Genomic DNA, 72089 nt, shown 5'->3' with positions numbered 1-72089 from the left:
ATGCTGGGTGACTCCACAGAAAAACATGTAATCTTTCTCTGGCTCAGCTGATAAAAGGGAGGAGAGCCTGTGGCTTAGAGGTTAAAAGCACTGCCTATCAAGGCAAAAGCAACCCAGGTTTGAATCCTAGAAGGTATGGCTAGCTGATGAGATCCAAATAAATCTATATTAGTCTTCCTTCATTTCTTTATCAGTTCTTTGCAACTTTGGAATGTATGTATGTGTGTGTGTGTGTGTGTGTGTGTATGTATCAGTAATGGCCAGCCAAAATTTTTACTGCCACACTGTGGGTGTGGCTTATTTTGTGGGTGTGGCTTAATGGTCATGTGACTGGGTAGGAGTGGCTTGTCAGCCATGTGACCAGCTGGGAGTGGCTTGAACGATCATAGTTGTTCAAGTGAACTGTTAAGTCCTCGCCTTACAACCTTAACAGTGTCGCTCACTGGGGTGACAATTTGCTTTGCGTTTCCCATGCTCTCCTTCGTGGGTGGCTGGGTAGCCCTAGCTGGGTAGCTAGGCAAACAGGTGCTGCCAGAAGCATAAATGCTTCCAGCGCCGCTTCCACCCACGCCTTCTGCTTGCACCTCAGATGGGAGTGGCCGTGTGAGACTGGAGGGTAGCTAGGCAGGAGAGAGGGAAGCTCATCTGAAGCCAGTAGGAAGAAGAGGAAAAAAGCAAGGAGCACAGAAACAGCAGCAGCAGGGGAAAAAGGGAGAGCTGAGCCGAGACCAGTAATCCAGGAAGTGACAGCCGCCGATCAGCTTCATTTCCGCCGGTGGAACTGTGTTCCACCCCGTCCTGCCTGCTGCCCATCCCTGGTGTGTATGTATGTATATTCCCTAGCAACAACCTATCTTGATACCTCCAGAGATCTCAGATTTTCATCTTGCTTGTAGAGTGCAGTATTAATTTCAGTTTTTAACTGTATCATCTACTGAGGCTTATTGTACACAAAAGATGCATGAAAGAGCATGAAAATGCACACAAAATCTCTATGCTTTATTGAAGTGTAAACTGTTTTTGGCTCGCTGTTTTCTTCTGCCAACAGAAAAAACAATACAGAAAACCTTCACCAAAACTCTGATCACGCTATTTCTTCAACTCAGCTATCTCAACGAGTAATGCACCAATTTAGACAAGAAAAGATTGGCTTGTGGACTGGAGACCAGTGGCCATAAATGGCCATAAATGCACTGTGTGCCATAGAAATTGCCCTTTTTAGTCTTGTAATAATATTGTCAAAGAAAAAATGCAGCAGGAGTTTTTCTGGCCATAAGAAAACAACAACAACAAATCCACAGAGATAATGTTAGGCCACCTGAAGTTTTATAAAATAGTTTTAAATGTCCACCAATTCTTCATGAGTCAGAGTACTCTGAAAAGAGAGGAAGAGTAGTAGGTGGATGGGGGACTAAGCGAGGTACGGGATGTGGCCAATCATGATTGGATGGGTATTCTCCCTTACTCCATTTCAGAATGTAACTTAGATGGAAGAACTGACTTCCTCATGCATGCTTAACCTTTTCCTAAGGCTGTTTAGTAACTGTACACAAAAGATTCACCTCTAGCCAAACTGACCAGTATTGTCCTTACACATAGCAAGAAGAGCTTCTTGAGGAATGGGATTATACCTTCTTTGTCTTTCTGCAAGCATTATGTTAAAATCTTAACTATATCTAAAGCTCTGATGGGAGGTGGAGGTGAATGGACCCATCTCTTAAATGACTATGATGGAGTCCTTGGTGCTGAGCTTGGCTGATTGCTTGCCATTTCATTACCCAGTTAGGAAAGGTAATCAGCTGTTACATTACTTGATGATATTACCGGAAATGTCTGTAAGCAAGCAAATACAGAGAGCACCAATGGCTCCACAGTTCAGCCCTAAATTACACATATTCTCTTCTGTGGATGACTATAATGTATAGAAATATAGAAACATAGAAGATAGATGGCAGAAAAAGACCTCACGGTCCATCTAGTCTGCCCTTATACTATTTCCTGTATTTTATCTTACGATGAATATATGCTTATCCCAGGCATGTTTAAATTCAGTTACTGTAGATTTACCAACCACGTCTGCTGGAAGTTTGTTCCAAGCATCTACTACTCTTTCAGTAAAATAATATTTTCTCACGTTGCTTCTGATCTTTCCCCAAACCAACTTCAGATCGTGCCCCCTTGTTCTTGTGTTGACTTTCCTATTAAAAACACTTCCCTCCTGAACCTTATTTAACCCTTTAACATATTTAAATGTTTTGATCATGTTCCCCTTTCCCGTCTGTCCTCCAGACTATACAGATTGAGTTCATTAAGTCTTTCCTGATACGTTTTATATTTAAGACCTTCCACCTTTTTTGTAGCCCGTCTTTGGACCCGTTCTTTTTGTATGGACGATTAAAGCTTGCAATACAACCGTGGTAAATAGTGAAGGCCGTGAATTGCTAAAGGAATGAAAACAATAATAGTTATGTTAGTTGTCTGTCAAAATAAGAGAAAGAGAAGGATGCTACAGACCTGACTGAAGGTAGATGATCTCAAGGAGTTGATGAATGTATTAATGGAAGTCAGGAGTTGTATTATTTAAATGGGGAAGCTTTGGTTTTAATAAGAAATTATCCTGATAGCCTTTCAAAAGAAGGAATGCTAAAATGAGGAGGACATACCAAACCGTATTTTTAAAAACAGTGTTTCAACAGAGATTTTAGAAAAGTACAGTTAGTCAAAACAATGATAAAAGAATGGGGTTTTTCTCACACTGCAAGGCCACGAAGCACTTTTATTTCAAAGAGGATTCATCTTTCCCATAACCCTGCAATGATAAATTGAGGATTCTGCTCTAAACAATTCAAATAAGATAAAATTGAAAATTCTCAGAAATGCAATGGATTTGGAATGTAGGCACAACTATGCCTTAGGAAAAACATTTCTTGATAATAGAAAGTTAGAAAATGTTATACTTATGTTATTCTTTTGTTATGCTTCATTCGGTGAACTGAAGATGTAAGGAGGCATTATTTGGTTATCCTTCTGATGTGCATGTTGAAAATATGAATGTTTAGATTCCCATCCCCCCTTGTTTAACTTATAAAAGCCAGTTGTGTGACTTTGGGACATTCTCTCTCAATCCAGCCCACCTCAGCTCACAGGGCTGGTGTTATAGGGAAAACAGGAGGAGGAAGGTGTTTTGGATATGTTTATCTTGAGTTATTTGTAAAACTAAAACAGGTGCTGTACCCATAAATAAATAAAAGTAAACTCCTCTCTCCATTTTAACAATCGCAAAAGATTAAGAGGCATCAGCTACAATACTGGTTATACAGTATTTCTGTTAAAATACTGCTGTTAAAATAATTTTGTGCTCAGAAAACAATTGGCTGTTTACTGAGCTAAGTTAGCCTATGCATTTTTTTTTAAATGGTAGAAATGTACAATTCCACACTCACATTTTATTAAAAATGAATCAATAGAAGTTCAATTATTTATTCTGCCCCAGTATTTTCAATACAGGGAGACCTAAAAAACACAATAGTTTCCATGGCTGTCTCTGAAGAACCTGGCTGAATCTTCACAAAACCTGGAGCGTGTTACTGTCAAGATTCCAGTTTTACCTATGTATGCAAGGGGTATTTTACAGATTCCCCCCCTCAGAGGTTCTGTCTAGCTGTGTGGAAAAATCACCCCATTTTAATCTGTTATCAAACATCAATTTTCAAAAGAAAATAATTCATATCTATAATTTGTTTATAAAACAGTATAGTCATCTGAGGCATAAATTCCCAATATCCAAGTCTTAGTCTCATATAAATTAACTTCTACCCCAGGAAATCTACCATGTTCATCAATTAGCACAAGTTTTGGGTTTAGTTGGGGATTAACATATAAAGCCTCATTTATTTATTTTTCTGCTGATAATTGCATATTGTTTGTAAGCCACCCAAATATATATTCACCTGTATTGCTTTACAATACAGGTGAATATAAATCAAACTAACTTGCTTCTTTTAAAAGCTACTGGTTTTTCCTGAAGAAATGCATGGAGTCAAGACTGTTACATGAAAATAGGAACAGCTCCTTGCTTTATTACAAGATCATAAAAGAAAAATGCATAAGCGTTACATTTGTGGAAGGAGACTTGGGCCATCTGGGGTCACATTTTCTCTTAGTCCTTTTCCCCGAAGAAAGTTGTTTTCTTCCCACCCTTTCTCTCTTTTCCAACATCTGGCCAGGCAACTGCAGTCAAAGGAACAGGATTGACAGGAGTAGAAGTAACTGCCTTCTTACTGAAGTCATGTTAAAAGCATTGCTGGAAAAACAGAGGAAGTAAAAGAATTAGACATGATCTCCACCTGCTGGTGGAACTACATCGCACATGTACTTTAAGCAAATGTGTGATAACATTATCAGACTTTACAATAACCATAGATTCACAGTATAGGTCAGTCATGGCGAACCTATCAGCACCCAAGGAAAAAAAGGTTCACCATCACTGGTATCGGTAGTCCTCCACTTATGACAACTGAGCCCAAAATTTCAGTTGCTAAGCAAAACAGTTGTTTTCTTTCTTATCACATTTGTTAAGTGAATCATTGCAGTTGATATGTCAGTACCAAAGTAGTTAAATGAATCTGGCTTTCCTGCTGATTTTACTTATCAGAAGGTTAAAAAAAGGGTGAGCACATGACCCCAGTATACTGCAAATACAAATATACTTGCCAGTTGCCAAGGGTTCAAATTTTGATCTCGTGACCACAGTGGTCATGTGGAAAATGCTCATAAGTCACTTTTTTTCAGTGCCAGTGTAACTTCAAATGGTCGCTAAACAAAATAAGTTGAGGACTATCTGTAAATGGACACAAAAATAGGCACAGTGGTTCCTCCTAACAGCAGTAATTGGTGTTAATACTATGCTATTGCCTATTGCCTAATAATAGCATCCTTTGGTGCTGTTTGGTGGAATTAGAAACTATTGTCTCTCTTTTACTGTGTTTTTGTGGTTCCTATTTCTGACTTTATTTTTAAAACTTCATCTTTTACTTTAAGCTACTCCAGCGGCAACTGTACTTGTGGTTTGAAGAAGCTTCTTGGATGAGAAGCGAGATGTCTTCAAAACAAAAAACAGAAAGTCCAGTTGCCTCTTGAAAAAAAGCACCTTTGGGACAACCATGACCTGGATGGCTGAGAATCTCCATAGATATCTACTCTAATATAGTAACCCTCAAAACTCTATGCAGATGGGAAGCATGTTTTATGGCTCCTAACACAATAAATTACTTCTGCCACTACCACATCCTATACACATTCCTGCAATTTTTTTAAAAAATGGCATGTTTCCTAGCAGCGGATCCTATTGATCTTTCTGTAAAAAAAATAACTAAATCCACTACCATAGACATATAAAGCCCATTTGTTTGGATTACTAGAATGTGCTCTGCTTGGGTAGCCTTTGGACATAACTTGGTACAGAATGTAATAGCTAGTAACTGGCAAGGCAAAAGCACCATTGCAGGGTAACATTGATTTTGAAATTGCTGCACTGGCTACTTAAGCTTCCAGGTCCAATAGTTAAAACTAGTGATTTACCTACAAACCTCAATATGCTGTTTCGGGAACAAGCACTACTTTGTAAAAACTTTGTCCATTTAACCCAATCATCTCAAGAAGGCCTAGTAAGAGTTTTCCTTCCATGAAGGGAATTCATAGGGTTTGGGCAGTGAAGGGCTATCAAATTTTTTACTTCCACACTGTGGGTGTGGCTTATGCAGGATGCCCTGCATTTTCTTTCAACATCTTTCAGTGCAAATGGGGTGCTCTAGGGTGGACCTCCATTTTCACTACCCCACTGCATTCCCCTCTGTCTGGGAAGTAGCCCAACCCTGGGTTTGGGCCATTTCTGTAGTGGTTCCCATGCTCTGATCCATGAGAAAATTTTGGTGGTGCGCAGAAAAATTATTTGCATTTTTTATCTTGCACTAAATACTATTTATGTTTTTTAAAAAATAGTATTATTGAACGGCAGGATTTAACATTATGAGTTTATTGGTCCCTGAGGTCCAAAAATTTGGTGACCAGGGGTGAAATGCTTCCGGTTCACTTGTGTCTGTTGCTCATTGGAGAGCCGGTTGTGAAGGCAGCGTGAGGTTCCACCCATCCGACATCATTTGGGTTCTTTTACCCTCTGCGCATTGACAGAATGCTTTGCGCATGTGGAAAGGATAGAAGAACCCAAGTAGCAGAATCCAGGTGGATGCTTGCACTGCCTTCGCCACTGGCTCTCTGAGGACTACCAGACACGAGGACACCGGGAGCATTTCACCCTTGTTGGTCACCCCGGCTCTAGAACATGACTTTCCAAGAAGTACGCCTAGCCCCTATCCTTCTTGCCTTCCATGAGACTCTTAAGACACTTTGCTCTATGAGGCTTTTGACCCTATTTGACTGTGTGACTTCATCTTGGTTTGTATATAACCCACTCATTTTTTCTCCATGTAAGGAAAAATGTTCAATCTATAATTGTAACCTGGAGCTCAACTCCCTTAAGATGAAAGTACAAGGGAGGAAGAATGGGATTCATCTAATTAAAAGAATAAGTTCTGTCCATGTAAGACAGGTTTATATTTTGGCAAAGCCCGTTTATTACAGAGTTTACCAAAATTTTAGCCTTATGCTTTAGCTGGATGTGGAAAGAGACTTGATGTGGCCAGAAGAGCTGAAGTGATATGAAAGTATGTAAAATCAGTTTTACCAAAGAGAAGGGAAGACTGGGAAAAAAATGAGTTGTGGTTTGCTGAATCTTATAGCAACGCTGCCTGCACAGTCTCCAGTTCTCTGAAAGGGTACTTTTCTTTTTGGAGGCCTCAAAATATTTTAACAAATAAATTAAAATTAAATAAACATAGAGACCAAGCACTTTTTCTTGTGGAGGTGAATGGCTACTTCATACATACTTCTGTAGTCATTTCTGCACAAAGGCAGAATTTGGAAAGAAAACAGATCATGCTGTAAGACTTTTTGGGAAAGGTGACACCAAATTAAGTTGATGCCATGCTCCTCCATGTTACCAAAGTGGTCGTTGGGCAGATTTAACTCCCCCTAAAATGCCAGGTATGTGCAGCCCTGGCTATTTGCTCAGCAATCTGCTGGTTCAGACTTTGTCTGGATACTTGCTGCGTGTTCATAGTTTCACAGGTGAACGCAAGTCCAGCTATGACTTGGTCTTTTGTATTAGGGACAAGGGTTCACTCGTGCTTGTCTGTCATTGGAGAGCCGGTTGCGAAGGGAGCGTGAGGCTCCACCCACCCGCTGCCATTTGGTTTCTTTTATCCTCTGTGCATGTGCAAAGAGTAAAAGAACAAAAATGGCAGCGTCTGGGCAGGTGGGCGGAGTTTCACACTCCCTTCGCAACCGACTCTCCAACATCCGACAGGCATGAGTGACCCGGGAACGTTTCACCCCTGGCCAGGGATGCTGTGGTGGTGCAAAGTCTCTACTCTTGAGCAGAACCACATATATAAAAATATGACATTAATTCTTTCACTTCTAACTCCTTTTATTTCTGTTAATCTGAGGCAGGAGACAGTAGAGTTAGTCTTCAGAAAACTAACATCCAATATTTTATTACTGTCTGAGGCTGCTATTCCAGCAGATTTCACATCATATTAAGTTCTGCCCAGAAAGCAGTTTTAAAATAATTCTGACAACTGACCTTTCTTAAAGTAAAAGAGCCCGATCAGCAACATTTCTCTAAATGTTTATTTCTCTCCGAGATAGGAGGTATTTTTCCCAGTTTTCTTCAGGGTGTCCAACAACGTATCAACACTGTGCGTAGAATCAATGCTCACTTTCTTGTTGGGTAGGTCAACTTCAAACTGAACATCTGAGAGAGGAAAGAAATAACAGGCATGGTATTTCTCACCTAAGAGTGAGAATAATAAACCAGCTTGCCTTCAGTTGTGGGAGCTTCATCACTGGAGGTTTTTAAGAAAAGACCGGATAGCCACTTAACTGGAATGGTATAGGGCAGTGGTTCTCAACCTTTCTAATGTTGCGACCCATGTTGTGGTGCCCCCCAACCATAAGTCTAGTGCCAATTCTCCCAACAGAGCTTTAAGATGATTGGCAGGAAAGTCAGAGGGACATCCTCGCTGTAAACGGCTGATTGGTTGGATTGTAAAATTATGTTTCAAGGCGCCAGAATAGAAGCTTTAGTTCCTAACACCATGGGAAATTTTGTCTTTTCCCATGGTCTTAGGCGACCCCTGTGAAATGGTCATTCGACCCCCAGGTTGAGAACCACTGGTAAAGGGTCTCCTGCATGAGCAGGGGGTTTGCATGCACTACCACCATTTCCCAACCCTGTTTAGAGAATGACACATCTTTAAAACTGACCTTTAAGAATATAAATATTTGACTAATCAAAATTATACTTAATTCCTATGCCTTACTTACAGTATAGAACAGTTTTATTTATTTATCTGGATACATGGGCATAATGTGCACAGTAATGCTGGATTGTACTTAACATGTATTGATTTATTTAAAGTTGCCTAACTGCTTGCAAACAGAATAGATTGACCTAATAACACCTAGCTGATTTATCAAATTATCAAAGTTACTTGGAGATCTTGCTTACTGCCTGGTCAAAGTACAGCATTATCGCTGGGTTTCTGCTGACGTGTGCACATTCTCCAGTATTTCTAGGGAAAAAATATGCAGATTTTCTACAGACAGTATAAAATGCTACCGAAGGCATACAGTAGAACCTCTGGTCATGAATGCTGCTGATCACAACCAAATTGGCTTCCGACCAAAAAATTCACAAAATTTTGTATCTGGTACTCAGATGGCGATTAAATACAGCTGTGGCTGATTTCCCCTTTTTGTAAGCACTAAACAACACTGACCTCGTGTGGCTGCTGCATTAATTTTGATTCATAAACATGAATTTACTGAGGCATACATTGGGGGAAAACATTCTTCTAGTGTGGTGGAATTATCAAAAATGTTTTAGTGGGGTATCATCTTATCTGCCCTTCATATGAGCATCCATTTCAGAAGTCTTCAGTGCTTAGATCCATGTTCCTAATGTCAATTTTTCTTATTAGAGTCTACCAAGTTTCTCTCACCTCCCAGTTTATTGAGAACACGGGTAACAGCATTGAGGCATCCTTCACAGGTCATATCCACAAAGAATTCATGTTTCTGAAACCGCAAAAATTAAAACGATTAAGATTACTGAAACACATTTGTTATGGTTCAAAAAAGCTTCCCTGACAAAATAAGAGTCCAATGTCTAAATCAGGGGTTCCTAACTCGTGGGCCACAGCCAACTATCAGGCCTTGAGCCTTTTGAAACCAGGCTGCAAGCACATGCCATAAAGATTGGGGGACTCTGGTCTAAATTGCATGTACAACGCAGAGCACAAATAAATATTGTGTTCGTTGTAAGAATATTCACAAATCTTCACTCTATAGAACATAAACATGCAAACATTGTTTGTTCTAATTTTAAGTATTAGTTTTAAATAATAAATGCATTACTTTTAAAAATACTATGTTAAGCAAAATAATATTTCCATTGTTCATTCATTCGTTCAATCAATCAATCAATCAATCAATCAATCAGGGTGGGTTACAAAAAATAGAAACAATATGTATGCTAGTACAGACAGGAAATGCTTACATAGGAATTTCCAGTGATTCTTTATGTTTTTCTTAAACAATATACAGTACTTCATACTGCTGGCTGACATCCAAAACTTGTCTTTACCTTCCCTATGATGAACCCAGAGTTCCTTTCTGAACAGGTCCCTGAACAAACAGTATACCCTAACAATCAAGCTTACTTTTAAAGCAATTCAAGGGTAGCCAACATGACATCTTGTATTTAAAAGTTCCAGAGAATGAAAAGGATTTTTATTTGTGTCTCCTTCAGTTACAGTGCTTGACTCTGGAAAGTCCTCTTTATATCTACTTTCTCCACATTATGCACCTGATCATGTCCTCTTGTAATTCATGCTATCTCTATATTAGGTGTCCCAATCCAAAGTCTGTGGCTGCCTGGCATCAGGCAGAGCAAATAAGTAAAGCCCCATCTGCAGGATGCAAAGATCACATGAAACCAGGACCACACTCTGATCTGAGGAAAAACTTGTCTCCATAAAACCAGTCCCTGGTGCCTAAAAGGTTGAGGGCTACTGCTCTATATGATTCTAAATATTTGGAGGAAAGGATTATTTGTTATATATCCATTTTTTTCAAATCATACAGTTATAGCCTATACCCCAAGTACATTAAATCATTGCCTATACTATCTGGAACCTATGAGAATTCAAATCCAATTTATTTATATATAGGTCATTCTTTGTCAAATGGACCAGGTGTCCCCATTCAACCACCTTCAATTTCAATGAAACTGATTCTGAAAATTGGTCCACTTGACAAAGAATGACCCATATGCATTTACAGTGGTACCTTGTTACTCAACTGCTTTGAAACTATTGAATTTGGTCTCAAAACTGATAAAATTGTGACGTGAAAATGTTGTCCCGATACTCAATGATTTTTTGATACTCAAAGCTCAAGCTACAACTTGTCAGTATTATATATTGACACTGTTAATATATATAACACTATACCGTTAATATATAACACTATATTATTCCTCATGGGAAAAATTAATTTGGTACTCATCATTTTTTGTACTCATCGCACCTTCCAGAACCAATTAAAGAGGAACACTGAAGTATCACTGTAATACACTGTCATACAAAAAACTCTTGGAATAATAGAAGGGTGACAATTCTAGAATATAATCTGGAAATATATGAATCGGATGAGTCTTTAAAAATGTATTAGGCATAATCTTTAAGGACTGTCATAATCTGTTAATATTTTTGCGTATGTGGTATATCACCTCTGTAGAAATATATATTGGAAGAATGGATAAAGTGAAGCAAAGAGGACCACGCATTTTAATGTGTGAAGCACAATTTAGGTACATTCTTTGTAAACAACTCAGCCCTCAGAGAATTATCCAATTGTCTCTGGGCTTTTTGTTCACTCTTGCTAGGATTTGTTGCAGAGGGAGGTAGTCAAGGAAAGAAATAAGAGTCATTTTGAGAAGGACTAACCGGTTTTTTAAGTAATACTTCAGGTACATTACTCAGAGATTGAAATTGGAGAAAAGTCTGGAATCCAAATGCATAATCAGGCCAATTTAAGTAATGTATGGACAGAAGTGGATGCAAGCCTTAATGCCATAGGCAAGGCCAAATCTCTGAGTCTATCTTGTTACCCATAAGAGACAGACTGAACAACAGAGATTTACTGATGTAACACCTGAAAATCCCATGATTTTACTTTTCATTTTCTATGAGAATAAACTCTTAGTTTGCCTTTATTTATACATTTGTACCATCCGCCAAAACTTGCACTTTAATTTCTTTTGTTATTTTTAACAAATATTCAGCAACATTCTTTATAGATCACAAGGTAAATAAGAACTATCAACATGACGCAGCTGGAAAGGGGTAAATGAAGTTTTAAGCTGAATGAACAGGAGGATATAATTTCCAAATCACACACGCCAAAGGTCCATTCTCTTTTTCGTACTTGACTGTTCTTTCTTGAATGGGTTCTTAAAAAAGGACAAAGAGGATATAAGAGGTGGAACTCCATCCTACACAAAAGAATAAAAATATAAAAAGAAATTTAAGTAAAGATTGAGCACTTTTTTTGTTTTTGAAATGGCTAGCGTACAAATGGCTGTGACTTGTCCTTTTTCATATCACAAGGCCAGACCCAGAGAAATGGTCTTAAATACAACAAATTATTAATGGCAAAAACAGCTTGACCAAATCAGAAGATAAGCAGTCAACTGGTAGAGGTACTTTAAATGCATCCAGGGGTTTAAATGGCCTCTTCCAACTCTATGAGTCTGATCAAGAAAAATGCCATACGAGAAAATGAAAAATTATCATATTTATGGTACTTCCATAAGTATGATGTGTTCATGGATATCAGCTCAAGTAATGAGATGTCTTTGATTGATCTTTTAGGTGCCACAAGACTCTGTCAAGTTTCCTACTCTAAAATTTGAACCACAATGGACAGTGAGTGCTATATATGACAATGAAAGCTACTCAGGGCCACATCTCCCATCATTAAGGCCCATGATGCAGTCAGTTCATCAGGATCAGGACAAGAAAGGCAATGACTTCTTTCATCTACTCTTTATCCAGAACAAATAAAAGTTGCAGTGGTTAGTTTTTAAATTCTGATGGAGAAAACAGTAGAGGAAGCATATGGTAGCCCTATGTGTCCTTCCACGTCCCTTACAAAGCTGGGAAGTTGCCAGTAACAGTGCAGTAAAGACGAACATAGGCCTCAGTGATGCCACTCTTTTACACCCTTCTGTTGCCTCAATACAATCTCAAATCTCACTCCCCAGCAAACTACTGGGATAGAATAGAATAGAATAGAATGTAGAATTCTTTATTGGCCAAGTGTGATTGGACAAACAAGGAATTTATCTTTGGTGCATATGTTCTCAGTGTACAAAAAATAAAAAATACATTTGTCAAGAATCCTGAGGTATAATACTTAATGAATGTCTTAGGGTACAAATAGGCAATCAGGAAACAATCAATATTAATATAAACCGTAAGGATACAAGCAACAAGTTACAGTCATAAGTGGGAAGAGGTGGTTGATAGGAACGATGAGAAGACTAGAAGTAGTAATAGTAATGCAGCCTTAGGGAATAGTTTGACGGTGATGAGGGAATTATTTGTTTAGCAGAGTGTTGGGAGTTCGGGAAAAACCTGTTCTTGTGTCTAGTTGTCTTGGTGTGCAGTGCTTTATTGCTTCGTTTTGAGGGTAGAAGATGAAATAATTTATGTCCAGGATGTGAGGGGTCAGTAAATATTTCCAGGGCCTTCTTTTTGCCTCATGCAGTATACAGGTGGAATAGAAGGCGGGTTGGCAGTGATTTTTTTTTTCTCCCGGGATCACCCTGGATTAACCAGAAGTAGCAGAAAGATTTGACCTGCAATTATTGGATGAACCCTCCTACCTAGCAATACTTTTTTCATTGTTACTGCTCCTATGACAATAAACCTCTTACTATGCCTGATTATGGATCTGAACCAGACTTCGTGACAATGAGAATATCAGGTGAAGGATAGGAAATGAGCTAGAACAGGCTCTGCTAATCTGTTGCATCAGTTAATCACCAGGGTATTTCCATATAAGTAGCAAGTGGCTTAATTTTGCTATATGCAAACAGTTTACTTACAACCAAACCTAAAATTGCAGTTATGGTACTGAAGAACAAGTTCTGAAGAAAACAATAATGCTTTCTAAGATCACAGCATTTGATTACATGAGCTCTGCCTTATGAGGAAAAACACAACCAAAGTTATAGTAACAACAGGGAAAGTTACAGACCATAATTGCACTGTGAAAGACCAAGAATAAGTTTTCAGATGTTATTACTTGTCACCATGTTGAAATGAAGGGATCCTTTTACTATGAATATCTCAAAGCATGGTAAGCAACCCTTGGTCCCACAGTTTTTTTGGCAAGTTCTGGATTAAGTATTAAAAATTGGTGGTGTTTCCTGCTATTTTAAGGCAGGCAACACAAACAAGCTTAAGTCCAAAACAAGCAAACAAGTCAAAATTACAACTTAAAATTTCCTGTCCCCGAAGCAAGGGACAAAACCCAATAAATCTTGACCTGTCTTCGCCTTACCCAGAATGGTTCTTGCCCCTCTTCTCCAAAATGTTTAAGGGCAGTTTCTACTTTTTAAATTCCCCACCTCTGCTGAAAGAATATGCAAAGATGGGTTGCAGAATGAAATAGACCAAAATTTAAAATAGTCATGTTGTATCTCTGTGAATTGTGCAAAGCCAGTCCATATAATCAGTCTCATAGCATGCAAACCCAGAAACCTAGATTAACTAAGGAATAGTATCATAGTAACAGAAAGGTAGTTAATTACAATCCATCATTACTCAATTAACGCTATCAACTGAACTCTATGTCCAGACCATTCTACAAATGTTAATTTCCCCTTTAAAAAAAAAGTATTGTCAGGTTTATCAAATTGGGATGTTGTTATACTCAAATACAGTACAGTATTCATATACAGTATTCTCTAAACCAATTTTCCTGCATTATACTAGGACTCTTAATTACAAGGCCTCCTAACCAGACTGACTACTAGCTAGGAATTATTGGAGTTATCATAATTTTTGCAATGTACATGGATAGTTAAAAAATGCTGTTTATTTATATGCAGCAGTTACCATCATGAAATGGCTGTTAGAAGGGGAATATTATTCCTGCGCCTAATTACTTCAATAATAAATGTGTGTGTGTGTGTGTGTGTGTGTGTGTGTGTGTGTGTGTGTATATAAGATTTGTATGCCGCCCCTCTCCGTAGACTCGGGGTGGCTCAGAACAACAATAAAACAATATACAACAAATCTAATAATTTAAAAGTCACTAAAAAAACCCTTATTAAAAAGCAAAAACATACACACAAACATAACCATGCATAAACTGTATAGGCCCGGGGGAGATGTCTCAATTCCCCCATGCCTGACGGCAGAGGTGGGTTTTAAGGAGTTTACGAAAGGCAAGGAGGGTGGGGGCAATTCTAATCTCTGGGGGGAGCTGGTTCCAGAGGGTCGGGGCTGCCACAGAGAAGGCTCTTCCCATGGGTCCCGCCGAACGACATTGTTTAGTCGACGGGACCCGGAGAAGGCCAACTCTGTGGGACCTAACTGGTCGCTGAGATTCATGCGGCAGAAGGTGGTCCCGGAGATATTCTGGTCGGATGCCATGAAGGGCTTTTTATAGGTCATAATCAACACTTTGAATTGTGACCAGAAACTGATCAGCAACCAATGCAGACTGCGGAGTGTTGGTGTAACATGAGCATAGCTAGGGAAGCCCATAATTGCTGTCGCAGCTGCATTCTGCATGATCTGAAGTTTCCGAACACTCTTCAACGGTATCCCCATGTAGAGAGCATTACAGTAATCGAACCTCGAGGTGATGAGGGCATGAGTGACTGTGAACAGTGAGTCCTGGTCCAGATAGGGCCGCAACTGGTACACCAGGTGGACCTGGGCAAACGCCCAACTCACCACAGCTGAAAGATGGTTCTCTAATGTAAGCTGTGGATCGAGGAGGACGCCCAAGTTGCAGACCCTCTCTGAGGGGGGGGTCAATAATTCCCCCCCCAGGGTTATGGATGGACAGATGGAATTGTCCCTGGGAGGCAAAACCCACAGCCACTCCGTCTTATCAGGGTTGAGTTTGAGTCTGTTGACACCCATCCAGACCCTAACAGCCTCCAGGCACCGGCACATCACATATATACACACTTTAAGCATATATAACATATTTTAAGCATTCAGAACAGCTCTATCTGAAAAGCCACAATTATCTGCAAAAACCAATGGATAGAAATTTCATTTACAATATATATAATAATGGCCAGAGATGACACTAACACTTCAAATTAAGCAGTTTATTGTCACATGAAGCCCAAGAAGATAGGCAAATTAGGCACCTTTATAAAAACATGCTCTTTCATATAAAATTGGAGCAAAGTCATACTATGAGCTCTAGATCTGTAATGGCAAACCTATGGCATGCGTGCCAGAGGTGGCAAGCAGAGCCCTCTCTGATGGCACATGTACCATTGCCCCAGATCATATCTCCGTGGTGTTTCTTTCATGAGCTTCTGTTTCCCTCAAATGATGAAACAGAAGCTCAGGAAAGAAAAGATCTTATCTTTTGCCACGCTGCCTGTGTTGGGATGGCCCGCCTCCCACCAGCCAGCTGGTCTTCCAGTTTCTGCTGTGCATACACAGGCCCAAATCGGTGTACACACAAACCTTTTAGTTTGGGCACTGGGTGTCTAAAGGGTTTGCCATCACTGCTGTAGATGAACACAGCCAGGAAGGGTATATACTGTACAGTATTTACAGAAATTACAACAAACCCTTTATAGTCAATTAGTTATGAGTTATAAGAACAATTGTCAAATGTTCCTGGAGGACACCACGTCTTCTCTCCCAATCTTGGCGACAGGGTCATTCAGCCAGGTATGCTGAACTAAAACTCTCAGGATAAGATGAAACTCATCAGGAGAGTATCAAGTACCAATCAATGATTCATTTGTCCTGCAGAGTGCATATGAATGAGAGAGAGAGAGAAAATGCAGTGCAGGATATTGTGTGTGAAAGATGCTTGGCCAAGCAGAATTTTTCCAAGTTATTTTTTGGTTGGCGAGGGCAGAGGAGGGTATTATAGCAATAGCATTATAGCATTTAGACTTATTATACCCTTCATAGTGCTTTTACAGCCCTCTCTAAGCAGTTTACAGAATCACCATATTGCTCCCAATAATCACAACTGTGAGGTCTAAAAAAACATTTGCGAAACCGTTGACCAAAAAGACTAACTTCTCACGTTAATTCTAATTTTGGAGGGGTGGGGGGTGGGAAAGGGGGTTGCTGGCAGCCTTTCCCAAACCGATGCCCTTAGATGTAGACGTATTAAGACTTGGGGAATTCTGGAGCACATCAACCTGGGGAAGGCAGCCCAGATTCCCCACAGGCCACAGCAAAGGCTTGTGATAATCACCCCCGAGGGGCTGCCCCTGGGCGGGATTGTCCATCCTCCCGCCCCAGGGCCAGCCACCGCGCGACGGGTCAACCCAATGCGATTTAGGAGATCTTACAGGCAGGGGACACCCCACCAGGGTGTAAGCTAAACGGGACTCTCCCAATGAAAGGCAAAGGTAGGAAACAGCAGAGGGGCCCCGGAGGGCTGATGCCGCTACACAAGCGAGAAGGATCGCCGGGCAACTTCCTTTGCAGCGCCCTCCCTCGGGACTCGGCCTTCTTTCTCCCTCGCTGTCCCAACCCCAGTGTCGGATTCCCGCCTGGGCAAGCCAAGCACCTACCGGCATGGCTGCTCCTCCAGGAATCCTCCTCGCTCGCTCTCCTCAGCTAGCCCGGTTGCTCGCCCAGCCTCAGCAAAGCGCAAGGCCACCCGCTCAGCTCCGAGCTTGCTCCTCCCAAGCGCCGACGCCGCGGCTCCTCCTTTCCAAGCCGTCGCTGGCAGCCGGGCAGGCGTGAGATAGGGCGGGGAGAAAGAAAGAAGCGCGCCGCCGTGTGTTCTTCGTGCCGGCAGAGGGAGAAATTCCTTTGGGGTGGGTGTCAAAGAATCACCTCAGGTTGAAGGAAGGCGCCCGGCTGAGGAAGGAGATTTGGGGACGTCGACTGGTTCCAGCAGGAACAACCAGGCATGCCATGGCTTCTCCTTGTGCCTTTTCCCAGAATATTCCCAGAATATTTCTGCCAGACTTCTGTTAGGCAAGGGGGGGGGGGGACCGCAGTCGGCAAATTTCTCAACCCCAACAGTTGTTTCTTTCTTCCCCCCTTTTTTAAGGCGCTCAGCTCAGCAGTGTTCCTAGAGAAGCGTGACGCTGAGGGGCAACGGTGCCACCGCAGAAAAAATCCTCGGTGTCTGCAAGGGCTTTGCCTTTAGCAACTTCATTTGTTGCTAAATAAATAAAATAAATTCTTTTTTTGAGCTGGGATATTTTTAAAAGAATTGCTGCATCATTGCAGATGCATTTTTAAAAAGTGGGGGGGGGGAACTGAAGCGCAGGGCTTTGTTTGCCTTCTGGATTACTGGAGTTTTGCAACTGGCAACCGTTTTGTAAGGGGTAACGAACAATTTAGCAATATGTCAAATGAGCTCCAAAAGCCATTTCAGGATAGCAATGATTTTGAGATTGCTGCTATCCTAACTAATATGGCCCAATTCAAATTGTTGATGGTTAAGTATAGAACGTTTTGCTGAGATCCCACTTTGCCAAAACTGACCAGACCAGGGATAGGCAAAGTTGGCTCTTCTATGATCTGTGGACTTCAACTCCCAGAATTCCTGAGCCAATCATGCCAGCTCATGTCATAGAAAATCCAACTTTGCCTACCCCTGGACCAGACCCAATACTATGAAAGAGCCTGAGGTCTCCTCCATGGGATCTAGATACTGTAGTAATAGGAAATATCTGTAGGCATATAGGATAGATGCAAAATAGTGGACATCACTGGGTGGGCCAAATTCCATCCTTTTTTAACCTGTGACAATGCGCAGAATCCTGCTCTAGAACATGCTTTCCCCAGAATTGTGCTACAGTGTTTAAAAAACTTTGGATGACATTGATTTCCAAAGTTGATTTATTCAAGGGCAAGTCCCAATGAATAAATTTAATTTTAAATACATGTGCCTATTTTGGAGGTAATACTGTTTTATATCTCTATATTGAAATTTGTCTCCTTTATTTTTATACCAAATTTGATTTACGTGATTGTATAAAACCATAGAATGGAATAAAAGGCAAGCTAGAAAAATCTAAAATACTGTTAATACAATTGCATCCTGTCAAATGTTAACTGTAGGCTTGATCAAGTTATTCACATGTTGTATTCCTGCTGCTTCCTCACTGGTTTTCTACTTTCTCTTCCTCAACAATTGGTCAGATGCCTGGGCTGACAATGCATTTTGGTATCTGAGTAAAAGAAAAAATATTGCCCACAGACACTGACTGGAGATTTAATAGAATGGAATGTCAGAGTTGGTTATATATTAACATACAATCATGTGAAAATACTGGCCAAATCATACATATCAGGCTGCCTGAGTTTACCACAAGTTTAGGACTACAACATGGCTTGTTTGTAGTGGAAATTGGTTATGGAGTTGGATTAACTCACAAAGTAATAGATAAATAAGCCATAAACCTCTGCACTGTGTCAGCACAGCTTTGGTGAAGTGCAACTTGACTTGAAGGAGATAAGTATTGGTCCTTCCATTTAATAAATTTCTCTGTGGAGATGCCTTATTGTGTAGCTGTGCTGATATATCATATTAAGCCATAGTTTACCAACTAGAGAAGCAAAACCAAAATCAAATCTATACAATCCTAACATATCGTACAAATCAATCCATCATTTTATCATAAGTTAAAATTAAATTTGGGTAATTTGTATATAGCATGAACACAAGCATTGCTTTTCACTCAGCGCATCTGAACACAGCCTATTTCTTGTGGTTTCCTCATGAAGATATTTGAATCTGGTCAGTTATTTGGTTTAATATTGAACATTATCAACAATTTTAAACCTAGTAACTGGACAGAATATGCAATGAAAGAATGATTGGAAATGAAAGATTGGAGAATCCTATACAGTATTACAAAACAATGATCTTTGCTTTCTGAAATCTTACATGCATGAGATATATATTTTACAAGATTAATTCTATATATTTCAACAAGATTAATTTTACTGAATTCCACTGTTTTTTATTTGTTCCACTTGTTTTTTCATACAATCAGTTTGTATGATTTAATTATTTGAATTCTTTAATCTATTGCATTTACTGACCATCTTATATATTATTAAGGTTCTTTGGTTGGCTAAACAAACTAAAAAACAAAAGCAGCACAAGACAAAACGATGATTTTCAATAAAATGTTCAACAAGAAAATAAGCTCAGAGGACTGAAAATGGAAGAAGAGGCATTTGTTTCTTTGTTTACTCCCAACTTAAAAATAGCAAAAATTGTTGGAAAACAAGAAGAGTAGTAATTTCAAATAACTGTTATTTTTAAGATAAAACTTTGTAGCTTCTTCATCATCATCGTCTCTGCCAAACCTGATTGTGGAGATGTTTATTATTATTTTTACATTTTTATTATATGCACATAAAACACATAAACAAGACAGACAAACATATTTGGTTACAATTCCCCCTTGTTTACGTAAGTATCTCTCTATTTGTATCTACTAATATACAGTGGTACCTCTACTTAAGAACTTAATTTGTTCCGTGACCAGGTTCTTAAATAGAAATGTTCTTAAGTAGAAGCAATTTTTCCCATAGGAATCAATGTAAAATAATGCATACAAACCCATTAGGAAAGAAATCAAAGCTCAGAATTTGGGTGGGGAAGGAGGAGGAAGAAGAGGAGGAGGAGGAGAGTCGCTGCCGAAGGAAGTAGGTGAGGTGAGTGGGATAAAAAAATAAATAAACCCCAAAACTTTAAGGCTTTTTTAAAAAAAGAGGGACTCTGAGGTGTTGAGGAGGAACACGGGCCTCCAATACAGTGTTCCCTCGATTTTCACGGGGGATGCGTTCCAAGACTGCCCGCGAAAGTTGAATTTCCGCGAAGTAGAGATGCGGAAGTAAATACACTATTTTTGGCTATGAACAGTATCACAAGCCTTCCCTTAACACTTTAAACCCCTAAAGTGCAATTTCCCATTCCCATAGCAACCATTTAAATCATTACTCACCATGTTTATTTATTAAAGTTTATTAAAAAAATATTTATTAAAGTCGGATTAAAGTTTGGCGATAACATATGACATCATCGGGTGGGAAAAACCGTGGTATAGAGAAAAAACCCGCAAAGTATTTTTTAATTAATATTTTTGAAAAAACGTGGTATAGGCTTTTCGCGAAGTTCGAACCCGCGAAAATTGAAGGAATACTGTACACCTGACGCGAGGCTGCCTCCCATACACTGGCTGCTGCTGCTGCTGCTACATGCTGCCTCTTCTTACCCATGCTGAAGGGCTCCTCTCTCCTCTCGCTCGCTCGCTTTGTAGCCGGCGCCTTTCCTTCGCTGTGGTGACTCCTTGGCTGCCCAGAGTGAATGGAGGAGTTTCTTTTCTCTGGGTGCTGGCAGAGGTTTATTCCCTGTCCAAGTGCCCAGAGAAAGGAAAATGCTTTGTTCACTTTAGACTGCCAAAGACTCCTTAAGCGCCACCGAAAGGCTCCTCTGGCAGCCCAGATGGACAGGATTAAAGGGGGAATGGAAGGAAACTGGCCGGGCCTTCGTGCCATTCTCAAATTTCCTGGAAATTTTTTCCAGGCTCAGGTTCTTAAGTAGAAAATGGTTCTTAAGTAGAGGCAAAAAAATCTTGAACACCCGGTTCTTATCTAGAAAGGTTCTTAAGTAGAGGTGCTCTTAAGTAGAGATACCACTGTACTTTCCCTATACAAATATATTTACATATTTTATAAATTACTTGGTCTTTCCCTATTTCTTCTGCTACATTATTCTATACAATGATCCATAAAGATTTGATGTTATTCTTTCAGGTATAGACAGTTCTAGTCCATCTTTTATCCCTTCCTTCCTTCCTTCCTTCCTTCCTTCCTTCCTTCCTTCCTTCCTCCCTCCCTCCCTCCCTCCCTCCCTCCCTCCCTCCCTTCCTTTCATATAATTTATTCCATACTGAGTAGTATTTGGTGTCTTTTTCTTTTATTTTCCTCGTTAATTGGTCCATTTCAGCGCAATCCAATATTTTTCCAATTGTATCCTCATCTTCTGGTGTTTCCTTGTTTTTTCAAAATTGCGCATATATTATTGTGCAGATGTTGTATGTACAGATGTTTAAATACGATTCCAGGAAAAGTCAGAGCATAGACACATCAGATTCTCCTGGACTGCATGCAGTAATATCAGTGCAAGATGGATCTGGGAGCTTTTTTAAAACCATCTTTTAATACCACATTTTAATAAAATGTGTTAGTTCAAAAAGATTCCACCAGACTCATTTTTTGGTACCGCAGACTAACAGGCATTGCTGTTTGCAAGATGCAAAAGAGAAAAGGTGATGTTTTGAAGGAATGGCAATGTGTCCACTAATTCTAGAACTTTATGGCAATCACCTATAGGAGACAACTGACTTTTGCCTGTGTTATCAAAAATAATCCTACGGTGTATTTAAATCTCTAGAAACCGAAATACAAGCAAAATTATAAATAGCTTGTATAGAAGCTTGCATGCTAGCAAACTTAATGATTTTTTAAAAAAATATAAGCTTTTAAAATCCTATTAACTAATAATTGGGTTCATTTATATTGTGGATTCAATGATTGGTTTAGCTGCTTTTATAATTGGTGTTTCCATTTGTACTGCTGTGAGTGGAAACCTATAATTACATTTAATTACATCTAAAGTAAAACTGAATGCTAATATTCAAAAACATTAACAGTAATGTGTAAAAAGAGCAATACATCCAGGGCTAGTTGCTTAGTGTAAATTCCACAAGGAATGACATTCTCAACTTTCACATGCTTAATTGATTTGCCAGATGTAAAATTCTCCAGAATTTTTGAAGTTTAGTTTAACTAGCGTAAATTAGAAACTTATATTTTACACTACACATCTTAAATGTTTACGTTAAATATTTACATTTAAAATGTAAAAATAGTTTAAAAGATACCTTGATATTTGATTTAAACTATTTTATTAAAAATAATTAAAACACCACAAATCTGTTAGGAATCTACTTACATTAAAACCTGAAAATCATCTTTGAAATTCTTAAATTATTTTGAAGACAAGGCAATTTAATAATATGCACAATATATATATATATATTTTTTAAACTTGCTGTTTATCAGTTGGAAACTCTCAGAATTATCTTAATGCAACAGATGAGTCATTTAGATCAGTGTTTCCCAACCTTTTTTGAGCCGCGGCACATTATTCACATTTTCAAAATCCTGGGGAACATTGAGGGGGGGGGGCAAAAAAGTTTGGACAAAAAAAATCTCTCTTTCTCCCTTTCGCTCTATTTCTCTCTCCCTCCCTCTTTCTCTCCCTCCCTCTTTCTCTCTCTCTCCATCCCTTTCTTTCTCCCTTCCTTCCTCTCTCTTTTGCTCTTTCTCTCTCCCTCCTTCCCCCCTCTTGCTGTCTTTCTTTCTTTCTTTCCTTTCTTTCTCTCTCTCATTCTGTCTCTCTTGCTATCTCTTTCTTTCTCTCTTCCTTCCTCTCTCTTTTGCTCTTTCTCTCTCCCTCCTTCTCCCCTCTTGCTGTCTCTTTCTTTCTTTCTCTTTCTCTCTCTCATTCTGTCTCTCTTGCTATCTCTTTCTTTCTCTCTTCCTTCCTTCCTCTCTCTTTGGCTCTCTTTCTCTCTCCCTCCTTCCCCCCTCTTGCTGTCTCTTTCTTTCTTTCTCTTTCTTTCTCTCTCTCATTCTGTCTCTCTTGCTATCTCTTTCTCTCTCTTCCTTTCTTTCTCTCTCTTGTTCTCTCTCTTCCTTCTCTGCGGAGGCCGGCAAAGCTTTTCCGGGTAGGCTGGCTGGGGGATAGGGCGCGCGTGCGCACGCACCCCCAACGTTCCAAAGAACCTTCTCCGACCTCCTCTGTGAGAAGGTTTTCTCCGAGCGCTCGCCGGAGGAGCTGGAGAAAGGGGCAGATCGAGCGGGAGGGCGGGTGGGCGGGCGGGCGTCAGTGGCGAGAAGCCAAGGGCGCGAGGGGAACGGAGGCACTGGGGGGTGGGGGCAGCTGCGGCGCCGGCCTCCGCACTTTCATCGCTCCCCACCCCAAACTCCAACGCCCAGCTCCTTGCGCGGCACTGGAAAAGGGTGCTGCATTGCCGGCTTCTACCTGGTGCTGCCAGGGAATCTCCAGCTGGGCAGGGCTCTCCTTAAGCTCTTCTTTTTCCCTAGGAGCTTGGCGGCACACCTGGCTGTGTCTCGCGGCACACTAGTGTGCCGCGGCACACCGGTTGGGAAACGCTGATTTAGATAACAGATCTACAGGATCATGCTATATTGGGTGTCAGCAACCTGCTGTTCTAGAGCCACATGAGGCTCTTTGGGCCCTCTACTGCTGCTACCTGTCCTATCATTGGCTGGCCTGCCCTTCACCCTCCCCTCCTTGCCTGGCCTGAGAAGGTAATGGTGACGGCAGGGTATGGAGAAGCGGCCGGGGCTGATTCTTCGGTGCCTCACTCTTGCTGGAGCTTCTTTTCACCTTTGTTGGTGCTGGGGGTGCCTCCGTCACTTGGAGAGATGCCTAACCTGCTCTCTGTCCCAAGACACTGGCCCAATCCAGTTGTAACTGACACCGGCCTTGCTTACATTAGGACTGGTGTGGTGGGAATGGGATTTGGGAGGAGGAGATGATGGAAAAGGGGATAGGCAGGCAGAGCCTAGCCAGGGCTTTAAGAAGCTCAGAACGTTGGCCCCATTGAAGCTCACCCACCCTGGGTGTCAGGCTCAGAGAAAGCCAGAGGGCCCTCGCCCAAGATATTCATCAGTCAGCCAGTCTCCCCCTGTCTCTGTGTCTTTCTTGCTTTCTCTCACTCCTTGTCTCTGCATCTCTTCTCACTCTCACGAAAAGCCCAGCGAGTTCTTCATGGGGAACTTTGTTACTCTTTCTTCTTTTTGGAAATCTGGGCTGGCTGAGGAATGAGTGCAATCCTTCTTCTCTCCTCCTACCCCTTCTCCTCTCATGACCCTCTGGCTGGCTGTGGCAGTGCCGGAAGAGTGCACATGAGAAGAGGTGGTAGGAGGAGGAGGAGGGAAACCTCTGCCATGGCTTGCACGTGTTCCTTAGCCAGCTTGGATTTCCAAAAAGAAGAAAGAAAAGGAGTAGTGAAGAGCTGTAAGTAGAGCTTGCTGGGCTTTCTGAGAGATTGAGAAGCTCCTTTTCCTATTCCTTGGCAACTTTTGGAAAATTCAGGCTGGCTGAGGAACGAGTGCAAGATGCAGCGGAGGCTTTCCTCCTCTTCCTCTCCTTTCTCTTGTGCGCACCCTCCTGGCCCTGCCACCGTTGACCAGGGGGTTGCATGAGGAGGAGGAGGCAGAGGGGAAGGTCACCGGAGCCTTAGGACAGGAACAAAGTAGCTCGATACTTGTCTTCGCACCACATTTGTGCTCAAGAAGCCTCACCTCCCATCCTGTTGCTTGGGATGGGTGGGGTAGGGGTCGCATTGTGGCTCCATGTCAGGAGGAGGAGGGCTCCACAAGGAGGAGGGGACCCCATCTCCCCATTGTGAAGCACACTAAAGTTCACTGTGCTCCGCAAGGCACTACAAGAGGGCTTCATCACCTGCTCACCTCATATCAGAATAAGAGAGGGGGAGAGAGGCATATACAGAGAGATGGGGGGGGAGAGACACACAGGAGGTTAGAGAGGGGGAGAAAGAGACACAGAGAGAGGGGGAAGATGGGAAAAAGATATGGGGGGAGAGGCACAGAGAGAGTGGGTGAGACACACACAGAGTGATAGAGGGGGGAGAGGGGGAGGAAGAGGGGGACAGAAGAGATACAGAGATAGAGGGGAGAGAGATACCGAGAGGAGGAAAAGGGGAGACACACATAGAGGGGGAGAGAGGAAGGGGATCGGGAGAGATACAGAGAGGGAGACAGAGAGAGAGGGGAGCCATGTCAAAAGAATTTTGGGTCTCTGAGTCCTGATGATTTTAAAAAAAGGTTCTCTGCCCTAATGATCAGCTCAGTAGGTGTAGCTAGGGGTTCACCTAACTAGCTGGGAGTGAGCGATGTTGAATTGACCCAGATTTTGTGGTTCCTTGTGTTTTCTGTGGGAAAAGGGTCCAAATGGCTCTTTCAGAGTTTAAGATTGTAGACCCATGCCATATTCTTAAAGTAGTTGTAGCAGGTGACCTTTAGAACTCAATGAGACACTCAGGAAATCTCACGACCATTGGCTTGTCTGGGAATTTGAAAGACCCCTGAGAGAAGGCAGTAGGAAGGCAGTTTATTTGTTGTCAAATAAAGTGCACGCTATGGTTAAGTTCAATGATCCTTGGCTTTCTACACTTGAAAATGCAGAATTTAGGGTGGGAGTAGTGAGCAAGTACTGAGTGAAAATGACCGGAGGAAGAGAATTCTTTTAATACAGACTTCCTCCACAAAGGCTGGATTCCCAAATTCCAAAAAGCCATGTAGGCTGGAAATTCTGGAAGTTGCAATCTGTTTCCAGAAGCCACCAGATTGTGACAAAGGTCCTTTACCAAAAGAGGAAAGATTAATTTGTGGTTTCAAGCTGTGATGTAAGTTATCTTTATACTAGAAGGCTAATAATTAGATATGGTTTCAGGCTATTTAAAAGGAATGTAGATTCTGTGATCATTTATTTCATCTGTAAATGCCTCTCCCAAGCTACTGATTTGTGAATTATCACTGTGCTGTATTTTATATCTGAGAACAAATTAGGGGTTTAGAGATAACAAAATGCCAGTCCAGTTTCTGCAAGGATCTAATAGAAAACAAAGTCTCTTGAGAGCTACTCCATTTGAAGGGATAAAGCTTCATAGATATATACCTGACTTCCGATTTTAAATAAATGCTCTCAGATGCTCTGAAGAGAACATCAAAATAACAGGAGCTTCTGTCATGATACACACAAAATCAAGTTATGGGGTTTTTTTGTCTAAAAGTACATATAGAAATGATAGAAATCTTAATGGCTTATCAGGGAGGATGTTATTTTTGATTCTACACTGAATACCCTGTTAAAATCATTTATCCACTACTGTTGTTTCATTTTATTGCTTTTTTTCAACCTTGATGCAATCCAATCACTTTCCCAAGATTGTCCAAAGCACCTGTGTCCTGAGGTACTGTATACTAGTCCACTTTTAACATTCTGATACTTCAATACTCTTGAACAATAGCTATTGAATTACAGAACTGGACGTGGCATTTCTTCCCATTGAAAATCCATCAAGGAAGGAAAAGATGAAATTGCTAAACAATATATTTTGATAGCTTGTACCACTAGGAGTCTTTTGCTTAGAGGAACTCTGTATTTTTAGGAATTTTAAAGCAAGGGAATATTCATTAAATATCTGAAATGTTATATTAAAAAAAAAATTCTGATTGAATATTTATTCTTACTATTACATATTAGTGTTCTCTCCATGTTTGGTATAAACCTAGTTTGGTAGAAATAGCTTAAAAAACATGCTCTGTTAGATGATCAGCCAATTTCTTTTTCAAGAAACTTGTAGATGGAACACAATTCAAAATCATAATATAGCAGACAGTATGCTATTTATTTAATGTCTATCTATTATTTTCTACACTTTGAAATATTGAGAGAGATACAAAGAACTTCTTTAAAAAGTTGATGAAGATAACACCAGTCTTACATCGGTAGTATGATAAATAGTGCATAAATGAGAAATTATATTTCACATTAACTAGAATTTAAGTAACAGCATTTAAATTGTCATGTATAAAATGTACCTTTGCCCCTGAACCAGTGATGGGCTCCTACGGAAACGGCCAGGAACGCAGTTCCGGTAGCAAAATTTGGAGCTCCACCCCAGAGCACTCAATTTGCACTGAAAGATGTTGAAACAAAATGCATAAGCCACACCCACAGTGTGGTAGTAAAAATTTTGGTAGCCCATCACTGTCCTGAACTATCCAGTGGCATTAAATTCAGATCACTGAAAGAAGGTGATAGCTTGCATCTATTAGTAGAACTTTTTATTATTTAGTTGCAAGAATATTAAAAATAGTTTCATCATACAGATCTGGTTAAAATGTACATGAATTGATCAGGTGTACGATAGGACAGAATTTTAATATTAATTGTTGTTTAACAGGACTTTATTGACCAGGAGGTCTTCTTCTGCCATCAATCTCCTATGTTTCTATGTTTGTTGACAAGCACAATTCCTGAAACTTTTGGGTAACTTTTAAGTAATCTTTCTTGCATTTAGTCATTCTATGCTGTATACATGTAAATTTAAATTCTGTGCTGTATACATGTAAATTTAAATTATATATGGGAAATTATCACTTTCAGTTTATTTTTATTTTTATTTATTAGATTTGTATGCCGCCCCTTTCCATGGACTTATCCTATTGATCAGACATAGACAACTAATATTATAGTAACATATAGTAATGTGTGCTGAATTTTTTTATTTATCTTCCCAAAGTTTCTGTATGGCTATGAAATATATAAAATATTGGCAACAACAAATGCAATATATGAGTTTTAACAATGTTACTCTGGAGGGCAAGAAGCCTTCATTAAAGTGAAGGAACCAACTTTTCAAAGGGCTGTACTTTAACTTACTGGGCTATTGATTTTTTTTAAGCCCCAGGGGACTCTTTCCTGAAGATTTTATCTCTACTGTATATACAAATAGTCCTTGATTCGCAATCAACTGTTTACGACCATTTGAAGTTACGACACTGAAAAAAGTGACTTATGACACCATTCGTATGTTCATCTGTCACTCACACAAGTGGGGGTGTGCCTGCGTGTGCTTGCTCACTACTTCCGTGGTCCAGTTCTGAAAGGCTCACGGCCTGGGAATTGGAGACCCATTATAGAATATCCTCTACAAATGAGATGAGTTGAAGCTGACTGCAGGGGGTGTTTAAATTACAGGTAACAGCTCTGGAAATGTGACTTATTTATTTAATTGGATTTATATGCCACCCCTCTCCGAGGACTTATGACTGTTCTTCATACTTATGACCAGTGCAACATCCCCATGGTAATGCAATCATCTCATGGTAGCATGATCAAAATTCAGACCCTTGGCTACCAATATGTATTTATTATGGTTCAAGCATCCCAAAGTCATGTGATCAGCATTTGCAACTTTCCCAGTCAGCTTCTGACAAGCAAAGTCAATGTGGGGAAAACTGGATTCCCCTAATTTATTTATTTATTTATTAGATTTGTATGCCGTTTGATGCCGCTTGACACTTAATGATTGTTTGATGCAGAAAAGATCATAAAATCAGGCAAGACTGACTTGTTTCACTTCAAAATTTCTGGTCCCAAATGTGGTTTTGTCAAGGACTATTTGTATATTGATCCCATCAATACTCTATCCCAAAGATATTTTTTTTCAAGAAGCTACTGAACATTCTGGTTTTTCTCAGAAGACGTTTCGCTTCACATCCAAGAAGCTTCTTCAGCTCTGATTGGATGGTAGGGAGTGGAAGTGAGAGCTGAAGAAGCTTTTTGGATGACAAGTGAAACGTCTTCTGAGAAAAACCAGAAAGCACAGTGGCCTCTTGAAAAAGCATCTTTAGGACAACTATGACTTGGATGACTGAGAATCCCGATAGACATGACAATACTGTACTCCAGTAGTCACACTGCCAAAAGCATCACACTGAAGTAAGGTGGCCCTGGAATAACACAACCTTCCTTAGTTGTGAACCCATACTAAAATGTGAAATCCATTTGGGAGACTGGGACAAGCCAATACCTTAAAGTCTAAATCTTCATTTGAAACCTGTGAGTGTGCTTTGATCGGATTTTGCATTCTGGTATGACAACCATCAAAGTCCATTGGAGGCCTGAGCACATTGATTGTTTTCTAAAGCAGTGTTTCCCAACCTTGGCCACTTGAAGATATTTGGACTTCAACTCCCAGAATTCCCCAGCCAGCGAATGCTGGCTGCGGAATTCTGGGAGTTGAAGTCCAGATATCTTCAAGTGGCCAAGGTTGGGAAACACTGTTCTAGAGGACTCGGGTAATTACTTCGCCGGCCCGCCCGCCCGTGGAGGTAATGAAGGTCGAGAACAAGATATTATTAGGTCCACGTCCTGAGACACTCCGCGAGTTCAGTCGGTCCAGGCGGATCAACGCGAGCAATAGGACTTGAGCTTTGAGGAGCAAGGGGACAGCGCAAGACTGGCTTGTTAGGAGGGGCGGGATGCAAGGAGCCCACTTCCCCACTCCCGTTTATTCACTCAGAATGGGGCTCGTTTCGCGGCTGAGATGCTTTCCTGCCTCAAGAGGATCCGCATCGCAATACTGTCAATCACGCATTCCCGTTCGTCGTACTGTAATTGGACTCTGCGCCCGGTACTGAGCCGTAGCAACGCCCTTTTTTACACGGGGTTTCCCGAGTCCGATTATAGAGTTTCAACCGTGCGGCGCACCTATCCTTGGCGGGCTATCTAGCCACGCCTCCGCGGCATCTTTCTCCTAATAATGAAGGTAGCGTCGTCTCGTTGGTCTTCGCCTGAATCTTTTTCTTCTATCCCTGCCTTAATAGGCCTTTTGTCGGCAATTATTGGTTACGGCAGGCATCAATCACGCTCCTGAGTCTCCTCCTCCCATTAACACCATTGGACTATTTCTTTGCCATTCTGGAAGCTGTCCGTACCCTTTTTCTCTTTTGACCTATCGATCTCCGAGACGGGAACTTGGCCGACCGCTGATTGGATGTGAGCATGCCATAGGGTTAGGGTGCGCGACGGGTATATTTACCCGGCGGCTGAGCACGCTGTTGCGTGAGGTGCTTCCCGTCTATCGTCGTGAGCGTCTTGCCTCGTTCGGAGTAAAGCCTCCTCTCATCCAGCTCCGCCTCGCCCTCAGGTTGGTTTGGCAGGGTAGGCCGGGTCACGTCCTTCATGGGGCTACAAACGGCTCCGTCGTCACCATCACCATAGATGCGTAGGGCCCGAGCGGCGGCGGCGATAGCTGCGGTCCTCCTCGATCCCCCACCAGATCGTCACTCTGGGTTCTCTCGGACTCTACGGCCCTTTTTCGGTTCCAGAGCGGGGCGGAGGAGGGAGATGCCTCAGATTGTTTCTGGATGGGGGGGGGGGGAGCACCGATCCCGTTCAACGGCCCTGCAGGCGGTTTGCGGTCAAAGGACTTTCGAAGTCTACCCGCCGGCGTTGGGACTGAGCGGCGGAATGAGGAATCCATGGTGGGAGGGCCGGCAACAGCGAGCCTTTTCTCCCTCTGTGCTCCTTTGTAATGCGGGAATACGTGCCTGCGGGAGCGAATCGGCGGCGTTAGCAGGCCCCGGCTGGCCAAGGGATGTGAAGGACGGAAGGGTCGGCCTAACGCACGCGCGTGGCCGGGAGGATCGTGCTTTCAGACTTGATTGGGCGTGGGGTGGGGGCGACGACTCTTAAAGCCCGCCCCGAAGACAGTAGTTACCGGTGCCAAATCTGTCCCTCCCCCCTCCCTCCTTGTGTCCTGAGACGAGGGAGGGGGAGAGAAAGGTGGCCCCTCAGTTGAAGGAGGTGGTACCTGAGCGGGTCTATAAAACGCCGCGGGTCTGCCAAAGGGGAGGAAGCGGGACGCTGAGGCCCTTCTCCCGATTAAAAAACAAAAAAGGACTAAAATCCACCACACTTTGCCGTCAACGGCGGGTGTAACGGCGGGAGAATTGGCAAAACGAAAGAGGCGTGTGTGTGTGAGGCCGGTCCTTTTTTTAAAAAAAAAAACCTGTAGCAGAAATAACCGCTTGTAGAGGACAATGGTGCCCTTCAATTGCGAAGGGGGGAAAAAGCGGGCGTTGGGTAAAGGGGGCAGCGCCACAAAGTGAGCCAAGGTGGTGGCCGGGGCGACTTTTATTATGCGACTCTGGCGTCCAAGCTCCGAGCTTTGTCTGTGGCCTCACAGAATTGACAGTTTCATACCACCACCACCACCAACAGCAGTTGGAGATATAAGCTGGAATATATATATATATATTTTAAAAAAATACCAAAACCATGCAATTTTGTTGAAGGGCTAAGAACCAAGTCCTTCCTCAGATATGCCCGAGCATGTACACAATCTCTGCCTTTGAAATCATAACGCATGGATTTTTCCAATATTTTTTGAGCCCTTCGCATTTCACCTGTCAGGAAGTTCTCTTAATCCCAGGAGTTTTCACAGAAATCCTTGGCATGTATGTTCACTTGGCAATAGGAACCTGGGTTGAACATTGTAACAAATATGTAAACTTGTCAAGCAGGAGCTTTATAATCTTAATGCTCAGTAGTGCAGGGTGTAGCCATGTTTCCAGCCAGTGCTATTTTTGTCCTATCCACAGCATTACCTTTAGGAAATGTAGCTGGATCTACGGTAAGTTTTATTTATATGACTCTTTTACAGCTTGCTGTTTGGAAGCCCCAAGAAAGTTGTGGTTTGAATGTGGTAGTACACTGATTGTAGTTCCATTAAATTCAATACCACATTTTTTTGGGGACATGTCAGTTATGTTCTCGTGAGTTAAAGACCACAATGAAATATCCTAATGGGTATTTTGTTCTTTAGGCTTGTATTACATACTAATGCCAAGTGATTTTTGCAGCCTGACATGGCAATATTTGCACACATCTTATTCCAAACAATTGTATCTAAATAGTTTTATTTTGTGCGCATATGAAAAATTGATTTCCCCCCCTTTCATGCATTTAATATTCTCCTTACAAGGAATGCTGTAGATTTGTGTCATAGAACTTTTTTCACAGAAAAGAGTTTTCTTATGAAGCTTAAAAAGACTTTACTATGAGAAGGTTAAATTGTACATGAAATAGGCAGCAACAGGAAAAAGAAATCTAGCTTCACTTCCTTTTGCTGAGATTGGCAAAATATGGTTAGGGTTAAGCCCAGTGACATGCATTCTGCAGCAAAAAATCATTCCCTTTCTAACTTAAAGGAATAATTTGTATGAAGAGAACAGAATAAAAGTTTTAATGCATCTGCTTGTGATGTAATTACTTTGTAAGTACTGTACCTCATCTAGCTTTCCATTGAGAACAAGTTTCAAAGAAGCAATGGTGCTCTAAATTACTCTTTTATTAACTTGCCACAAAAATGTATAAAACATCCATATTCAACTTGTTGGGGAATTGCTGTAAATTAACACATTTTTCCTTGATTTTTTAAAGATTGTGCCAAATGGGTTAGCTTCTCTGTGACTGTAGAAAACTGATCAAATGATAACTAAATTTATATCCCTCTTGCTGGCAAAGAGTTTTAATGTGAATTTCTAAATGTTGGGAGTGTGTTTCTAAATCACATCCTTTAATTTGTATTAGTATTCTATATATCATGAAAGTAAAGCCATGGGCAGGACATTTCTATGGAGACCAGTGTATAGTGGGAGAAGAGTTCATAGTGCAGGAACTGCCATTGTAAACCACATTGAGTTTATTCTAGTGAGGATGAAAAGGAAAGTTTTTCCTTTTCTGACATGTCTGTTCCTTTGACAGCAAAGTAAAAGGAGCAGCTGAAGTATTAGTGTAGTTTCTCCTACTCTGGGATAAGGTTTGAACATTTTACTATTTGCAGTTTTACTATTGAAACAGTGGCTGCAGAGATGAAAATTTCTGCTTCTAACCTAAGGACTTCCATAGCAGGTTTGCATCACTGATGGTTTAATCCTATAGCTGTTAATTAACTCTTAAGATGTCAAGTAAAAATTAGCTTAATAATGTATTTTAAGAACATCCCCATCTGGAAAAATGATCTTTCAAAGTGATGAGGAATAACTTAGCACCCAGTGCTCAGTGGGAAAGACTATTAGATATTTGATATCTGAAGGCCAAAGTTCCAAATCCATAGTTAAATATAGAGTAAATATTAAGTAATGAGATAAGAGGCTCAGTACACAATATATAATGGTTGAATAAAATCTAGAAAGTACTAGAGAAAATAAATGAATTTCCATCCATGTATAGGTACTGTTATTATTTGAAAAGGCTAAAATTAATTGGCTAAAATGAAAACGGTGGCCAAACGTGGCATCAGATATTAAGGTTAGTTGAATATAATGAACTACTTCTAATGATAAAAATAAAAAACCCATAATGAACACATTGCTTTTGAAAATGCTAGTAATAGTTGTTGCTAGACCTTGAATTAGCTCACCAATGCTGCTGTCTAATTCATAGAAATCAGCATGAATTCTATGTAGTGCACCATAGGGTTTAGTGTTCGCTCCTATTCAAAAACTACATGAAACTGCTGGGTGAAATTCTCCATCACCATCATGCTGATGATGCCCAATTAAATCTTTCTCCTGGGAGTCAGGATGTGGAAGAATATGCTTCTGCTGAGCTCTGGAAGGATTGAATGGCTCCAAGATTTCGGGGCCTTCTAATTCAGGAACTTTGCCATCTTTGTCATAGGATAGATTTGCACTGCCCCAAACAGACTATGCAGTCTTGAGATCCTCCTAGACTTTCAATTCTTATTCAAACAGCAGGTGATAGCCATAGCTAGAAGGGCCTTTGCACAGCTTCATGTCATGTACTGGTTGCTTCCATTTCTGGATTGGGGGGCTCTGCTTTTGATCACTTATGTTCTGATGATGATGCTGCAGTTCACTCCACATGAAGAGTATCCCAAAGCATTAATCTGGAACAAAATGTGATGGTGTAGGCAATTATATGTTCCCTCAGCAAAACCAAGGTGTTGGTTTGGTTTTTAAAGCCTTTTATGACATGCACCACACTATTTGAAGGACTACCTCTCACTGATTTAGTTTTGGCCATCTGATCAAGTCTCTGAAAAGGTATGTTGTGAGACTACAAAAAATGTTACACATGGTATGATCCAGGAAGTGGGCCTTTTATACCTTGTGGAACCCAATTCTCCTCAAGGTGAGATTGGCCCCATCAGAAGTCCCTCAAAACATGATTGGATTAGTAGGTTACTAGGTCTCCAGGAAATGTCTGCATTGTCTATAACATCAAATCCTCTACTAATTTGTAACACAAATCAATGTGAGTGCTATTTTTATTATATGCTACTCATAGTTACAGTTTGTGTTATTGGCAGCTCTATAAATATGATGAAATAAAGTTATTAATGGTAGTTATGCAAATGTTAGTTTTTATTTCTATGTCTTGCACTCCTCCTTTTGAGTTTCCTATATGCACTGAGAAGGACTTAATCCATTGCTATCAGTTTATATTGTCTTACTATCTGAATCCAAATTTCAGCATTTTTGGTCATCATGATTAAAACGGGGTGCTTTAAAGAGTCACTAAAGATGTACCCAGATGTGATATTTTGCAGATGGATAGATGATGTAGTTGAAAGCAACTGAAGGAAATGCAGGATCAGTTTAATTGAGCCTTCTATATTTTTTCTCTTCTGCTGCTGGCAAAATGTAGTATGCATCACATTTCTACTTGTTAGATGGTCAAAATCTCTAAACAGTTTATGAAAATAATTTCTCAGTTTTAAAAATGTGACAACAACAGAAAAAACTAGATTGCATGCCAGACTGAAAAAAGTTCTATTAATCCCCTGGTTTGAAGAATGATAATATTTCAAACAAACTTCTGTTGGGTATAATTCTTTTACCTTTTAACATCTTACTGTAGGTTATTGCTATGTATTTGGTGATAGGAGTATCTGCAGATTATGTGTATGAAGCTGAATTTCCCGGAGTCTTCTGAAACATTTCACTGTAGATCAGGGCTGTCAAACTCTGTTTCATTGAGGGCCACATCAGGGTTGTGTTTGACCTCAGGGGAGCATGATGTCACTTGTGCTGAGGGGAGGGGCTGTGGTGGCCCAAGTGCTCTGCCAATAAAACCAGGCTCCTGAGCTCGTTTTTTGACTGACTGGCTCCTGCAGCTCTTTGCCAGTGAAAACAGCTGGAGGGGGCATGCACAGCCCTCACAAGCTCCATTTTTGGCTGTAACTGTCTCCTGCAACTCTCTGCCACCAAAAACAGCTCAAAAGGGCCTTGTGAGCTCCGTTTTTGCTGGCAGAAGCACATTGGGTAGGCCCTTTGCTGTTTCCAGGGCGGTCATGCGGGCCTGATCTAACCACCCCATCGGCTGAATCTGGCCCCTGGGCCTTGAGTTTTATACCCCACTCTAAATGTAAAAGGCAGATCCATTCCTTCCAGTTCCTGGATAGTTGCTGCCTATCTATGGTTTTCTAAACTTTCTGGTTACATGTATTGGAATTTCTGACTACAGTAGTCCTCAATTTACAACCAGAATTAAGCCCAGAATTATGATTGTAAGTCATACTGACCATTATTATTATTTTATTATTATTTATTAGATTTGTATGCTGCCCCTCTCCGCAGACTTGGGGCGGCTCACAACAGTGATAAAACAATATACAGTGACAAATCTAATATTAAAAGTCTAAAATAACAAATCTAACATTAAAAGTCTAAAAGCCCCATTATTTAAAAATCATACGTACAACATACCATACATAAAACTACATAGGCAAGGCATCTCAGTTCCCCAATGCCTGACGGCAGAGGTGGATTTTAAGGAGTTTACGAAAGACAAGGAGGGTGGGGGCAATCCTAATCTCTGGGGGGAGCTGGTTCCAGAGGGTTAGGGCCGCCACAGAGAAGGTTCTTCCCCTGGGTCCCGCCAGCCGACATTGCTTAGTGGACGGGACCCGGAGAAGGCCAACTGTGTGGGATCTAACTGGACGCTGGGATTCATGCAGCAGAAGGTGGTCTCGCAGATATTCTGGTCCAGTGCCATGAAGGGCTTTATAGGTCATAACCAACACTTTGAATTGTGACCGGAAACTGATCGGCAACCAATGCAGACTGCGGAGTGTTGGTGTAACATGGGCATACCTAGGGAAGCCCATGATTGCTCTTGCAGCTGCATTCTGCACGATCTGGAGTTTCTGAACACTCTTCAAAGGTAGCCCCATGTAGAGAGTGTTACAGTAGTCAAACCTTGAGGTAATGAGGGCATGAGTGACACTGAGCAGTGGCTCCTGGTCCAAGTAGGGCTGCAACTGGTGCACCAGGTGAACCTGAGCAAACACCCACAGCCGAAAGATGGTTCTCTAATGTCAGCTGTGGATCGAGGAGGACGCCCAAGTTGCGAACCCTCTCTGAGGGGGTCAATAATTCCCCCCCCCCCCCAGGGATATGGACGGACAGATGGAATTGTCCCTGGGAGGAAAAACCCACAGCCACTCCATCTTATCAGGGTTGAGTTTGAGTCTGTTCAAACCCATCCAAACCCCAACAGCCTCCAGGCACCAGCTCACAGCTCCAATGGCCTTGTCCACCATTAATCGGGTCACCATGTGACTGCCTAATTTTATGATTTCAATTTATTATATCTGTGAGTGTTTTTCATTGGAAATCAGAAGTAAACCCTGGCAACGAGAAACAAATGCTGAAGGATACTGTAAACAACTGTGAATGTGAGCAATTGTCAAGTGCCCAAAACAAGACCACAAAACGGGGAGAGGGCACATGTGTGGCTGTTGAAACCACCTTTTTGAAGGTCCATCATAACTTCAGGCAGTCACTAAGCAAGGTCCTTTTATATAGGATTTTCTTATTGAATAATACAGAATCAGATTTTGTTGATGAACAACTGTTTAGAGATATTAAAGGGTAAGGAAATAGTGCTGAAATCTGAAGACAAGATTTGTGAAAGCTTGTTGTTAGTTGTGAATCCATCATGACCCCATGGACAATGTTCCACCAGGGAGTCCAGGCTTTCCTGTCCTCTACTCCTCAGGAGTCCATTTAACCCTGGTGCCCTGTTCGATAACCCTATACACTTGTACTGTTCCCAGGTCTATTTGACCCGGACCGAAAATTGTTCATTTTAGGTACTTGTATTTGGTCTTTTTGAAAACTTTTTTTCACTTGGAAACTAGTTTGAACATTTCTGCACACAATGAAATAAAAATTGAAATGAAAGAATTAATGCTTATATTTTTGTTTTGCTCATAAAAGCCCCCCCTTTTTGTGAAATTGTTTTCAATTTATAGATAGTTTTGCCTGCAAAATGCGTTCAATTTCACTAAAGTTGGTGTGGGATTGGTAGTTTGAACATTTCTGAACATAATGATATGAAAATTGAACTGAAAAAATGGAAGCTTATTGGTTTATTTTGCTCATAAATGGGCCACTGCCCCCCAGTTTTTCAAGCATGTCACTTTATAAATTTTTCTAGGCCCCTAATTCCAAATATTTTCAATAACTTTGGCATTGAATTACCAGTTTGAACATTTCTGAACATAATGAAAAGAAAATTGAACTGAACATTGATGCTTATTTGTTTATTTTGCCCATAAAAGTCTCCCCCCTCTGTGTTCAATTATTTCAATTTATATACAAATTATGCTGTTAATTTCAAAATTACATACTTGTTTTTAGTAAAATGGATTTCTTTCATAAATTAGGTGTCTAGGTATCATGTACTCACTTTGCAAAAGGATATTCCAATTTTTCCCCCAGTTTATTTATATTTTTCTTATGATCAGGAATGTTCAATTTTGTATATCAAACCTTTTGGGGTAAGATTCCTTGAAGATTTGTAGCCTGAAAAAAAAATTAACTGTCACGAAATGGTCAAAAAGTGGGGGTGCTTTTTAATCAAAATAAACCAATAAGTGTTCTGTCTGGGTCCCCCCAGACGCCAACACCAACCAAAAAGAGTAGCCAGGCACACTGGTAAAAAGCAAAGGCAGTTTATATAATTCAAAGCAAACACAGGTAACAAAAACTGTTCTTACAGACAGGAACACTATGAAGCTTCACAGAGGTTTCACGAAGGCCAGGCAATAAAACAAGATTCTTGCTGGCAAAAACAACGCTGGAGATAATAAAACTCACGCCTCCCCCAAGTCTTCCAGACTTCTAGGCCACAAGCCAAGATCAGAGACACCGAGAATCGAAGCAAGGTCACAGGACTCCTAGTTGATAACTCTCCACAAGACTGTAAGGGCGGGCCTGCCTTTTCAACCCTGCTGAAGAGAACCACACCCAAACCCAGCTGTTGCCAATTCAGGGATGGAAATATCTTTCTAATTGCCCCCGTCTTTGAGCTGCTCGTCGCTGCCTCTTGTCTATTATAGCCTGTGCGTCTTCATCCAATGAATCCAGGCTACTAGCTGGGGAGAGCCCCCCCCCCCCCCGGGGGTCTCAGGCTGCTCTCCCTCCTCCTCTTTCTGACGTTCCTCTCCCCCGTCTGCCTGGTCCTCCCCCTCCTGTTCACTGTCCTCCTCCTCTGGGCATGGATCCGGCAGAGATCCAGCCGGTCCCTGAGGAGCCTCAGGCTGAATCACAACAATAAGCATCAATTTTTTTCAGTTCAATTTTAATATCATTATGTTCAGAAATGATCAAAATATAAATTCAATGCAAAAAGTTTTCAAAAAAGTTGCACCTGGCAGGCTAAAAAAAAAAGAAAATTGAAAATGCACATGGCAGGCGGGGGGGAGGAGGCCTTATTTCTGATTAAAAAACCCAATAAGCATTATTTTCCCCAGTTCATTTATATTTTTCTTATGTTCAGAAATGTTCACACTACCAATCCCACACCAACTGTAGTAAAATTGAACGCATTTTGCAGGCTAAACTATCTATACATTGAAAAAAAGTTCACAAAAAAGGGGGTCGCCTTTTATGAGCAAAATAAACCAATAAGAATTATATTTCTCAGTTCAATTTTCATACCATTGTGTGCAGAAATGTTCAGACTACTTTCCAAGTGAAAAAAGCTTCCAAATTGACCAAAGATAAGCACCTAAAATGAATTTTCGGTCTGGGTCAGGGTGATCCGGGAACAGAAATTTTGTCCCTTTTTTTTCCAGCAAGAACTAAGCCCCCCCCCCCCTCCCCAAAAAAATTATCATAGAGAGAAACCCTGAAATGATCTAGTGTCATGAAATTTCAAGTTTCAGATATGCAGGGAAAAATTTTTTACGGGGTCTCAAAGTTCGAAATGGAGTCACTGCTGCAGTGACTCCATCCAGCCATCTAATTCTCTGTCATCCCATTCTTCTTTTATCCTCAGTATTTCCCAGAATTAGGCTTTTCCAATCTTTCTCATAAGGTGGCCAAATTATTTGAGTTTCATCTTCAGGATCAGGCCTTCCAAAGAGCAGTCAGATTTGATTGCCTTGCAGTCTAAGGGACTTGCAGAAGTCTTCTCCAGCACCATAGTTCAAAGGCCTCAATTCTTTGGCCCTCAGCCTTCATTCTAGTCCACCTTTCACAGCCATACATTGCAACTAAGAAAACCATAGCCTTAATATTAGCCAGAGGTGGATTCCAGCAGGTTCTGACCAATTCTGGAGAACTGGTAGCGGAAATTTTGAGTAGTTTGGAAAACTGATAAATGCCATCTCTGACTGGCCCGGCTCCCATCTATTTTTTGCCTCTCAAGTCCCAGCTGATAGGGAGGGAATGGGGATTTTGCAGTAGCCTTCCCCTGGAGTGGGATGCGAATGGAGATTTTACAGTATCCTTCCCCTGCCATGCCAACCAAGACACGCCAACAGAACTGGTAGAAATTATTTTTGAAACCCACCACTGCTATATACACTATTATGGACTGGGTGATGTCTTTGCTTTTTAGTATGCTGTCTAGATCCACCATAGCTTTCCTCCCCAGGAGCAAGCGTCTTTTAATTTCTTGGGTTCCAGGATCATCGCATTTGCAGTGATCGAGCCCAGGAAAATAAAATCTGTCACTACCTCCATTTCTTTCCCCATCTATTTGTCAGGAATTGAGAGGGCCAGATGCCATGATTTTAATTTTCTTAATGTTAAGTTTCAAACCAACCTTGGCATTCTCTTTCACCACTATTAACAGTCTCTTTAGTTCCTCTTCACTTTCTGCCATTAGAGTGGTATCATCTGCATATCTGAGGTTGTTGATATTTCTTTGTGAAAGCTACTTTGTCCTATTTTCCATGTTTTTGATTATTGAGGGGGGAATGCGATAAGGTAGTTTTCACATAATGGAAATTGGACAATTTCATCTACTCCATCCATTCCACAAACAGAAACAGTGGTTTGGTTCTGACCTGATTAATTATGTATCCTAATTGGTTTGGAAAGTGAGATGAAATATTTTGCTTCAAATATATAACCCTGCATAAAGAAAACGCTTTCCCCAAAAAGTTCAGTTACCAAAATTAAATATTCATTACAGTGGCTTTTCACATTTCTATTAAGAGGCATTATATAATTCTAATTTGACCAAGTGGACAACAAGTGGATGAATTCTCAGTAATATTTGCTGCACTGTATCAAAGACATGCAAGCTCTTGGCTTCACAAAGAGATCCATGTTGTCAGTCATTTTGTGAGAGCTCCCAATATGCTCTTCACTTTCCAGAGATACACTTTTGCTGCCCCCCCCCCTCAAATCGGTATTAATAATTAACCATGAAAATTATTTATTTGGGAGTTTGGCAATTTGTTAGTGTCCAAGTTGTTGAGTTACAGTTGATAAGTTGAAATTGATAAAGCTAAAGTAATGTATGATCAAATCATCATCTGTGGTACAGAACCAATATCCATATCAGAAGTCTTCGTACTGAATGGCATTATAGTGCCCTTGTTTTTAAATTGCTTATAAATCTGTCTGTCTGTCTGTCTGTCTGTCTGTCTGTCTGTCTGTCTGTCTGTCTGTCTGTCTGTCTGTCTGTCTGTCTGTCTGTCTATCTATCTATCTATCTATCTATCTATCTATCTATCTATCTATCTATCTATCTATCTATCTAATTTATTTAATTTATTTGCTGCCCAATCCCTAAGGACTCTGGGCAGCTCACAATATCACTATGATAGCAAAAAGATGGATGGGTTGAGAGCAGAGCAGAGAGTAAGGGGGGAAGTTATTATTATTTATTAGATTTGTATGCCGCCCCTCTCTGTAGAAGTGGAGTTGCATCAACCCAGCAGCCACCTCTACTGCTCAGACCAACTGGCGGAACCAGGTCTTCAGGCTTCTGTGGAAGGGTATCTTACCTTAGAGCAGTGGTTCTCAACCTGGGGTTCGGAACCTCTTTGGGAGTCGAATGACCATTTCTCAGGGGTCACCTAAGACCATGGGAAAAGACAAATTTGCCATGGTGTTAGGAATTAAAGCTTCTATTCTGGTGCCTTGCAATATATTTTTACAATCCGACCAATTAGGCATTTACAGTGGGGGTGCCCCTCTGATCTTCCTGCTTAAAGCTCTATCGGGAGAATTGGTGCTAGACTTATAGTTGAAGGTCACCACGACATGAGGAATTGTATTAAGGGGGTGTGGCATTAGAAAGGTTGAGAACTCTCTAAGGCAGTGATGGCAAAGCTTTTTTTCGTCGGGTGCCGAAAGAGCATGTGCACGCACGCATAATTCAATGCTTGGGGAGGGTGAAAATAGATTCCCTGCCCCCCCCAGAGGCCCTCTGGAGGCTGGAAACTGTCTGTTTCCCAACTTCTGATGGGCCCAGTAGGCTCATGTTTCACCCTCCCCAGGCTCCAAAGACTTCCCTGGAATTGGGGGAGGGTAAAAAGTATTTATGTTAAACTTTATATTATTTTACATTGGTTACTGAGCAAAAGATGAAATGTGTAAATGTATTAAATGCACTATCCAAAAACAAACATTATTTCAGCCCTTTAGATGCTGTCATTGACTAGGAACGATCCTCCAAGCAGTTAATCTAGAATTTATTCAATTTATTCATCTATCATTTATATAGCCCAGGCATATTCCATGTGTGATCCTGGTTAGCTCCCAAAGTTAAAAAAAATGCATAACAAAAAAAATACAGTAACAAAAATCAACAAAAATACAATTAAAAACATTAACCATACAATGTAAAATGCAGAAGAATATAATCCAACAGTTTACAAACAATACAGCTATTTTATCAGCTCCATATCACCACTGAATCCTCAGGCTATATACTTCTTACCTGATCATCTTATCTCTGGATGAATACCTGTAGCCATTCATTTGTGTAATAGACAATTTTCTTACACTTATTAATTTATGTTCACTACTAGTATTTCATCATCTCTTGATGTTTATTAGCCCTGTTTATATGAATATGTGATAGGAAAATAATCAAGATGATCTTTCTTGCATCTGATGCAGGTGGATTTGATTTAAATCAACTCGATTTAAATCATAATTTTTAAAGAGCAACTGTCATCTCCGTCCGATAGCAGCCCCTCCTGTGACTCACTGTTCACTCACTGATAGTTCCAATATTGCAGAATATACAGTCTCATGCTACATAACTAAGCTCCATTTCATGCTGAATAAACTAAATTATTCTTAAATAGAAGAATAACTTTAGATAGATTGTTTACTCTAAAGTCATTTTATTTAAATAAATTCAATAACAACAAAAAAGTCTGATTGAAATTTTAAAAATCTGATTTATTTTATTTATTTTAATCATCGATTTTTATCTACACTGGTCTGATGAAGTATTGTAATTCATAAAGAGAAACATATTGGTATCTGAGTTGCCAGGAGATCTTTTATTGTTTTTCATAGTTATTTTCTACGATTTTATCCAGATTACTGAATATGTAAAAATTTAATTCTTCCCATGCGAGCAAATTATATGTTACAAAAAATACTTTTGTTTCAATGATGAGCATTTCCATGTGATTTTGAGATTGGCTATCCTATTATGGTAGTATATATTTTCAAACTCATGAACAGTTTTATATTTGATATTAATATTTGAAGTAGATGGGTGTTTGATTAGTTGTATCAGATACCAGTTTATCTAAACCATATTTCCAAAAGTAAGCCTGATTATTTAGTTTTTGATTTAATTAACAATGAGTATTTTACAAGTTCTGCAAAATTGATGACAATATAAAATCCAGACATAATTTTGCTGAAAATATACTTTAAAAAAACACCCTATTATTTAAATTGTAGCAACTCAATTCCACTGGAATTTGGGTGACGTATAGTCCCATCCTCCAGAATTCATGAAAACAGCTAAAGCATTTTGTTGATAAAAGAGTCCTACACATTTAGCTGCAGAAGATAGTAAATGCCAGCAAAGTGGTCACATCTCTGATAGATGGCACTGTTTTACTACCTAGGCAAGATAACTTTGGTAAAAATATTGATAGAAAGAAAGCATCTATTCAGGGTCTTTTTATAGGGTTCTATTTTGTATGATCCCCAGAAGGGAGAGGAATGTATTTTGCTGGACCTTTCCAAAAGAAAAGAGATCGATTAAGAATTAATCTGTTATTGCTTCAGTGTAGATGAGGTAAAATGATACCATTTGTCACTTTCATGCGTATTCTCTTGAGTATAATGGAAGAACCTGAATGTGTGATAACCTTTTCCTTTCATATGAAATCTTTCTGGAAGCTAGACACGACTCCTATATTTCTGGCTGAATATGCAAAGCCAGACTGAGTTTTCTCATGTGTTTAAGGACTCTAAGGGGTGCCTAGGAAGAAGAAAATCAAATTCTTTTATATCCCTGAAATAGTGCTTGAGGTTTAGGATAATTTAATAATATACGAAATAAATAATACATTAACTTAGCCAAATTTAACTTGCAAGACTTTAGATGTGTTCAAATTTTTATGAAGATTTTGGCCTTCAGTTTTCAGTTGACCAAAGAAATGGTGATGGAGAAGCCAAGTCCCCTGCTGGTTGGGCGGGAGTTCGTGAGACAGTATTATACTCTGCTGAATCAAGCACCAGACTATCTGCACAGGTATGGTTTTCAACTTTTCTAACAATAAACTTGTTCTTCTGCTTGATATTTGCATATGTCATAAACCTTGTGCTTCATTCCTTTTTCTTACCCCAGCTTCTTATCCTTACTTTTACGCTTTTAGCAATTTTATTGTTACGTTAAAGAACAACTACCCCATAAAATTTGGTATTATGCAAGAGGATATTTTATCCACCTACTTTTTCTTGCCATTTTCAAATATGCGCTCAACAAATTGGGTAATGCAGATTTTAAAAGGAACATGAATTGCCCCACTCCTTTATACTACAGTTAATCAAATTCTTATAGCCACAATTATGGCCAAATGGCAGTTGTTGAGCAAAGCAGTCATTAAGCGAGACGCCATGTGGCTACTTTGCTCGAAGACCACAGTCCTGGCACTTTTGATCGTGATCATTAAGAGAGAATCACTTGTTATGATCATTAAGAGCATATAATGGTGTTAAGCAGATTAGTCATCAGGAATGTGGGGATGTTTCAGAGGGATGGGGAGAACTCTAGGAGGCTTGGCATTCAGCTGGATCCTAAAGGGAGGCAGATAAGCAACAAAAAACTTTCCTGGACTATTTCTGGCTTTAGCCATATGTAGCAAATGGCTGCATGAAAAGCTTAAAAAGGAGGCAGGTGAGCAATGAAAAGGGTATGAAAAGGAAGGTAGCAAAGGGAATGAGGCACTTCTGCCTTGGCAATTGCAGCTGACTGCAAAAGTTTGATGAAGAACTAGGACAGAAGGTAGTTAAGTAAGCCAAACAGTTTTGGGCTATCTTGCTGCCATGCAAGACAGAGTAGCAAGGGCAAAAGAACATAAGATGGTAGAAGGTCAGGTGAATGGGAGAAAATTGCAGCCTCCCCTGTATTCGTAAGTGTAGGGAGGATAAGTGCTCAAAGTTTGATCACATGACCAGGAGATCACCAACAATTGTCACTTTGGGCATGTGTCATAAATCTCTTTCTTCAATATGATTCTGAATGATCATAAATAGAGGACGATCTGTATCACATCTATTAGGAGATACTACATTGAATTTTAGAGGTGAAGTTTTACTGTGAAGTAAGATGCCTTAAAAAAACCGCCTCCATATTCTCTAATGTGTTAATGTGAGAATCCAAAGTTAACTCCATCTTCTTCCTTTTAGAGACTGAATCCATTACACTATTCTGCCATGCCTCTCTTGATTGAAACCCAGTTTAATTCAGTTTTTATCATAGAGAGACATGTGTAGTAAGTGCTATTCAGAACAAAAGGATTTAATTTACTTTGGATTCTCAGAGTCAGCGGTAGAGCAGCTATGTGGAGTGGAAGGCAGCAACTTCTGAAGCATTGCTTCTGGGGCATGCTACAGAACTGTTGGGACGAAAGTCTAGTTTTGTTTCATTTCTTTGCCAAAAGTCAGCTGTTCAGCATTAGACCAGGACAATCAACTGAGAGTTGGAAACTGCGCTTTAAAGAGCGCTCCATGGAGCTACTGCGGCAAGGTAAGAAAATAAAAAATCAGCTGTTTGGTGCAGGAGAGGCTTTTTAAAGTGATACCGCAGGCGCGGCTTGGATTTTAGCTGTTTTTTGGCACTGGGGTGGAATTTAAAGGACGCTGCTACTTTGGAGGGCTAGGATGCTTCTGGAAGGACCCAGCTGGCTACCCCTGTGACCAGCTGCCACTGCAATGGATAAGCTGGCTAACCCAGTCTGACCAACAGACGTTACAAGCTGGTTTCCCGTTTTTAACAGCAAAACTGCCTCAATGAGCGCACTGGCTACCCAGTCTGACTGACCCAGCTGTCAGAATGTGGCTGGAGATCTAATTCTCTTAGCTCAGCTCCCTTTCATCCCAGGAGAGCTGACGTTGGGCGCCCTTTCATCAGCAAATATCCTGGCTCTCTCCAGTAGGGGTCCAGAAAAATCCCTAGCACAGCAGCAACAAAGGATGGAGAATACTGTTGCAATAGAAAGCCACAAGGTAACTCAAGTGAATTGAGGGGAAAAAAGGGAGGAGTCTCAGTACAACCCCAAATAGAACAAAGAATCAAATAGCTGCCAAGATAATGGCAAAAGCCCTACATGTAAAGGAAACCTGTAAAGCTGAGGGAAGGAATGCCCTGAGGTGTCAAAGAGCCTTTGAGACGGAAATCTCAAAGGCTAAAAAACATGCTGAACAAAAAGGGCTTGCAGAACTCTCTGGAGGAAACAAAATCACTCCTCCTTAAGGCACTTTGAAACAATCAAGGAATAGGAACATATAACTCCCCCAAATTGATTGCCAGATAGTGCCAAAGAGCAGTCCTCACAGTCAAATAGAGAATAGATATGAGCCTGCTTTAAAAAAGATACATTGGCTTCAGAGGCCACTTTTACCCCTACAAGGGCAGGAGTCTACTTAGGGGAGATTCAAAGCTCAGAGATTTCTGAACAAATGACGCTTTTGATATCCTTAACACAAGGACTTGTCACATCCTTGCAACAGGGAAACCAGAATGCTTCTGGGGCATCAGACTCATCCCTGGAGCATAGCCAGCACCAGGCACTCCAAGATCAGGAAGACTTGAGTATTTTTAGGCAGTATCACTTTCCCACTCCATCCCTACAGAATAGAGATTGGATTTCAGAAGAGGAGGACAAGAGACTGAAATCTTTCAGAGGATGAGGGATTGGCTCCTGAACACCCCCCCCCCCCCCCCAGCATTCACGGAGCTGTTCTGCCTTTCCCTCTTCAAACCTCTCTTTGTGGTAAACCACAGCCAATATGGGAACTGAACTTAGTATATCAAAGGCTGCTCTGGGCCTACCAGATCCAAATGTAGTCCTGTTCACACAACTAGTGGCACAGAATTAGGAGGTCACCTTGCCATAATTGTTCTGTGATGGGATCCAGAACATATCCCAACCCAAATGGGAATGACAGTAGTTTTTATAATGCAGCCACAGACTTTGCGGAATCCTACCACCCGTTTGCCTCACCTGGGGGTGATCGTGAACACTTCACTATGTGAGGTCTACCTCTCACAGGAGCATCAGAACAGCATAAAGACATTAGTAAATCAGATTCAGGTGGACCCCTTCTCTCAAAGCTCCTAGGCAAGATAGTATTGTGCATCATGATAGTTTCTTGGGCATGTCTACACACAAATGTTTTACAGTGGTTTCTATTACCAGAGGTCATGAGAAAGCAATTCAAATACCAAGGTTCTGGTCCCACAAAAAGTGCTATAATCCTTCTATTGGTGGACGTCCCAGGCCATGGACAGGGGTTGTATCTTCAAGGAAACCAACCATCACAACAGATGCCAGCCTCTTTGGCTGGGGTGCCCACTGTTAGGCACAGATGGCACAGGGGCATTGGTTGTAGGGAGGACCTAGCAAACAGTATCAACTGTGTGGAACTCAAGGCAGTTTGCTTGACCCCTGAGAGGGTTCAGGCAAGATCACTGGCCTTCACATTCTCATCCTCATGGACAATATAGCCACCAAGGCCCACATCAACTGTCAAGGGGGCATGCATTCCAGAGCACTCATGCGAGAGGCAGAATAGTTGGGCCTCTAGGCAGAGAAGCATCTTATCTCCAGCAGAGTGGAGCATATTAGGAACAACAAATGTCCAGGCCAGACTGGTTCAGCAGGACCACAGTTGATCACATGCACCTGGCACCCGAGTTTGATAGTGAGGAGGTTGGAGAGGATTTGGTGTCAAGAAGCTGAAAGCCAACCAGGTCCTTCTGCACCTCCCAAGGTGCACTTGAATGACTCAGGAGAAGAGGAAGAGCTTTTTCCTGATGCAAGGGCACGCAGGGCTGTTAGAAGGCAGGAGTGGCTATGCAAGAGGAAGTCTCTTTGTGAATAGAGCTGCAGACTAATTGGCAACAACTTTAGATTATTTAAGGCTTAACCACGTCACACTTTAGTGCGGAAGTCAACATCATTCCGTTACAGATTTTTGTTTGACTCTCTGACATTCTTATTCAGCTTGTGATTTAAAAATCAGCTTTCCTGCTTCTGCTAATGACCTCTGGACTTTCTATCAATCTTTCATAAGTTTCAGGGAAGGATATCTGCTTGGACTCTGCCCAGTTGTTAAGACATTAATTAGTAGTTGGTTCACTGAAAAGACTTATTTATGATTATGATCACGAAGCTTAGTACCGGGAATAATACATGCATTGATGGGAATAAGGAGATCGCTGACCATTTCAATAGCTACTTCTGTTCAGTTTTCTCAAAAGACACCTTACAATATAATGCTATGGATGGATATAGCATTGCTTCCAGCTGTACGGATTCAGCTCCAGTGATCTTAGAAGCCGATGTCTTAGAAGAACTTGAACGATTAAAGATAGGCAATGGGTCCAGATGGCATCCACCCCAGAGTTCTTAAAGAACTCAGATTTGTCATTGCTACCCCCCTGACTGACTTGTTTAACCAATCCCTGTTAACAGGAGATGTTCCTGAGGATTGGAGAATGGCCAGTGTTGTGCCTATCCACAAGAAGGGCGGTAGAGAAGAAGCTGGTAACTATAGGACAGTTAGCTTGACATCAGTTATAGTTAAAATGATGGAGACTTTACTCAAAAAGAGGATAAATCAGACCTAAAAAACAATAACTTATTGGACCCAAATCAGCATGGCTTTACTGAAGACAAATCATGTCAGACTAATCTCATTTATTTCTTTAACTATGTCACAAAGTTTTTGGATGAAGGTGGTGCCGTGGATATTGCCTATCTGGACTTCAGCAAAGCCTTTGATAGGGTTCCACATAAATATCTGATAGATAAATTAGTGAAGATTGGACTTAATCCCTGAATAGTTCAGTGGATTTGCAGCTGGCTGAAGCGTAGACATCAGAGAGTTATTGTTAATGGCAAGTATTCTGAGCAGAGACAGGTTACAAGTGATGTGTCACAAGGGTCTGTTGTGGGTCCTATTCTTTTTAATATGTTTGTGAGTGACATAGAGGAAGGTTTGGTAGGGAAGGTTTGCCTATTTATTTATTTATTTATTATTTATTTATTATTTGGATTTGTATGCCGCCCCTCTCCGAAGACTCGGGGCGGCTCACAACAAGTGAAACAAATCATAATAATCCAATTAATTAAAATATTTAAAGATTTAAAAAACCCCATATACTAACAGACACACACACAAGCATACCATGTATAAATTAAACGTTTTTGCCGATCACTCTAAAGTGTGCAATAGGGTTCATATTCCTGGAGGCGTCTGTAATATGGTAAATGATTTAGCTTTACTAGATAAATGGTCAAAGCAATGGAAACTGCAGTTTAATGTTTCCAAATGTGAAATAATGCACTTGGGGAAAAGGAATCCTCAATCTGAGTATTGCATTGGCAGTTCTGTGTTAGCAAAAACCTCAGAAGAGAAGGATTTAGGGGTAGTGATTTCTGACAGTCTCAAAATGGGTGAGCAGTGTGGTCGGGAGGTAGGAAAAGCAAGTACTGTAGGATGCTTGGCTGCATAGCTAGAGGTATAACAAGCAGGAAGAGGGAGATTGTGATCCCGCTATATATAGGGCTGGTGAGACCACATTTGGAATACTGTGTTCAGTTCTGGAGACTTCACCTACAAAAAGATATTGACAAAATTGAACGGGTCCAAAGACGGGCAACAAGAATGGTGGAAGGGCTTAAGCATAAAATGTATCAGGAAAGACTTAATGAACTCAATCTGTATAGTCTGGAGGACAGAAGGAAAAGGGGGGACATGATTGAAACATTTAAATATGTCAGAGAGTTAAATAAGGTTCAGGAGGAAAGTGTTTTTAATAGGAAAGTGAACACAAGAACAAGGGGACACAATCTGAAGTTAGTTGGGGGAAAGATCAAAAGCAACATGAGAAAATATTATTTCACTGAAAGAGTAGTAGATCCTTGGAACAAACCTCCAGCAGACGTGGTTGGTAAATCCACAGTAACTGAATTTAAACATGCCTGGGATAAGCATATATCCATCGTAAGATAAAATACAAAAAATAGTATAAGGGCAGACTAGATGGACCATGAGGTCTTTTTCTGCCATCAGTCTTCTATGTTTCTATTTCCTGAACTTTTAAAAAGACCCATTTGCTAAGAAAATATTTGTAATTAAGTGTACTTTTGATACACTGGATGAAAAATACACTAGGAGAAATTCATAAGTAATACCAGTAGAAGTGAATATATGTAGTCCTTGCTCTGAGATTTTCTGTTTGTTTGCAACCAGACTAGTTAGAAAGGAGAGGGCTTTCCTCTCTGTTTATATACTGTAGCTTGTTTTTTTTTAGGTTGGTGGGGTGCTACTTTTTCTTTGGTATCTTCTTGAGTAGGTTGTTGTATACTGGTTGATTGTATGCGTATGTAACCATGTAATTTCTATACAATTCTTCATGTTTGGATAAAAACAATTATTTTGGGGGCATTTTCAGTTGTTTCAGTTTTGAGTCCTCGGAAAGGTGCGGCAATCAAATCTAATAAATTATTGTTGTTATTGTTGTTGTTGTTGTTGTTGTTGTTATTATTATTATTATTATTATTATTATTATTATTATTTAGAATTCAAGTTATCAGGTTCCTGGATGAAGCAGACATGCAGCTTCATATTTTAAGTTTGGCAGTTTTTTGATGGAGCAAAATTTGAAATAGGTGTAATAATCTAGTGGAACTAGTATTCAGACAGTGGGAATTTGAATATATCCTTTTCTTCATTTTTTATTTCAGGCATACAAAGATGAAATGGCAGACCATGTTACTCAATTGATCTAATATATTTAAAGATAATTTTGAAAATGTTATAATAACTCCCTATTTTTTTAAAAATGAGAAAAATGTACAGTAATACTGCTCTCAATTGATGATGGAAAATCAGTTAATTAAAATTAGAATCTGTTACCTGGTTTTTTTCTCCCCACTCCTTTAAATAAACGTTGAGGCATGCAGCCAACATATTAACAGGACAAACAAAGCAAACACCAGTATAACGTTTATTTCAATTAGGGACTTTCTCAGTCTAAAGATTTCCCTTCCCTTCCTATGAAATATATATGAATATATTTATTTATTTTAAATTCATCACCTTGTGGGTACTATCCCCCCATTGATTTCAGCAAGATTAAAGTACAGATTTTGGTTCAAAATTCTACTTTATTGCCTTGGCGGAAGCCAAGGGAAAATAAACAAGGTTGTTTTGTGCTGATGCTTTTGTTTAGACTGGAAGTAGCTTGTATTTAAAAGGGAATGGTGGGTTCTAGTGCTTCTTAATTACATGAATGCGTTATAACATACAGCATAAGATACAAGAGGGTGCAAATAATGCATAACTAAAAAACAGGAAACAAAACCAAAGCTAATCAATTGCATTATTTCCAACTACAATTTCTACAGACTGCCAGTATTTTCTAGTAGCTTTGCTAGAGTACTACTGAAAGAGTAGTAGATCCTTGGAACAAACTTCCAGCAGACGTGGTAGATAAATCCACAGTAACTGAATTTAAACATGCCTGGGATAAACATATATCCATCCTAAGATAAAATACAGAAAATAATATAAGGGCAGACTAGATGGACCATGAGGTCTTTTTCTGCCGTCAGACTTCTATGTTTCTATGTTCATGGAATTTGTAAGTTACTGTATTTTAAATTGTATAAATAGAATCCAGACAAGTTTTTTGCACAAGAGCTGGAAGTTTTAGGTACTAAACAACTTAAATGAGAGCAATTAATTGAACATATTTAGAAGAGATATGTGAGGTTGATGGCTGAAAACACATGGGAGGTGAAAGATTGAACTTTATCAATTTCCATTGCAGAAATTGGTTTGATAAATTGTTGTTTATCCATAGATCAAAATTAAACAATAGTCTATATCTCTTGCTTAATGCCAATATATAAAATGCACCTGGTAGATTGAAATTGTATGTAAATACAGTGTTTATAAATTGTTGCCCCACAGATTTTATGGAAAGAATTCTTCATATGTTCATGGTGGCTTGGATTCCAATGGAAAACCAGCAGATGCCGTTCACGGACAATCTGTAAGCATTTGTAAAGTCATTATGTAAGATGTTTTTAAAAAATAGTTCTAAGTTGATTTTTAGATTTGGATATGGTAACCAGGACTTCCTGTTTGACTGTTCCAACCAATAACAAAATGATATTCTAAACTATTCTACATTCTTAGGCTTTAAACATCAGTATAGTCTCTGAATGTCTTTTGGTTTTTGCTATGTAATTTTAATTAGATACTGTATACTTGGACTTGGTTAACTTTACCTTGTAGAAAATGAATTGAATATAGTGGCACAAATATGTAATTTAAATAGGAAAGCTTAATCAAATTATATATTTTTTAAAAACATTGATTTGATTAACAAAGGAATAAATTTGGTTTCTTCCTTAAAAAAAATACTATGCTCATACTTGAACCTAAACTCCATAAAATCATCTGTTCAGTTTAGTTTAGTCCATATATGGAACACAATATGACAGAAGTAGTTGGGAGGGGATAATAGCAGGAAAAAAGCAAAACTTAGAGTCTTCCTTGAAAGCTATGTAATTCTAGCCAGTGATTGAAAGAAGGAGAGAGAAGCAGTGAAGATGCTGAAAACTTATTTCTTAGTTCAGAGATCCTCACACTAAAGAATAGGCATCCAGGTTAGGCACGAGTAATGACGCCTGAAGTAGAGGAGACAGCAGAAGATGGGAAAATGTGTAGGATAAGACAAGAGTGGAGGCGATCTAGGTTTTTTTGGTTTAGTGCTATCTGAGATTCCTGTTGAGTTTATTTCATGTGAAACCTGGAAATGATATCAAAATGTACTGCCTTTTTTTACTGGGCTTTTGTCAATCTAAATGGATCATCAGAACTTCCAGAACTCAATGATTTGTTTTGGATTTGGATCCTGTTATGTACAAATCCCTACTTTCATTTCTGAGAATCTTAAAAAAAAAATATTATCCCATTGTATTTTTCCTTTGCTCCATTTTATTCTATAGGATATCCACAAGAAGGTGTTGTCACTGAATTTTAAGGATTGCCGCACAAAGATCCGCCACGTGGATGCTCATGCCACTATTAACGATGGTGTTGTTGTACAAGTCATGGGGGAGCTGTCTAATAACACTCAGCCAATGCGGAGATTCATGCAGACTTTTGTCCTTGCTCCTGAGGTATGTAGCCAGGGAAACATATCTATATTTTTTTATTTTAGATTTTGCTGCGTGGTTGTAAGACTTCTCTCTTTTTTTGGCCATAAAAACCTCTCTAACAAGTTGTAGATAAGAAATCTCACAACCTGGCTTCTACCAACTAAACTAAAAGACTAAAGGGCTTCATTTGCAAGGTGAAAAAGAGGAGAGAAGTAGGGAATGAAGAAATTGAAGGCATGAAAGGAAAAAGAGAAGGGAATTAATTAAATCTAGTTTATTCCAGTGGTCACTATATGAATTCATACTTCTCTATCCTTGAAAAATCTTACTTGCATTTTTCATCTGTATATCAATTCACATATTGCCCTTTTAATTTTTATATTTTTTATTTTTATTTTGTCAAGTACATATTGGTAGTATACATAGATATAACACTGTTTATATACATTAGATGGGTACTAATAAGAGGGAAACATTAGGACAGGCACAATAGGCACCTATGCAAGCCCCTTACTGACCTCTTAGGAATTGGGTGAGGTCAACACTGGATAGTCTAAGGATAAAGTTTTTTGGGTTTGATAATGAAAGAGTCAGGTAGTGAGATCCAGGCATTAATTACTCGGTTGCTGGAGTCGTATTTTCTACAGTCAAGTTTGGAGCGGTTTACTTTGAGTTTATATCTGTTGTGTGCTCGTGCATTGTTGTGGTTGAAACTGAAGTAGACGTTGACAGGAATGATGTTGTAGCAGATGATTTTATGAGCTATGGTTAAGTCGTGTCAAAAGCAACATAGTTCTAAGCTTTCTAAGCCTAGGATTTCAAGTCTGGATGTGTAAGATATTCTGAGTAGAGGAGTGGAGGGTAAAATATTTCTGGACACTTTCTAAAATATTTATGTCCCAAATGCGGTGTGGGTTCTAGACAGATGAGATGTATTCAAGGATTGATCTGGCAAAAGTTATGTATGCTCTTTAGTAGTGTGATATTACTGGAGAAGAAGCTATGTTAGATTGTTAACAACTCTTGAAGCCTTTTGGGCGATGTTGTTGCAGTGGGATTTGGTGCTTAAGTCATTTGATGTGAGTATTTCAAAGTTTTTTACAGAGTGAAGGTCATCTGCAAGTTCTTGTCTATTCAACTTGTATTTGGTGTTTATGATTCTTTTTGCCAATGTGTAAGACAGAGCATTTGTTGGTTGAGATTTGGAGTTGCCAGATGTTTGACTACAGTGATCTCTCGGTTAGCGCGGGGGTTACGTTCCAAGACCTCCCGCGCTAACCGATTTCCGCGTTATATTGGATGCGGAAGTAAAACCACCATCTGCGCATGTGCGCCATTTTTTTCATGGCCGCACATGCGCAGATGGTGGAGTTTGCGTGTGGGCGGCGGGGAAGACCAAGGGAAGATTCCTTCAGCCGCCCAACAGCTGATCTGCTCCGCAGCGCGGAAGCAGCGAGGAGCCGAAGATGGGGTAAAGGCAAAGGGGAAACCCCATCTTCGGCTCCTCGCTGCTGCCGCGCTGCGGAGCGGATCAGGTGTTGGGCGGCTGAAGGAACCTTCCCTTGGTCTTCCCGCTTGCCGCTTGCCAGTCCACACACGCCCCCCTGGATGAGCCGGCCACAGGGGCGAGGGGTGGGGATGAAGGGGCAGGACTTCCCGGGCGGAAGGCATGCTCGACTCTGCCGCTCCAGCCGCTTTCGGCCGAGCCTCCCCGGCCAAGCAGCCAGGGAAGTCGAGCCAGGCGTGGCGGCGGCAGCGCTGCTTCTCCGGTCGCCCGGTCCTCTCCTGCCTCCTGCGCCGATGTTCCCCGCTGCGACGGAAGGCAGTCGCTTGGCTAGGGAGGCTCGGCCGAAAGCGGCTGGAGAGGCAGAGCCGAGCACGCCTTCCGCCCGGGAAGTCCTGCCCCTTCATCCCCACCCCTCGCCCCTGTGGTCGGCGGGGATGAAAGGGCAGGACTCCCTGGGTGGAAGGCGTGCTCGGCTCTGCCGCTCCAGCCGCTTTCGGCCGAGCCTCCCTAGCCAAGCGACTGCCTTCCGTCGCAGCGGGGAACATCGGCGCAGGAGGCAGGAGAGGACCGGGCGACCGGAGAAGCAGCGCTGCCGCCGCCACGCCTGGCTCGACTTCCCTGGCTGCTTGGCCGGGGAGGCTCGGCCGAAAGCGGCTGGAGCGGCAGAGCCGAGCACGCCTTCCACCCAGCGATTGTTCCGCTGCCGCCAGCATGGCCTGGCTGGCAGCGGAAGATGTAACGGAGCCCACGGGGGATTCGCCTTCCTCCCACCCGCAGCCGAGACTGATTGTGGGCTCCTTCGCAACCTCGGAGAGCTTCCGGGGCATGAAAGCTCACGAAAACCAGGAAGCTCTCCGAGGTTGCGAAGGAGCCCACGATCAGTCGGCTGCCGGCGGGAGGAAAGCGAATGCCACGGGGCTGGGCTCGGCTCCCCCCTCGGCTCCCCCCCTTACCAGCCCCGCCGCGGAAGGCTCCATTCTGTTCCCTGCCGGCCCGATTGAGCGGCCGGCGGTCTCCATTCAGGGAACAGAATAAAAAAAAATTTATTTTTTAATATTTTATTTTTTTTTAAATAATATTTTAATATTTTATTTTTTAAATAATATTTTTTGAAAAACCGCGTTGCAGCGTTTCGCGCTAATCGAGAACGCACAAGTCGAGGGACCACTGTATTCTGACACAAAGTCAAGGTCTTTTTGGAGGATAGCAGTGTAATCGGTGGTGTTGAATATTGTTATTTATACAGTGATCTCTCGATTATCGCGGGGGTTACGTTCCAAGACCTCCCGCGATAATCGATTTTCCGCAGTATAGTGGTGCGGAAGTAAAAACACCATCTGCGCATGCGCGCCCTTTTTTCCATGGCCGCACACGCGCAGATGGTGGAGCCGGGGAGCGATGAAAGTGCGGAAGCCGACAAAGATTGCTTTGAATGTCGGCTGCCCCCGCCCCCCCCCCCAGCGCGTCCGGCGCCCTCGCCGCTACCGCCCGCCGGCCGCTCGCCCTCCTTCCCCGCCCGCCGGCCGCTGCGCCCTCCTTCCCCGCCGCCCACGCAAAGGGGAAGCCCCGATCTTCGGCTCCTCGCTGCTGCTGCGCTGCCGAGCAGATCAGCTGCTGGGCGGCCGAAGAAACCTTCCCTGGGTCTTCCCCGCTGCCCACGCAAAGGGGAAACCCCGATCTTCAGCTCCTCGCTGCTGCCCGCCCGCCCGCCCGCTGCTCGCCCGCCGCCCGCCGCTCGAGAGCAAGAGGGGGAGAGATAGAGAAAGAGAGAGAAGGAAAGAAAGAGATGAGAGAGGGAGGAAGAGAGTGTGAGAAAGGAAGAAGCAAAATAGAGAAAGAGAGAGAGAAAGAAAGATGAGAAAGGAAGGAAGAGAGTGACGTCATCGGGTGGGAAAAACCGCGGTATAGCAAAAAAACCGTGGAGTATTTTTTAATTAATATTTTTTGAAAAACCGTGGTATAGCGTTTCGCAATAATCGAGACCGCGAAAATCGAGGGATCACTGTATATCTAATATCTCTTTCAGAGTACAGTGATCCCTCGATTTTCGCGATCTCGTTCTTCGCGAAACGCTATATCACGATTTTCCCACCCGGCGATGACGTCACTCTCTTCCTTCCTTTCTCATCTTTCTTTCTCTCTTTCTCTATCTTGCTTCTTCCTCTCTCACACTCTCTTCCTCCCTCTCTCATCTCTTTCTTTCCTTCTCTCTCTTTCTCTATCTCTCCCCCTCTTGCTGGCGGGCGGCGGGCGGGCGGGCGAGCGGGGGCATCAGCGAGGAAGACCCAGGGAAGGTTCCTTCGGCCACCCAGCAGCTGATCTGCTCGGTAGCGCAGCAGCAGCGAGGAGCCGAATCGGGGTTTCCCCTTTGCGTGGGCGGCGGGGAAACCCCGATCTTCGTCTGCTTGCTGCTGCTGCGCTACCGAGCAGATCAGCTGCTGGGCGGACGCAGCAGCAGCGAGCAGACGAAGATCGGGGTTTCCCCGCCGCCCACGCAAAGGGGAAACCCCGATCTTTGTCTGCTCGCTGCTGCTGCGCTACCGAGCAGATCAGCTGCTGGGCGGCGGAAGGAACCTTCCCTGGGTCTTCCCCGCCGCCCACGCAAACTCCATCTGCGCATGCGCGGCCATGAAAAAAAGGGCGCGCATGCGCAGATGGTGTTTTTACTTCCGCAACCCTACATCGCGAAAAATCGATTATCGCGAGGGGTCTTGGAACGGAACCCTCGCGATAATCGAGGGATCACTGTATTTTATCAATTCATTGAATTCTAATGTTCTTAATCTTCTCTTTTTATTCATATATTCTTTATAGATGTGTTTTGCACTTGATACCCATTTCAGTGTGTCTTCCCCACCCCAGTCATTTCTTGAAACAACAGCACATACTATTGCTGGTATATGCAGGTCTTAAAATTTTTGATTTCCCACCTTTAAGAAACGTTCTCAAGATATTTAAATTTGTCTGTTTTTTTACTTCTGACATAAATATATAACTTGTTACTCTTTTTATTCAGAAACACATGAAACAAAGGTGCATCATATACCCTTATTTCAGTCTTCTCATTGGGGGTTGTTTGGTTGCAATTTGCAGCTGGAGACAAAGTGGGAATGTAATTGTTCAGCCAGTTCCTTTTGCCATATTTTAGATCGGAATCACTGTACTTTTAACCTGCAGACTCTGTTGGAATTACTTGTTCACTATTCTGATACTCCTTCTCCATCCTTGCTGCACTCTTTACATGCAGTTCCACATATATGACTCATCCATCTTGTATATTAAGTCCCTCAAATACTAGGTGTATCTCCTTAGAGAATTGAAGGGCATATAACTTTCTAATACCAACATTGGAAATTTATCTACTGTCAGGAAAAATTTCCTTTACTTTTAAATTACCTTTAAAGTTCCACTACCTGGAAGCTGGTGATCTTAGTGGCGGCATTCTTTGCATGGTCAGGTATAGGTGAACTACTTGCACTTATATAAAGTTGCTCAGTTACTTCATGAACAAAGGATACCCATATTTAACATTTTTCTAGTTAATGTCATCTAACTAGACCACTTCACCCCATCCCACACCCCCATTATGCACTGTTATTTCTTGCAGGAATTTTTGTAATGCATTTTCAATCATCCACAGGGTTTTTCACTTTATTCGATAAAACATCCTTTTTGTATTTCCCATTGTTAGAAACTTCCTACACTTCTTTACCACTCTGTAATATAATTAGTTTTGGTCTTTCAAATAGCTTTCACACATCTTTTTTCCTTTAGTCTACTTCAATTCTGTTGGAAGATAAATCTGTCATCTAATTTTTTTTAATGTAACACTCATGTTAACTCTTGTCCTGCTTCTTTCACTTTGTTTCTTTAATGTCATTTTCTTCTATGTTCAAGTATCACAAGATTATTCCTGACACACTACAAAATATGTCCCACATTTCCATAGCTTTTCTGTTTTTCACACTAATTATCTCAGTATTTTATCATAAAAAGCGAACTAGGCTTTTAGATTCAAATTCCTTTACATACCATGTGAATGCACAAATAGACTTCTGTTTAAACTATGTGTGCATAGCAAAGAGTTTATTACTATTTACCAAGGAAAAGCAATATTGTCACTAATTTAGGAATTCCTATTTTCATAGGCATCAAGAACAATTACTTTGACACCAATTCATGCTTCCTAATGTATATCTAAGCCTATTCATTTATTATGAAATCTATGTATTTGTATACACACATCTAATCTCAGCTCTGCTTCACAAGGTTACACCACCTTCATTTTGATCTTTTCCCTTGCTTTCTTAGTTTTTCACATTGTTTCTTTATTTCTAAGTACCTTTTTATTTTTTACTTTTTTTAATGTGGAATCTTTCTTAAGGCTCTGCTTGTTGACAGATGACCCACAAATGTTAACCATTCCCATTATGAATCTTCCCCAACACTTTTTTGGAAGAGAAGAAGAGAATAGATTAAGTTACTAATCATAATTGTATCTATGCCACATATAGCTTTCCATACTACCAGTTATTTTGGGCACATTTTGTCCATATGTCAGAAAAAAAAGTACTCACACCTTTCTAGATAACATTTAGGGACTGAATTGTAAGCGACATACAGTTGCTTATATTTATCAATCAAATATGCTCTGACCCACTCAAGATGTTTCTCTCTTGGTGCTGTCCTATAAATGCTGAAGGGTAATACTCAGAAGTTTGTTCTTGAGATTTTATCCTTAATTTCTTATCATGTGTAAGTAATCTGTTTCTGTTAAATCAGACCAAGTCCAGCTACAGACGTTCGTACACAAAAATGTATTATCTAGCTGACATGTGAGGAATATTTTAAATGACTACTGGTAATGTAACACTAAAATGTGGCTAAAATCAGTCTTCCTATCTAGCAAGGCAAGCATATCACTATTATCAAAAGAGATAAAAAACATGTTCACCATAATAAAGATAAGACTTTAGTTTGTAATTTTTTTCTGGCATGTAATTTTTTTCCCTGTGATGCTTGTCCAGATTTCCATGTTAGATTAGTATTTAATTGCATTTACATCCTGGTTTTCTCCCACAACCTAAGTTCTCTGGGAGTTTCTTTTTCAAGGACATACCACAGCAGAGAAGATAACTGTACATAATGCTTTATTATAGTACACACTTTCTCCACCAATAGGCTGTTTCCCTGGGTTAACTCCGCCCTTCTACACTTTACAAGGTGATGTAGCCATATAAATAAGTCTATGTTGCTTAGTCCTTACAACAGGTAAAGTGAAAACAAGCCACAATATCTTATGCAAACAGTTTGGATAGATACATACATTATATGTGCAACTATCTTTTGAAGAGAATCTCAAAATACCAACAGAACACCAATCACTAATAGCAATAGCACTTAGACTTATATAATGCTTCATAGTGCTTTTACAGCTCTGTCTAAGCGGTGTACAGGGTCAGAATATTTCCCCCAACAGTCTGGCTCCTCATTTTACTCACCTTTGAAGCGTGGAAGGCTTTCAATCTTGAGCTGGTGAGATTTGAACTGCCAAACTACAACTAGCAGTCAGCTGAAGTCTGCAGTGCTGCATGCTAACCACTGCACCACCTAAGCTCCCTAATGCTTAAACATTCCAACAATGTCTATTCAGATTATGCATTTAAAATACATAAAATGTTATATGTTTCAACATTTTCCCCAGTTTAATGTATATGTTGCAGCAATATATTTCAAATAGGTAATGATTTTGAGCTTTATTTTGTTGTCATAACAATTCTTGGAAAAGTATTTTGTCAGTGTTCATTATTAAAATGATTTCCCTCCATGAATAGTGTCTAAATGATTTTTAAAAAGCAGATGTGAATAGCAAATAGGCATCATCCCCTTTTAGTAAAAGCAAGAGAACAACTGCCAATCTAGTTCTCTTTTGGACCTCGTATTAATGATTTCTCTAAGCAGAATGATTACTCCACTTTCTGAGGGAGTTAGAAATTTTAATTTTTAGATGTTTACTATTTGTAATCACTGTTTCCTGTAAGCTGCGTGTGCACGCCCCAAAATAACCCCCGCGCGCCCTTTTCCAAGGGCGCGCAAGGAGCCGGGCATTGGAATTGGGGGCGGGGAGCGATGAAAGTGCGGAGGCAACGGGCGCACTCCCCATCTCCCTGCCAGCCTGCGGGGGGGCGGGGACGGGGAGGCGCCAGCAGTAGACATGGGTGGAAGGAAAGGAAGCCGCAGCTGCCCCCGCCTCCCCACGGTGCCTCTGGCACCCTCACACCCCTGGCCACTCACCACTGCCCCCCGCCCACCCGATCCGCCCCCTCTCCAGCGTTCTCAGTCTCCCGCCTTGGGGCACGACTTCTGTGGTGGTGGCGGCTGCGGCTTCTCCTCATCCGCGCTCCCAGCCAGGCGGCTGCGAGAGGGTTTTCTCCATGCTCTTTAGGAATGCCCGCCCCTCTCGCAGCCCCTTCGCTTGGAGCGCTTTTGTCCCGAGCTTTTAGCAAGGGGACTGCAGTAGAGGCAGGGCAGGCATTCCCAAAGCGCTCGGAGAAAGCGCTCTTGCAGCCCCCTTGCTGAGAGAGAGAGAGCAACAGACAGAGCAAGATGGAAAGGGAGAGAGAAAGTAAGTGAGAGAGAGAGATAGCAAGAGAGAGAGCAAGAGAGAAAGAAAGCAAGAGAGAGAGAAAGAGTGAGAGAAAGAAAGCAATAGAGAGAGAAAAAGAAAACAAGAGAGAAAGAGTGAGAGAAAGAGAGAGAGCAACAGACAGAGCGAGATAGAAAGAGAGGGAGAGAGAAAGTGGGAAAAAGAGCAAGAGGGGAGAGAGAAAGAGAGAAATGACTCTTGATTTAAAGCATATGGTAAAAAGCACCCAAATAATAACAGAGAAAAAAATACCCAGCTTCGTGTGTGTGTGTGTGTGTGTGTGTGTGTGTGTGTGTGTGTGTGTGTATGAACTCTTGAACCATTTCCAATATCCCTCACCTGTTATTGGAAATGGTTCAAGAGTTCACACACACACACACAAAGGGGGAGGAGACAGGGATGGAAAAAGAGGAGAAGATAGTAACAGTAATAGATTTTGGTTTTGTTTTATTATTAATTTCTTTTAATAAAAAAGAACGGAATTTTTTTCTTATTTGTTTTGTTTGTTTGTTTGTTTGTTTGTTTGTTTGTTTATTATACACACACACACACACACACACACACACACACACACACACACACACATACTTCTATGCCGCCCAGTCCCAAAGGGACTGCCCTCAGACACTATACTTTTCCGCCCACACCAAAAAAAAATTAGAGGGAACATTGTAATACCATGATGAATAGTTGAAATAATGTAAAAGAAAATAGTAACTCCTCTGGTATCAGTTATATCAAGGATGCCCAGGAAAGCGGGGGTGTTCAAAAGATATGTTCATGGCTTTTCTTACTGTCTAATAGAGAAGTATATAAAATACCAGCTAATATATCATAATATTGAATTGAAAGAATATAAGGTTTTATAGGCATTAAATTGTAAGAAAACAGGCATTTCTTATCTTCATGACAGGTAGATTCGGAATATCTGATCTTTAAAATAGGATTTCCATGTCATTCTTCATAGGCAAAGTTCAGAAATCATTGTTTTATTTAGCTTAATGCTATTGAACTATTATACTAAATAGTAGAATATCTTATCACTAAAATTAAGAAAATCCACTCTTGTCTTTTAATCACTGAGGTTGCATTTTGCTTAAAGGGATTCAGAGAGTTCAGGAATTAAGTTAGCAGTGCAAGCCTTGTCTTGCATTTTCTGAATAGCACATACAGTTAAAACTGTTTTGGACTGACATTCCAGTACAGGTAGTCCTTGACTTATAAGTACAATTGAGTCCAATGTTTCTGTTGTTAAGTGAGACATTTGTTAAGTGAGTTTTGCCCCACTTTACAACCTTTCATGTTACTGTTGTTAAATGAATCACTGTAGTTGATAAGTTGGCTAAGTGAATCTGGCTTCCCCATAGACTTTCCTCATTAGAAGATTACAAAAAGTGATCACATGACCTTGGGACACAGTAATAGTCATAAGAATGAACTAGTTGCCAAGCATCTAAATTTTGATCTCGTGATCTTTGGGATGCTGCAAAGGTTCGTAACTCTGAAAAATGGTCATAGGTCATGTTTTTCAGTGCTGTTGTAACTTTGAATGGTCACTACACAAACTGTTCTAAATCTAGGATTACCTGAAAATGATTTTGGGATGACAGAATGAAACCAAATATATATGGTAAGCAAACGACTTAATTTTATTTTTCATGTTTTATTCTCTACAGGGATCAGTTGCAAACAAGTTTTATGTCCATAATGACATATTTCGCTACCAGGATGAAGTTTTTGGTGACTTGAATGCTGAACCTCCAGAGGGTAACCTCCATAATCTTAATTCTGTCGGGGGGGTTTGTTAATAGCTCTAAATAGTTGAAATGCCCAAAACAAGACTTGACTACATAAATTAAAGATGACTTTGAATAATAAAACAGACAGGATCTCTTTCAGTCTGAATGATTTGGTGAATTTGTCCATGCTGTTTACATGGTAGCATTATACAAGTGCTCCCTGTTAATCTGGTGATTTTACTTTTTAGTTTAGTTTACAGTCCCAGATCCCTTGATAGCCCCATAAATGTGACTCTGCTTAGGCACTGCTGCAGTGCCTGTTGATATTCCCAAAGAAGAAGCAGAACTAAATTTGCAATCACAATGAAAATCAGTGAAAAGATATGAGCCAGAAAAAGGATAATGCTACCCAGAACTTGTGAGATCTAATTCTAGAATCTTGAAAATCTGTACTTTATCAGGATTTTGCTGTGGATGGAAACCAGAGTAACCCCAAAATAACGTGGCATCTGGCTAGTTATCATTTAAAAATGTGTATATACAAAAGTGTCCGTATCTAAAATGTACATACAGTATATTTAGTAAGTCATGAAAGATTGAATGAACATTATGAGCTGTCCTTTTACTTTGTACAAAGTAGGACACAATTTTTTTTCTTCCCTTACCAGAATCCGAGGAAGAGGCAGAAGAGCCTGAGGAAAGGCAACAGACTCCAGAGGCAGTTGCTGATGATTCAGCAGCTTACTATGAACAATCTGTCAGGTGAGTCAACCCAGCACTCCAGTTACCCTGTCTTTTCTTGCTCTAGCTGAAATAAAAGTGCAGGAAAATCCACCAGTCTTATCTCACTTTTATTTAAAAGTTGCGTTTCAGCTCTGCTGATAGATAACAGAAAGTCCATTGTTAATTCTAGAGTCAAATTTTCACCATTCAGTAGTAATTGGCAATCTTGTTTTAGAATATGTAAACACCTATCAGTTCTTTTCATTTTTCAAAATATTTACTTACTTACTTACTTACTTACTTACTTACTTACTTACTTACTTACTTACTTACTTACTTACTTACTTACTTACTTACTGTATTTATATGCTACTCACTCCAAATGGACTCTGAGTGGCTAACAATAGGGATAAATACAATAAGAAAAACAGTTAAAATCTAATACTAAAAGTCAGTACTGTAATAGCAGTAATAGCATAAAAACATACATACTTACAATCCGCCTAATACCTGGCCTGCGGCGAAAGCCAGGTCTTAATGGCTTTCTGTTGGGTTGAAATAATGCAGATCTCTGGAGGCAGTTGGTTCCAAAGGGTCGGAGCCATCACAGAGAAGAAAGCCATATTTTCCAAATGTAGTACAAGGAAAGAGATTGAATTTTTTTTTAATTTTTTTAAATGATGGAGCTATTACTGATTTAATCCAAGAAAACATTTTGCATGCCAGTATAGAATTGAATTAAATTATGGTATATTGGAAATTTTGTAAATCATTGAACATTTTATAAATATCCCACAGTGTAGGCAGGGTTTAGAAACAGTGAAAATTCTGTTATAGAACTGTGTAGACAAATTGCTGACTATAATGAAAAGATCTTTCATCAGCAGCAATGATTTGGAGGAACAGCTAGAAGAACCGGTTGTAGAACCAGAACCGGAACCAGAAGCTGAACCTGAACAAGAGCCTGAAGTAGAAGTTCAAGAAGAAAAGGTTGAACTAGTGATAGAAGAAGCAGCTCCTGAGGAAGCTATTGAAAAGAGTCCTTCTCCTGTTCCTGCAGATCCAACACCTGTTGTGCAAGAAGACTCTAGAGTAATAAAAAAAAATTCTTTATGTTCTTCCATCAATGTGTTACAGTGGTCCCTCGAGTTTCGCGTAGATGGTGGAGTTTCCCCGCCGGGCAGAGGCTTCCCTGGGTCTTCCCCCTCTTGCCCCGGTAAGGCGCGAGCAATGGCGTGGGCGGGTGGGCGGCACACGCGCGGGGAAACCCCAGGGCCGCTTCTCAGCTGAGAAGCGGCCCCAGCAACAGCGCGGGGGGCGGGCGGCACGCGCGCGCGGGGGGAAACCCCAGGGCTGCTTCTCAGCTGAGAAGCGGCCCCAGCAACAGCGCGGGGGGGCGGGCGGCACATGCGCGCGCGGGGAAACCCCAGGGCCGCTTCTCAGCTGAGAAGCGGCCCCAGCAACAGCGCGGGGGGGCGGGCGGCACGCGCGCGCGCGGGGAAACCCCAGGGCCGCTTCTCAGCTGAGAAGCGGCCCCAGCAACAGCGCGGGGGGCGGGCGGCACGCGCGCGGGCGGGGAAACCCCAGGGCCGCTTCTCAGCTGAGAAGCGGCCCCAGCAACAGCGCGGGGGGCGGCACGCGCGCGCGCGGGGAAACCCCAGGGCCGCTTCTCAGCTGAGAAGCGGCCCCAGCAACAGCGCGGGGGGCGGGCGGCACGCGCGCGCGCGCGGGGAAACCCCAGGGCCGCTTCTCAGCTGAGAAGCGGCCCCAGCAACAGCGCGGGGGGGGGCGGGCGGCACGCGCGCGGACAAGCAGCAGCAGCGAGGCGGCGGGGAAACCCAATCTTCGGCTCCTCGCTGCTGCGGTGGAAATAAAAACACCATCTGCGCATGCGCAGATGGTGTTTTTACTTCCGCACCACTACTTCGCGACAAATCGATCATCGCGAGGGGTCCTGGAACGGAACCCTCGCGATGATCGAGGGACCACTGTATTTTTATTTGTTTTAATGTTCATTTGCAATAGGATCCCGCAACTTTTTCTGGCTTTTAGTTCCCTAAAGTGACACCACTACGTTAATTACTATTAAATATATATTTTAATGTTACTGTGTCACCCAGTCTAATAATACCTTAAAATAGAGTGTGAATTTAAAGGACTACAAAATCCTCACATTTTTCTTATTTAGTTATAAGATGTTTCACTTATTGACAAAGAGCTTATTAACAAAATGACAATATCTCCATAGACATTCAGAAGCAAATATACTTTATTTCTGGCAACCAATTAGGTGTTGAAGAAATTTGAAACAGCTACCTGCAATCCATTACTGTCACCAACAGTGTGATAATGAGCTTTAAATTCTATTTGCAGATAAGAGATTATGGTTATGTAACACAGATAACTGCAACATATCATGCCTTTGTTAAATTTAGTAATTCCACTGATGGAAAGTACCATTGGGAAGGAATTCAGATGTAACCATCAGTATTTGCATCTAAATGTAGTATAAGAACCAAATGTCTCTAAATCTTCCTATTTATGGTTTAGCTATGCAGTAACAAAGCATTTAAAGTCAATTTTAGTAGGCAAAATTAATAATCTTTGTTCTTGTTAATTGCCAGTACTTGGAACCAATTGTTTTTAAATTTTATTCTTAACTGCTGAGATAATTTGAATTTTGACAGATATTAAATAACAAGTATATACTGGTTATGTAAATAAACGAGATTGCACCAGTGGAATTGAAAAATGGTAGAAGCTGAGTGGGGCAGCCTTGAAGGTCATAGGTATTTTGCACAGTATAGTTAATAAAACTATTTTTTTCAGACATCTTCATGGGCATCTGTGACAAGTAAGAATTTACCACCCAGTGGAGCAGTTCCAGTATCAGGCATACCACCCCATGTTGTCAAATTGCCTACATCACAGGTATGAACCACCCACAAAATTCATGCAAGAGTAATCAAGTTTAATGTAATCTGTAGATGCCATGAATTTACAATTAATTCAAAGTTTTAGTACTAGTTGATTATTGTTTATAGAATGTTCAACATAGGTGGCAAATGGCACTCTCCTTCCTTAAGCCAGCAAACTGCTGAAGCTGCGCGGTGTGTTCATGAATGCTGAAAACCACTGAAAATAGGCTGTATATTAAAAATATGAAGTTTCGGCAGTACAGTGGTACCTCAAGATATGAACCCCTCGTCTTACGAACAACTCGTGATACGAACCCGGGGTTCAGAAAAATTTTGCCTCTTCTTACGAACTTTGTTCGAGTTACGAACCGGCGTTCGGAGACTGCTGGGAAGCCTCGCGGCTGTTTTAAAAGGTGACAGCCGGGCGGCGGGGCTTCCCAGAAGCCTCTCGAACGCCGGTTCGTAACTCGAAAAAAGTTCGTAAGAAGAGGCAAAAATTTTCTGAACCCCGGGTTCGGTTCGGGAGGTTGCTGGGAAGCCCCCCAGCCCGGCTGTCACCTTTTAAAACAGCCGCGCCGCTTCCCAGCTGTCTCCCGAAGCCGAACGCGGAAGTTCGGCTTTGGCGTTCGGCTTCAGGAGACAGCTGGGAAGCGGCGCGGCTGTTTTAAAAGGTCGCAGCCGGCCTGGGGGGCTTCCCAGCACCCCCCCGAACACCGTCTGCGACCTTTTAAAACAGCTGCGCCGCTTCCCAGCTGTCTCCTGAAGCCGAACGCCAAAGCCGAACTTCCGCGTTCGGCTTCAGGAGACAGCTGGGAAGTGGCGCGGCTGTTTTAAAAGGTCGCAGCCGGCCTGGGGGGCTTGCCAGCGCCCCCCCGAACCCGGGTTTGGGGGGGTGCTGGGAAGCCCCCCAGGCCGGCTGTCACCTTTTAAAACAGCCGCGCGGCTTCCCAGCAGTCGCCGAAAGCCGGTTTTTTGCGGGGGGTTTTTTGGTTGCACGGATTAATTGACTTTACATTGTTTCCTATGGGAAACAATGTTTCGTCTTACGAACCTTTCGTCTTACGAACCTCCTCCTTGCACCAATTAAGTTCGTATCATGAGGTATTACTGTACATTGGCTTAAGTAAGGAGGAGAGTACCATATGCCATTTTTAGTCATAGACAACTTGCACAAGTTACCTGTAGGTCTTGCCTGTACTTGAAACACAGTATTAAAAGAAAAGGAAGTAGCAATGAATTTCCATCCATTTTATTGGTTCTCCCAATAACTACAGGCTTCAATGGCAAGTGTGTAAAATTGAAAGAAAGGGCTTACTTTTCTCTATTCTATCTTTTAAGATTGTTTTCCATCTTTTCCACTGGTTCCTAATGGTTGCAGTCAGAATTTTTTTTAATTTTGCTTGTATTCTATATGCTCTCATTTTGTGCTGATATATTTTGCAGCCCCGTCCTGAATCTAAGCCTGAATCCCAAACTCCACCACAGAGACCTCAGCGGGACCAGAGGGTGAGAGAGCAACGGACAAATGTCCCACTACAAAGAGGCCCTAGAACAAGTATGGAAACTAAATTCTGTATTTGGTATATAGAATTGTACAGTGGTGATACTGTGATTTTTAAAAGGGATATCGGTATTGAAATAAAATGATTAAAACATCCCGCTTCTTGTGCTTAGGTTAAAAAATGCAAAAATATTTCTTAGAGTTGGAAAGAATATGAGACCAAATTAATTCTATGGAGACACTTTATTCTACTTTGAAGGCTTTGGTAAGATGGCACTTGCATGTTAACAATGAAGCATCTTAAATAGGAATAATTGGATCAATAGCTGCAACCTGTTTGTAATTTCATTTCTCTAATTAATGACTTCAGTTTTTACTATAAACAAAGATTAAGATAGATGCTGTTTCATTTCCTTTAATATAATATTCTTACACCACAATTATCTTATTTATTTAAGTACGGGAAGGAGAACAGGGTGAAATGGAAACCAGACGGATTGTGAGGTACCCAGATAGTCACCAGCTCTTTGTTGGGAACCTTCCTCATGACGTTGATAAGTCAGAACTAAAAGACTTCTTTCAAAGTAAGCTGTGAACATTGCTTTTCTATTGGTTGGAGCTTGCTATTGATGGCGGTTTAAAAGTACACGCTTATTTTGACAGAACAGTCTAATGTATGATCAAAGAACTTGCAAACTCTCTTGCAGGCTATGGAAATGTTGTAGAACTGCGTATCAACAGTGGAGGGAAACTGCCTAACTTTGGATTTGTGGTATTTGATGATCCAGAACCAGTTCAGAAGATCCTTGGCAATAGGGTACATTAAATTCAAATTAATAAACTCTTAAGTATATGGCCATGTTGAAATTTGCTAAATATCCTTTTGAAATAAAATAGAAAATATTTAATATTAAAAACAAAACCTAACATGTTTTTCTGTTGGCAAATGATTGCTAAAATGGAATTAACAAGAGTTACTACTGTAGTTACTATTGTAGCTATTGTAGTTAGATTATTACTTCATTAATTTGTAGTTGTCATTTAAAATAATTATTAAATAAATGTCAATTTCATACTCTAGTTATTCTGAAGGAATGTATAAGAAATAGGATACTTTGGTATTTTTGAAACCATAATAGTAACTGTGAGGATAATTCACCAGTTTAATGAATAATTGTGGATAGCTGGATTGCTTGGACCCCATATACAAAATTGTTCTCTTGGATTTTCAGGAAGCCTGAAGGACAGAATAGGAAATATAGTAGCCCTTCTCTCCTCAACTGCACTCTATTGAAATGGGACCAATCTGATGGGCAGGGGAGCATCCAGTGTTCTTATGGCTTTGCACAGGCGCTTCATGAGTAATTCCAACTTGTTAAAAGAATACATGGCCTATGGAGTAGTTTCAATTCATAGAAACAACATATACCTATTTTGAAACAGGTGGTAGGATCCACAGCATTATCTTTTAGCTTTTTGAAAGATTAAATAAATTAGGTTGCAATACGATGCTCCCCAGAAAGAGATTATGACAAATCTAGTGAGTCTTGCTTTTTAGTAGTCTTGGATTGAACTTCTGTTGTTGACTGTTCTGATTGGCTTTTTTTTTGGTCCCTTGACTTTTCCCCCTCTTTTCTCTTGCAGCCAATCATGTTCAGAGGAGAAGTGCGCTTGAATGTAGAAGAGAAAAAAACACGAGCAGCCAGGGAGGGTGATCGTCGAGACAACAGACCCCGTGGGCCTGGTGGCACCCGTGGGGGGCTGGGAGGTGGGATTCGAGGCCCTCCACGTGGAGGAATGTCTCAGAAACCAGGATTTGGCACTGGAAGGGGCATCGGGCAACGCCAGTGATTAACGGATGATGAGAGGAGACAAACCCTTCTTCCTGCAGATTTGTGAATTTCAGCCTTGGGTATCTTGGAATGTGGTCCTACCCTGTTATAGACTGCTACGTTTGATACAATTTTGGCTCATTTTGTTTGTGTTTGGTTTTGTGATTTTTCTTCCTAGTCCTTGTCCCAGATTCCAGCTTTGTGGAACAATATTTCAGGAAAAGATGGATTTTAGAAAGAATTACCAAATCCTTGCTCGCTCGCTGCAGACATATGGACTGGATATATATATTTTTTTGGTACCAGTGATTTTTCCTAATGGAAGTGTGGCGCTTTTCTTCTTTTCCCTTACTGACATGAGGTGCGCTTTAGTCAGTGGAATGATCCTTTTTATCTGCATGTGTTCTGGAGCCTATAGGAAAATCTAGCACCTGACAAACATTTCAAGGGCAGGGAAATCCGTATACCCCTTGGGAGGTGGGGGTCATAGGACCTCTTCGTTCCCAGTCTGGAGATGTTGCTGTTTGGAAATCGACGTTACCCTTTTTTTTTTGTGGCGTTGTAAAAGTGGAATAAAGGGTATTCATAGAATATTTTCTTTTGGTACATGATCACGAAAAGGAATTCTCACCATTGTTTTACCACTTACAAGGATTGTGGGATAGGTTTTAAATGTCTAAAACTTGACTCTTTAAAACACTCTTCCTGAACTTGTAAATTTTTTTTATTGAAATAGGGACTTTTTCATGTTTAGTTTGTATTTGTATTAAAACCGAAACAAAATTGTTGTGCCTTCTATTTATCTCTCATTCCAGTCTTGGCAAATTGTTAAAAAAAATAAAAAAGTATAGATTTGCTTTATTCAGTTTTGGAGTATCTTGGAATCTTTCACGAGATTTTTGTCCCTTTCTCATTGTCACATATTTTTATAGTTGCAATTTTGTTTTTAATAGCATTATATATTTGTGTAATGCTTTTGAGGAGTTTCAGAGGCCCAGCTATGTATTGACACTGTCATTAACTGAAGTGAGTGCCTTCCACAATGACATGACTGTGGAAAATTAAATCATCAATCTTTATAATATGCACATGTTCAATTTACAAAGTATGTTCCTATGTGTTCAGACTTAGTTTGGCTTTAAAATAAGCCAAGCTAATAAGGGGAAAACGCTAAAGTCCAATTTCTGATACCAATTTTTCACTGTGATTATATTCATGGCATTGGTAAGCCATGAAACATCGGTATTTTTTGAATGTATGTAAAAGAAAATAAAATAACATTGCCTGCAGGCAAATAGGAAAATAACATTGCGGCTGTGGGGAGTGCCTGATAGTCTTCTCATTATATATTAAGACCATCACACTGTGCATGGCCTCTAGAAAACCAACTGCAGTATCTATTTAAAAGCAATATGGCGGATATAACCATATTAATTTTGAATACAGTTGAATATTGTTCATGGGCCACCATACTAGAGAATTTTAAAATTGCAATTTTTATCAAGATGGTGATACTTGTTGACATGCTGCAGCTGAATTCAGTTGTTTTTGGTATTCTGTGGTTGATAAAGGGAACAAATTACCTTTGATAGTTTTAAATTTAGATTTGTAATTTGAGGCTTTGGGGAACTACGATTTAAAAGTATCAGATTGGTTTATTAGCTATCATGAATCATGCTACAGTATTTTGCTCTGGACTGAAATATGTTCCTTGAATGTCCATTTTAATTGCAGTAAAATGCATTTGGTATATTATTTAAGGACATTGCAGCAGTCTAAAGGAAAACAAACCTCTATCCATTTGCAATGCACAATTAAGTGACCTAGGAAATAGCATGTAGAAGAATACTGTTTATGACAATTGATGAAGGAAAAGCCTTTAGATTAATAGCTACTGATAGCTTTTATTTGCCATTGATCTAATTCAGTGATTGTGTGATATATGGATATGTGTATCAAATTACATGTGAAAAGGACTCCATAGTGAATT

At 41.0% G+C, this 72089-nt stretch overlaps 2 protein-coding genes across 5 annotated transcripts; one reads left to right on the top strand and one right to left on the bottom strand.

The window, feature by feature from the left end:
* Window positions 1-4048: 4048 nt before the first annotated feature.
* Window positions 4049-17123, bottom strand: ATOX1 (antioxidant 1 copper chaperone). Its single transcript, XM_070735846.1, has 4 exons — window positions 16985-17123; window positions 9123-9198; window positions 7703-7873; window positions 4049-4303 (listed from the first exon to the last, which is right to left on the bottom strand). The coding sequence occupies exons 1-3, from the start codon at window positions 16988-16990 to the stop codon at window positions 7749-7751; spliced, it is 207 nt and encodes a 68-aa protein (XP_070591947.1). The 5' UTR covers window positions 16991-17123; the 3' UTR covers window positions 4049-4303; window positions 7703-7748.
* Window positions 17124-30084: 12961 nt separating this feature from the next.
* Window positions 30085-70964, top strand: G3BP1 (G3BP stress granule assembly factor 1). 4 transcript variants are annotated; one of them, XM_070739033.1, is made up of 12 exons: window positions 30085-30223; window positions 43969-44082; window positions 52038-52119; window positions 53081-53254; window positions 63063-63153; window positions 63794-63887; window positions 64736-64940; window positions 66678-66779; window positions 68210-68321; window positions 68726-68851; window positions 68975-69084; window positions 69912-70964. In XM_070739033.1, the coding sequence occupies exons 2-12, from the start codon at window positions 43988-43990 to the stop codon at window positions 70116-70118; spliced, it is 1398 nt and encodes a 465-aa protein (XP_070595134.1). In that variant the 5' UTR covers window positions 30085-30223; window positions 43969-43987; the 3' UTR covers window positions 70119-70964. The 4 variants fall into 4 exon arrangements, with proteins under 4 accessions (XP_070595134.1, XP_070595132.1, XP_070595133.1 ...); XM_070739031.1 differs by having other exon boundaries at window positions 30094-30223; window positions 68954-69084; XM_070739032.1 differs by having other exon boundaries at window positions 30105-30223; window positions 64733-64940.
* The last annotated feature ends 1125 nt before the right edge of the window (window positions 70965-72089 follow it).

Source organism: Erythrolamprus reginae, chromosome 2, assembly GCF_031021105.1.
Source record: "Erythrolamprus reginae isolate rEryReg1 chromosome 2, rEryReg1.hap1, whole genome shotgun sequence".
Taxonomy (NCBI): domain Eukaryota; kingdom Metazoa; phylum Chordata; class Lepidosauria; order Squamata; family Dipsadidae; genus Erythrolamprus; species Erythrolamprus reginae.
This window is presented reverse-complemented; position numbering and strand designations above follow the sequence as displayed.

Bases quoted from the DNA above. Each gene is read 5' to 3' on its own strand.
- ATOX1 (XM_070735846.1), bottom strand. The intron at 7,874-9,122 runs GTGAGAGAAACT...TTCCTCTCTCAG, and splicing joins TGTTCTCAATAAACTGGGAG to ATGTTCAGTTTGAAGTTGAC.
- G3BP1 (XM_070739034.1), top strand. From the start codon at position 43,988: ATGGTGATGGAGAAGCCAAGTCCCCTGCTGGTTGGGCGGGAGTTCGTG. The intron at 63,154-63,793 runs GTAACCTCCATA...TTCCCTTACCAG, and splicing joins GAATGCTGAACCTCCAGAGG to AATCCGAGGAAGAGGCAGAA. The intron at 69,085-69,911 runs GTACATTAAATT...TTTCTCTTGCAG, and splicing joins AGAAGATCCTTGGCAATAGG to CCAATCATGTTCAGAGGAGA.